The sequence below is a fragment of the Microtus oregoni genome, unplaced genomic scaffold (genome assembly GCF_018167655.1).
Source record: "Microtus oregoni isolate MIOR12 unplaced genomic scaffold, Mior012 000006F_ref0000085, whole genome shotgun sequence".
NCBI classification, from domain to species: domain Eukaryota; kingdom Metazoa; phylum Chordata; class Mammalia; order Rodentia; family Cricetidae; genus Microtus; species Microtus oregoni.
Window position 1 is genome coordinate 47,772,939 of NW_024543065.1, and position 72,089 is coordinate 47,845,027.

The 72,089-nt window shown below is 39.6% G+C and overlaps 1 protein-coding gene across 1 annotated transcript; it reads right to left on the bottom strand.

The window, feature by feature from the left end:
* Nucleotides 1-26,127: 26,127 nt before the first annotated feature.
* Nucleotides 26,128-51,557, bottom strand: LOC121449521 (sulfotransferase 2A1-like). Its single transcript, XM_041654000.1, has 6 exons — nt 51,362-51,557; nt 49,902-50,110; nt 47,968-48,094; nt 41,256-41,350; nt 29,317-29,494; nt 26,128-26,258 (listed from the first exon to the last, which is right to left on the bottom strand). Exons 1-6 carry the CDS (start codon nt 51,492-51,494, stop codon nt 26,146-26,148), a joined length of 855 nt encoding a protein of 284 aa, XP_041509934.1. The 5' UTR covers nt 51,495-51,557; the 3' UTR covers nt 26,128-26,145.
* Nucleotides 51,558-72,089: the final 20,532 nt, after the last annotated feature.

A 72,089-nucleotide genomic window follows, 5' to 3' on the forward strand; every position in this document is an offset into this window, starting at 1 on the left:
TAATATCACTTAATGTCAATGGACTCAACTCACATATTAAAAGGCACAGGCTAAGAGATTGGATATGAAAACAGGATCCAACATTCTGCTGTCTACAAGAAACACACCTCAACCACAAAGACAGGCACCTACTCAGAGTAAAGGGCTGGGAAAAGGCTTATCAAGCAAATGGACCTAAGAAACAAGCAGGTGTGGCCATACTAATCTCTAACAAAGTAGACTTCAAACTTAAATCAATCAGAAGAGATGGAGAGGGGCATTTTATACTCATAACAGGAACAGTTCCTCAGGGTAAAGTCTCAATCCTGAACATCTATGCCCCTAATATAAAAGCACCCACGTACATAAAAGAAACATTGCTAAAACTCAAGGCAGCCATCAAATCGCACACACTACTAGTAGGAGACTTCAACACTCCTCTCTCACCAATGGACAGGTCAATCAGACAGAAACCTAACAGAGAAATAAGAGAATTAATGGAGGTACTGAATCAAATGGACTTAACAGACATCTATAGAACATTCCACCCAAATAGGAAAGAATATACCTTCTTCTCTGCAGCTCATGGAACCTTCTCAAAAATCGACCACATAGTCGGTAACAAAGCAAACATCCACAGTAACAAAAAAATATTAGTAACCACCTGTGTCTTATCAGATCACCATGGATTAAAGTTAGGATTCAACAACAATGCTACCCCCAAAAAGCCTACAAACTCATGGAAACTGAACAGTCAACTACTGAACCATACCTGGATTAAGGAAGAAATTAAGAAAGAAATTAAAGTCTTCCTGGAATTCAATGAAAATAAAGAAACAACATACTTGATTTGCTTTGCATTTCCCTGATTGCTAAGGAAGTTGAGCACAACTTTAAGTGTCTTTTGGCCATTTGAACTTCCTCTGCTGAGAATTCTCTGTTCAGTTCAGTGCCCCATTTTTTAATTGGGTTAATTAGCATTTTAAAGTCTAGTTTCTTGAGTTCTTTATATATTTTGGAGATCAGACCTTTGTCTGTTGTGGGGTTGGTGAAGATCTTCTCCCAATCAGTAGGTTGCCTTTGTGTCTTATTGACTATGTCCTTTGCTTTACAGAAGCTTCTCAGTTTAAGTAGGTCCCATTTATTCAATGTTGCCCTTAATGTCTGTGCTTCTGGGGTTATACATAGGAAGCGATCTCCTGTGCCCAGCTCCTGTAGGGTACTTCCCACTTTCTCTTCTATCAGGTTCAGTGTGTTCGGGCTGATATTGAGGTCTTTAATCCATTTGGACTTGAGTTTTGTGCATGGTGATAGATATGAATCTATTTTCATTTTTCTACAGGTTGACATCCAGTTTTGCCAGACTTTAAGGGCAACATTGAATAAATGGGACCTACTAAAACTGAGATGCTTCTGTAAAGCAAAGGACACTGTCACCAAGACAAATAGGCAACCTACTGACTGGGAGAAGATCTTCACCAACCCCGCAACAGACAAAGGTCTGATCTCCAAAATATATAGAGAACTCAGGAAACTAGACTTTAAAATGCTAATTAACCCAATTAAAAAATGGGGCACTGAACTGAACAGAGAATTCTCAACAGAAGAAGTTCAAATGGCCAAAAGACACTTAAGGTCATGCTCAACTTCCTTAGCAATCAGGGAAATGCAAATCAAAACAACTTTGAGATATCATCTTACACCTGTCAGAATGGCTAAAGTCAAAAACACCAAGGATAACCTTTGCTGGAGAGGCTGTGGAAGAACGGGTACCCTCATCCATTGCTGGTGGGAATGCAATCTTGTGCAACCACTGTGGAAGTCAGTGTTTCGGTTTCTCAGGAAATTCGGGATCAACTTACCCCTGGACCCAGCAATACCACTCTTGGGAATATACCCAAGAGATGCTCTATCAAATGACAAAAGCATTTGTTCAACTATGTTCATAGCAGTATTATTTGTAATAGCCAGAACCTGGAAACAACCTAGATGCCCTTCAATGGAAGAATGGATGAAGAAAGTATGGAATATATACACGCTAGAGTACTACGCTGCGGTAAAAAACAATGACTTCTCCAATTTTGCATGCAAATGGATGGAAATAGAAAACACTATCCTGAGTGAGGTATCCCAGACCCAAAAAGATGAATATGGGATGTACTCACTCATAATTGGTTTCTAGCCATAAATAAGGACCACGGAGTCTACAAAAGGTGAACCTAAAGAAGCTAAGGAAGAAGGTGAACCGAAGGAAAAACATATAGTTGTCCTCTTCGCTAAGGGAATTAGACCAAATTTCTGGGGAGAAAATGGGATCTTGGGGGGGGGGGGGTGGGATGGGGGTAAGGGGAGATGGGGAGAGAAAAGGTAGAAGGGAAGGAGGGGGGACCTGGGAAACATGAGAATTGGGATAAAGGAAAGGTGGATAGGGGAGCACGGAACCACAATTCTTAGTTAAGGGAGCCACTTTAGGGTGGGCAAGAGACTTGACCCTAGAGGGGCTCCCTAGTGCCCAAGATGAGGTTCCCAGTTAGTTCCTTGGGCAGCTGAGGATTGGGAACCTGAAATGACCCTAACCTAGAGCAATACTGACGAATATCTTGCATATCATCAAAGAATCTTCATCTGGTGATGGATAGAGGTAGAGACAGAGACCCACACAGGAGCACTGGACTGAGCTCCCAAGGTCCCAAGGAGGAGCAGAAGGAGGGAGAACATGAGCAAAGAATTCGGGACCATGAGGCGTGCATCCACCCACTGAGACAGTGGAGCTGATCTACGGGGAGCTCACCAAGGCCAGCTGGACTGTGACCGAAAAAGCATGGGATAAAACCGGACTCTCTGAACATGGCGAACAATGAGGGCTGATGTGACACCAAGGACAATGGCAGGGGTTTTGATCCTACTTAATGTGCTGGCTTTGTGGGAGCCTAGCCAATTTGGATGTTCACCTTCCTAGATATGGACGGAGGGGGGAGGACCTAGGACTTACCACAGGGCAGGGAACCCGGACTGTTCTGTGGACTGGAGAGGGGGGGGGAGAGGAGTGGGGGGAGGGGGAGAAGGGTGGGAGGAGGGGGAGAAGGGTGGGAGGAGGGGAAGGGAAACGGGAGGCTGGGAGGAGGTGGAAACTTGTTTTTTTGTTTATGTTTTTTTTTCTTCTTTTCGCAATAAAGAAAACATTAAAATAAATGTTCTAAAACATTTATGAATGTAGCACATCTTAAAATAATATTCTATAACATCCCTATAAGTGCTTTCTGTTGGAACAGATGCCAACTCAGATACAGGTGGAAAGTAGGGCACCACAGAGACTAAAAAAGAATCTTCCCTCAGAATTGTTTAAGTAAACAAAGAAAGCACATTGAAATTGTCAAGAGAGAAACACCAAGTCTAATGTAATAGGAGGTCTTTTAGAACTGAAATTTCAACTGAGACTTTAAAATCTCAGTAGGAGGGACTGGAAATTTGCATTTCAAGTTCTAAAATCAACCAATGCCATCTCAACTACTGTACCCAACAAAGCTTCTTGTCATAAGTGAAGGAAAAACAAAACTTTATATGCTAAACATATGTAAAATGAATTTATGAATTCATTTTGTACACCAAGAATGCTGTACAAAATATAATTATGGGAGCCTTTTAGACCAAAGAGAAAAATAGTTCTATCTATAAGACTGCAACAAGTATGAGTTAGCTTCAGCAGTCTATTTGACACAACTTGGAATTATCTGAGAAATTCCCAGTTAAGATATTGTCCCTATCAGATTGGTATGTGGCCACATGCTTGAATTATAGTTTTGATTAATGATTGGTATGGTATGACACAGCATATGTAGCTGGGACTGGGCTGTATGAGAAAGCTGATTTAGCATGAGACACTGAAGAAGTTATCAAGCAGATTAGTAAAATGGTTTCTGCTTTATTTCCTTCTAAAGATACTGCCCTGACTTTGCCCATAGATAGATTGAGACCTGAAAGTATAAGCCAGATAAATACCTTTTCCTCCTACGTTGCTTCTGGCAAGAGTGTTTTTATCACAAAGACCGTAAAGCAAACTAGAACAACAGTTAAATAAGAAATAAAATTAAAACAGCTTGTGCACCTTGGAAAAATCTTCAAAATGACAGAAATCAATAGACTTCTCCCATTAGTTACTGAATAGTATAGTCAACTTCTAATAAAGTGTCACAGACAAGAAGATGGGAATAAAAATTAGAAAGCATATATTTGTTATACTTTATCATAAAAACCCATGGAACCTTACAATGAAATGATGAATAAAGTTGTTCCAGGCAAAGAGAGCTAGAAAACAAGAGTGTCGCTAATTTAATCTGACAAAATAGACTTGAAACAAAATCTAGTGAGAAATAATAAATAGCACTTCCTACTGATTAAAGGAAGACTTCAAGGAGAGAACCATACAATTTCAAACACAGCTGCACCCAGAAAACACTACTACATGAAAGAACACAGGCTACCATCATGTGACATAATAGATTCACTTTTAACAATTAAACTATAGAAAGTATATAGAATTAAATTACATCACAAGTAAAAACGACCCTAAACAACATCTCCAGAATATTGTATCCAAACACTGTAGAATACATTGTTCTCAGCAGCTCATGTAACATTCTCTAAAATAGATCATATGTTAGGAAACAGAAAGTATCATAAAAAATATGGGGAAACTTAAATAATTCTTTATATTCTACCTGACAAGAATAAAATGACTATACATTAACAACATGGAGAAACTCTAGAGGATAAATGAACTCATGGACATTAAATAACTCACAACATAATTGTGAATGTGTCATTGAAGAAATCAAGAGTAAAAAGATCCTTACAATGAAAGGAAAATAAAAACCAAACACACTTTAATATGTGAAATGTTTAAAGGTCAATGTACTTACATTAGGAAATCAGTTAGATATCTAATAAATTAGTTAATGATTCACCTTAGGGCTCTCTGGAAAAAGAACAAGTCAAATGCCAAAATCAGTAGCTATAAAGTAAGCACAGACATTAATGAAATACATAATTGAAACAGCCCAACAGCAAAACAAACCAGAGAGTCAATGAAACAGATGTGATTCCTTCAAAATGTAAATAATATTGACAAACCTTAGATAAACTAACCAAAGGAAAGAAAAATTACCAAAATTAAGACATGAAAATGGAGAGTTATGACAATCACCAATGAAATTCAGAAAATTATTAGAGTTTACCTTAAGAAATTCCACCAAACTGGAAAATCTAAAACATATGGATAAATTTCTATATAGATAAAAATACTAAAATTAAACTAAGATGACACTTAAAAAATAAGCAGGTATATGGTGGGGAGAAGGCTCAGCAGTTAGAAGCATTCACTGTTCCTCTATAGGACCAGGATTCAGTTTCCGGTATCTACATGATAGTTGTCAGTGTACTCTTCAGCCTCTGTGGGCATCAGACACATATGCAGCAAACACAAATGCATGCAAGCAAAACACTTCTACACAGAAAATAAAATGAACCTTAAAATTAATCAGTCCTGACCCTGCCCCTTGCCTGCCACCTCTGGATTAGGAGAAGGAACAGAAAGACCAGGACTGAACAACTCAGCTACCACTGAGGTCCAGATCCAGGGCCTTGAGTTGGTTCACCTCAACATAGACACTATCAGTAAGCTTCTGGAGAAGGTAGAAAAGACAAGCCCTGTGGAACAATAGCCACAGGATCATCATGAGTATGAGCAATAATAGAATATCCAAGATATCGAATAATATCCTCATCCAAGTCTAGATGAGGGTCCAGTATTGATGGTGTAGCAGAAGCCAGAGACCCTGAACGCGAACACAGTTCATTGCAATGAATATTTATAAGTAAAGCTATTTGGGCAAAAGGGTATACTTCATGACATATCTTAGCTCTCAATGCCGCTATGATGAACAAATATGTTATGGAAAGGTGAGAATGATGGAGTAGCAAATTAGAACAAGTATGGCAGTTGTGATGGGTATAAGGGAGGACTAGATTTGATAGAGGAGCAGGTCATTGCCCAGAGGGATGGGTGAAACAGTTTGATTTTTTGTTTGATTTTCCTTTGTTTTTAAAATAAGTCTACTTGTCTTTCTTTTACATTCCAGCCTTAGTTTTTTCTAACTCATTTCCTCCCAGTCCCTCACCCACATACCTCCTCTATTATCATCCACAAGCATTCCTCTTCCATTTCTTTTTAGGAAAGGGGGGGTTTTCCATGAATATCAACAAAACATTGAATATCAAGTTGTAATAAGACTATGTATCTCCCCATGTATTAAAGATGAACAAGGTGACCCAGTACAAGGAGTAGGGTCGCAAGATCCAGTAAAAGAGTCAGAGACATTCCATAAGAAGTTAACAGTTCCATAAGAGATCCACTCTACAAAACTGTAACATATATGAAGAGGGCCTTTGTCAATCCCCTCTAGGCACCCTGGTTTTCAGTTCAATGTCTGTGAGCCTCTATGAGACCAGATTGATTCTGTGAGTTTTCTTCTGGTGTCCTTGACCCTTCTGGTGCCTACAATCCTATCTCATCATTTTCTGCAGGATTCTCTGAACTCCACCTAATGTTTGGCTATGGGTCTGGATCTGTTCCTATCTGTTACTTGATGATGTCACTCTGATTACTTTTGGGCTAGGAACCAGTCTGGTAATAGGAGATGGCCAACTCAGGCTACATATCTGACATCGCTATGAGTCTAAGCTGGAGCTTCCTTATAGATTCCTGTGGGATTCTGTTGTGCAAGGATTTACCTGACCCAGAAATGCCCCACCTTTTCAGTACTCTCCCCAGTGTTCATAACAGCATTTTCATAACGGCCAGAACCTGGAAACAACCTAGGGGCCCCTCAACCAAAGAATGGAAAAAGAACATTTGGTCCATTTACTCAACGGAATGTTACTCACCTGGTAAAAACAATGGCATCAGGAAATTTGAAAGGAAATTGATGGAATTTAAAAAATCATCCTGGTTTCTAGCCATAAATTAGGGCCACGGAGTCTACAATAGGTGAACCTAAAGAAGCTAAGTAAGAAGGTGAACCCAAGGAAAAACATATAGTTATACTCTTGGCTAAGGGAAGTAGACCCAATTGCCGGGGAGAAAATTAGGATCTTGGGGGTGGGGTGGGATGGGGGTAAGGGGAGATGGGGAGAGAAAAGGTAGAAGGGAAGGAGGGGGGATTTGGGGAATCAGGAGAATTGGGATAAAGGAAAGGTGGATAGGGGAGCACGGAACCACAATTCTTAGTTAAGGGAACCACTTTAGGGTGAGCAAGAGATTTGACCCTAGAGGGGCTCCCAAGTGCCCAACATGAGGTTCCCAGTTAGTTCCTTGGGTAGCTGAGGATTGGGAACCTGAAATGACCCTATCCGAGAGCAATACTGACGAATATCTTGCATATCATCATAGAACCTTCATCTGGTGATGGATGGAGACAGAGACAGAGACCCACACTGGAGCACTGGACTGAGCTCCCAAGGTCCCAATGAGGAGCAGAAGGAGGGAGAACATGAGCAAAGAATTCGGGACCACGAGGCGTGCATCCACCAACTGAGACAGTGGAGCTGATCTACTGGGAGCTCACCAAGGCCAGCTGGACTGTGACCGAAAAAGCATGGGATAAAACCGGACTCTCTGAACATGGCGAACAATGAGGGCTGATGAGACGCCAAGGACAATGGCACGGGGTTTTGATCCTACTTAATGTGCTGGCTTTGTGGAAGCCTAGCCAGTTTGGATGTTCACCTTCCTAGATATGGACGGAGGGGGGAGGACCTAGGACTTACCACAGGGCAGGGAACCTGGACTGCTCTGTGGACTGGAGAGGGAGGGGGAGAGGAGTGGGGGGAGGGGTAGAAGGGTGGGAGGAGGGGGAGAAGGGTGGGAGGAGGGGGAGGGAAATGGGAGGCTGGGAGGAGGTGGAAACTTGTTTTTTGTTTATGTTTTTTTTTCTTCTTTTCTTAATAAAAAAAATTATTAAAAAAATAAAAAAAAAATAAAAAAATCATCCTGAGTGAGGAAACCCAGACTCAGAAAGGCAAATATGGTATGTATGTACTCATAAGTGAATATTATTTGTAAAGGATAACCATGCAACAATCGACGGCCCCAGAAAGGCAAGGTAGCAAGGATTGAAAAAAGGGATATGTAGTTGCATGACTGTCCCTAAAATGGGGAAAATAGAAAAAGTCTGAGTTGACTGGGTGCTGGCATGGGTAGGAACATGATGGATTTTACTGGGAGAATGTATGGAATGGGAGAGTATTTGAGATACATCTTGATGGGGGTATTTTAGGGTTAGATAGAAACCTACTGCTAGGGAAACTCCCATGCTTCTACAAGGATGTTCAAATCAAGGACTAGCTACAGTGGATAATAGCCTGAACTGGCCACCTCTTGTAATCAGGACAATAACAGCCCACCTTGTCATCAGAGTCATCATCCAGTGATGGATGGAAACAGATGCAGAGACCTACAGCAAAACACTGGGCTTAACTGCGGGAATCCAGCTGAAGAGAGAGAGATGGATTGAATGAGTCAGGTGGGTCAAGGTTTTCACAAGGAAATCCACAGAAATGACTTACATGGGCTTATAGGAGGCCACAGCCTCTGGACTGACAGAGAGACTGCATGGAACTGACGTAGCACCTCTTATGTTTGACACTGTGTATTTTGATTTACTTGGATTCCTAGTTGTAGAAGTGGGCCTGTGCTTATTGTTTGACTGACATTTAGGAACCTATTACTTATAGTGGGTTGCCTTGCTCAGCCTTAATATAAGGTGAGAAGTTTAGTCCTACCTCAACATGATATGTCATTCTATGTTGACACCCATGTTGAGGCCTGTCACTTTCTGAACAGAGGAGAAGTGGATTGGGAGGTAGAGTTGGGAGATAGGTAGGAAGAGGGAATGGCATGAGAAGAGAGAGTGGAAACTGAGGTCATGATATAAAGTAAATGAGCAAATTGAAAAAGAATTTATTTCCTCTCAAATCCCACACTCAATGATGTATTATTACATCCTGGAAGGTTGTGCCTCATAAATTTGAAACTGCCATCAACTCGAAAACAAGTGTTCAAATGCCATTATACACGTAGGTCATTTCTAATTCATTCACCACATAAGATAATAGCTGCTGGAAAGACCAGACTCTCCAAATGATGCCAGAATGGGTTTTCATGGGACAAGCTCTTCCTGAACCCTGTTATGCAGTGGTGTGTGAGAACAGAAAGTCTACATCACCAGGTTTAAGACGGTTATGAGTCTGGGAGCCACAGATTGTTTGTGTTTTGAGGGATAAGATGTAGCCAACTGAAGATTACAGAATAAACTAACAGATGGGGATGTAGCCAAGTTATATAACATGCATGACACTGTGGTTTTGAGTTCCAGTATTTAATAAACAGAACATGGTAGAAGGTGCTTGTAGTCCTAGAACTCAAGAGGTAGACCCAGGAGGAGCAGGACTTCAAGGTCAACTCTAACTATATAGAGAGTTCAAGACCAGCCAAAACTATATCTCATCTTGTCTTGAAAAATGTCTTTGAGCCCTGGGCTTTAAGAAGAGCTAACACCTATACTCCTCAATGTGTTCCACATAAAGAAAGAAAAGTGTCATTGCCAAACATGTTTTATGAAGCTACAGTTACCCTGATACAAAAACTGCACAAAGACTCAAAAATGAAAGAGAATTACAGATCAATCTCACTCATGAACATTGATGCAAAAGTTCTTAATGAAATACTGGTAAACCAATTTCAAGTACACATCAAAAAAAATCATGCATTATGATCAAGTAGACTTCATCCCAGAGATGCAAAGCTGGTATAACATATGAAAATCTATCAATGAAATCCATCATATAAATAAACTGAAAAAAATCATCCGGTCATTTCATTAGATGCCAAAACAGCATTTAACAAAATTCAACACCCCTTCATGATAAAGGTATTGGAAATATTAGGGATACAAGAATCATATCTAAATATAAGAAAAGTAAAAAAAAAGAAAAGTAATATACAGCAAGCTGTCAGCTAACATCAAATTAAATGGAGAGAAACTCAAAGCAATTCCATTAAAATCAGAAACAAGACAACGCTGTCCATTCTCTCTATATCTCTTCAACATAGTTCTTAAAGTTCTAGCAAGAGCAATAAGACAACATAAGGAGATCAAGGGTATTCAGATTTGAAAGGAAGAAGTCAAACTTTTGTGATTTGCAGATGGTATGATAGTGACCCCAAAAGCTCTACCAGAAGTCCTACAGCTGAAAAATACCTCCAGTGTTGTTGCAGGATACAAGATCAACTCCAAAAAATCAGTTGCCCTCCTATACACTAAGGATAAGGATGCAGAGAGGGAAATCAGAGAAGCATCACCTTTTATGATAGCCACAAATAGCATAAAATATCTTGGGGTAACTCTGACAAAGGAAATGAAAGATCTATTTGACAAGAACTTTAAGTCTTTGAAGAAAGAAATTGAAGAAGATACCAGAAAATGGAAGGATCTCCCTTGCTCTTGGATTGGAAGGATCAGCATAGAAAAATGGCAATTCTACCAAAAGCAATCTATAGATTCAATGCAATCCCCATCAAAATCACATCAAAATTCTTCACAGATCTGGAGAGGACAATAATCAACTTTATATGGAAAAACAAAAAACCCAGGATAGCCAAAACGATCTTATACAATATAGGTCTTCTGGAGGCATTACCATCCCTGACTTCAGACTCTATTACAGAGCTACAGTAATTAAAACAGCATGGTATTGGCATAAAAACAGAGAAGTCGAAGAATGGAATCAAATAGAAGACCTGGATTTTAACCCCCAAACCTATGAACACCTCATTTTCTGATGGAGGAAGGTCATTGGTTAATTATAATAAAGAAACTGTTTGGCCCTCATAGGTTAAAACATAGGTGGGAGGAGTAAACAGAACAGAATGCTGGGAGGAAGAGGAAGTGAGCTCAGAGAGATGCCATGCTCCCCTCTCCCGGGCAGACGCAATGAAACAAGCTGCTAGGTCATACATGCTGAATGTTTCCCGGTAAGCGCACCTTAGGGTGCGACATACATTATTAGAAATGGGCTATTCCAGGTGCGAGAGTTAGCCAAGAAGAGGCTAGATAAAATGGGTAAGCAGTGTTTAAAAGAATACAATTTGTGTGTTGTTATTTAGGGGTATAAGCTAACCAAGTGGCCAGAGGCCAGGCTGTGGGAAGAGGCCCAGAGGTCCCAAAACAATTTTCGATAAAGGAGCTAAAAGTGTACAATGGAAGAAAGAAACCATCTTCAAAAAATGGTGATGGCACAACTGGATGTCAACATGTAGAAGAATGAAAATAGACCCATATCTATCACCATGCACAAAACTCAAGTCCAAATGGATCAAAGACCTCAATATCAATCTGAACACACTAAACCTGATAGAAGAGAAAGTGGGAAATACCCTACAACAGATGGGCACAGGAGATCGCTTCCTATGTATAACCCCAGAAGCACAGACATTAAGGGCAACATTGAATAAATGGGACCTACTTAAACTGAGAAGCTTCTGTAAAGCAAAGGACATGGTCACTAAGACACAAAGGCAACCTACTGACTGGGAGAAGATCTTCACCAACCCCGCAACAGACAAAGGTCTGATCTCCAAAATATATAGAGAACTCAAGAAACTAGACTTTAAAATGCTAATTAACCCAATTAAAAAATGGGGCACTGAACTGAACAGAGATTTCTCAACAGAAGAAGTTCAAATGGCCAAAAGACACTTAACGTCGTGCTCAACTTCCTTAGCAATCAGGGAAATGCAAATCAAAACAACTTTGAGATATCATCTTACACCTGTCAGAATGGCTAAAATCAAAAACACCAAGGATAGCCTTTGCTGTAGAGGCTGTGGAGGAAGGGGTACCCTCATGCATTGCTGGTGGGAATGCAATCTTGTGCAACTACTGTGGAAGTCAGTGTTTCGGTTTCTCAGGAAATTCGGGATCAACCTACCCATGGACTCAGCAATACCACTCTTGGGAATATACCCAAGAGATGCCCAATCATATGACAAAAGCATTTGTTCAACTATGTTCATAGCAGCATTATTTGTAATAGCCAGATACTGGAAACAACCTAGATGTCCTTCAATGGAAGAATGGATGAAGAAAGTGTGGAATATCTACACATTAGAGTACTACGCTGCGGTAAAAAACAATGACTTCTCGAATTTTGCATGCAAATGGATGGAAATAGAAAACACTATCCTGAGTGAGGTAACTCAGACCCAAAAAGATAAACATGGGATGTACTCACTCATAATTGGTTTCTAGCCGTAAATAAAGGACATTGAGCCTATAATTTGTGATCCTAAATAAGCTAAGTAAGAAGGTAAACCCAAAGAAAAACATATAGTTATCCTCCTGGATAAGGGAAGTAGTCAAGTTTGCCGGGCAAAAAATTGGGATCTTGGGGGTGGGGTGGGATGAGAGTAAGGGGAGATGGGGAGATAAAACTGAGAAGGGGAGGATGGGGCGAACTTGGGGAAACGGGATGATTGGGATAAAAGAAGGTTGGATAGGGGAGCACGGAAGCACATATCTTAATTAAGGGAGCCATCTTAGGGTTGGCAAGAGACGTGAACCTAGAGGGGGTCACAGGTGCCCAGGGAGATGTCCCCAGTTATTTCCCTGGGAAACTGAGGATAGGGAACCTGAAATGACCTTATCCTATAGCCATACTGATGAATATCTTGCATATCACCATAGAACCTTCATCTGGCGAAGGACGGAGATAGAGACAGAGATTCACATTGGAGCACTGGAGTGAGCTCCCAAGGTCCCAATGAGGAACAGAAGGAGGGAGAACATGAGCAAGGAAGTCAGGACCACGAGGGGTGCACCCACCCACCAAGACAGTGGGGCTGATCTATTGGGAACTCACCAAGGCCAGCTGGACTGTGACTGAAAAAGCATGGGATAAAACCGGACTCTGAACATGGCAGACAATGAGGGCTGATGAGAAGCCAAGGACAATGGCACGGGGTTTTAATCCTACTTTATGTTCTGGCTTTGTGGGAGCCTAGCCATTTTGGATGTTCACCCTCCTAGACCTGGATGGAGCAGGGAGGACCTTGGACTTTCCACAGGGCAGGGAACCCTGACTGCTCTTTGGACTGAAGAGGGAGGGGGAGAGGAGCAGGGAGAGGGGGAGAGGAATGAGAGGAGGGGGAGGGAAATGGGAGGCTGGGAGGAGGTGGAAATTTTTTTTAATAAAATATAAAAAAACAATGATATCTTGAATTTTGTATAGAAATGGATGGAATTAGAAAACACTATTCTGAGTGAGATAACACAGACCCAAAAATGTGAATATGGTATGAACTCACTCATTAGCAGATACTAGGACATTGAGCCTATAGTTCATGATCCTAGAGAAGCTAAGTAATGAGGTGAACCCAAAGAAAAACATATATAGATCCACCTGGAAATCCACCTGGAAGCAGACAAGATTGCCTGACATAATTTAGGAGCATGAGGGCAGGGAGTAGAAGGAAGGGAAGAAGGGGAAGAGGAAGGAAGTAGTGGAGTGTTCGGGAGAGCTTGAGGGAATGGGATAGTTGAGATGGACAAAGGACAGATATGAGAGCAAGAAAAGAAATGTCTTGATTGAGGGAACCATTTTGGGGTTAGCAAGAAACCTGGCTCTAGAAAAATTCCCAGTAAGCCCCAAGGATGATCCCAGATAAGACCCTAAGCGATAGAGAGGGTGTCTCAACTTGTCTTGCCCTGTAGTCAGACTGATGATTATCTTAAACATCACCATAGAAATTTTGTCCAACAACAGATAGAAACGGAGACAGAGACCTGAATCAGAGCACTGGACTGAGCACCAAAGATCCAGTTAAAGAGTGGAAGGAGGGAGAGTATGAGCAAGGAAGTCAAGACCATGAGGGGTTCACCCAAAAAGACAATATGCCTGAGCTAATGGGAGCTCACCAACTCCAACTGAACTGGGAATGAATGAGCATGGGATCAACCTAGTCCCTCTGAATGTAGTTGACAGTTGTGGCAGACTGAGGGGCCAATGACAATGGCACTGGGATTTGTCTCTACTACATGTACTGGCTTTTGGGGATCCTTTTCTCTTTGGATGTATACCACGCTCAACCTGGATGTAGTGGGGAAGGCCTTGGACCTTCTACAGGTCAGGGTGCCTTGCCCTCTCTTAATATTGGAGGAGGATGGGGGAAGATGTGTGGAGGACTGGAAGGGAAGAGGGAGGAGGAGAGGAAGTAGAAATTTGGTTTGGTATTTTTTAAAGTAATAAAATGGAATAAATGTCTTTGAACCTATAGCAACTCCTATATTTAATAGGATACTCACCATTTCCTTTGAGGAACCATTCAAAATAATTTATCAGAGATTCTGGATTCTTAATAAGGTTTGTCTTATGCAAGAAAAAATAACCAGACACAAGAATATCTCTGGGATTTCTGATGACAAAGATCATCTAATTGGAAAAATATATACATGAGGGTCAATATAGTCATTCACCACTATTATCTGGAACAATTTATATGAAATGTCAATCAAATATCATGAAGTTTCTAAGACATTTGTTAATTTTATTTGGAAAAATCATACTTAAGTACAATATAGTCAAGATCCTCTTTCAGACTTTAATTTGATTTACAAATACATAACAGCAAAATGACTGAGGTCACTAATACTATAAAAAACAAAAAAATAATAAAAATCCAACACTGATTCTATCGTTGTAAAAAAAAACATCTCACAGTGTGAAAGATCATCCACATGCTGTGAAAGAGCATCTTATCTACACAGAATATTGAGTACTGTGCTCAATCGATCTGCAATATGACAAACTTTTTGGTTTTTGTAACTATAACTACCAAATATAACCCTCAAAACAATTATGGTGCAGAGCTTAAAGCCAATGTGCCATTACACAATGGTGAAAACAAAGACCTACAGAAAACTAAGAAATAAAAAGAGTCAGAGAAAACAATTTCTTTTGGGGAAAGTATAACTATGGGTCACATAATGCTGAATGCTCATCCCAGAAAACATACAGACAAGGAACATTGTACAGACAGAGCTGATTGTAGTTAAGTATTTATAAATATGTAAATATGTATAAATATACATGTACAATAACAATCAATGAAAAAAGACCATAAATTTGAAAGAGAAAAAGGAGGGCTATAAAATGAATGTGGAGGAAGGGGATGGGGGAGTGATGTATATAATTAAATTGTAATCTCAAAACTAAAAGAAATAAATTAAAATAAATAAATTTAATAAAAGGATACTTATATTTTGAACCAATGCCTTTGTGGCATTACTCAAGAATTTATCTCTTTATGCCTCAATTTCTCCAGTCAAGAGTTTGTCTAATTAGGATAAGACATAAACACATATTTTTGAATGGTCATAACTCAATTGTGATATTTTTATGAGAGATAGTTCTTCTAAGAGTGTCTTTGCAGTTTAAGCATAAAATAATATTAAGTTCTGTAGTGGAGGGACTTCCAGTAAATGTTCTTACTAACAAGAAGCTATGAATATTTCTGATCCTTTCTGTAGTTCCTCTATCAGGAACATGGGTGATTCCTGTGGTTACGGATCTCAATGGACAGCTAGACCCAGCAAGACACAGTGGATACAGATGAACCATAAATTTTGAACGTCTACATGTTTCGATGCCTGTTCATGCTGTTTTACCTATGAGGTAGTCTTGTTGGGTGATTGACTCACTGTGCATGGGGTATTTATAGGATCAAGATTAGCTAAGTAATTAATTAATTACTTTGGTGACAGACAAACAGTAATATCTACTATACACTATACTTTTTACTCCATTGACCTGTATATGTAGTACTCTGAGGCTCTAATGTGTTGTTCCACTTTCTGTCATATATCTGCCTGGATCACTGTGTTGTAACTGACATCATGGTGCTTTGATTTAGTCTGAGAAGGGAACACATCAATATCAACTGTGCATGAGAATTCCAGCTTTCCTCCCTCAACCTACAAAATCAGAGTCCATTTAAACAAGAGCTCCAGGGTCTGTCATGGTAGAATAAGTTCAATGAGCATTTGATCAGGGATTTCTCAATCACTGGATACTGACCTTGGCCTTGGAACTGAAGAAAGACTTGGGGAAAAGATGGAAGGGAAGATGAGAGCAGATGAGGTGTGGTCCTTCCTTACTGATTAAAGTTTGATATCCGTCTTCAGACTCTACCCAAGGTCAGCGTTCACAGATGGGCACAGATTGAATCCACTGTGGATTCCCCTTGGTGTGAATCAAGCAGACAATCTCAATCAGCCAGTTAGTTCCTGAACAAGAAGGAAAATTGATGGTGAGTAATTTCAACATTATTTATTAAAAAGCCTCAAGTAGAATTTACAGTCACACTATTTACACTACAGTAGTCTCCAAGTACACAGAACTGTGGTGTGCATAATGTCTACATGGTGTTAGCACAAAGTATATTGATCTAGCACATACACAATACTTCACTTGGAAAAACTGAGATTATACTCAGTACACTTCACCTGCCTCCTGAACATCCCCATCAATCCTAGGCAATCATCAGTCTACATTCTGGTGCAGTGAATTTGAATATCCCAGATATTTCACAGGGATGAAGTTATAAAATCTGTTATAGTAACCTAGAAAAAATCTAGAATCTTTTAATACAATGCCCTTGAGATGCATCCATCCTGCAGTGTGTCTGCAAGTACTGTTTGTCCTTAAGGTAAATAAATGTCCTCTTGTCTATTTAACACACACACACACTCTATCCATGTTTGCCTGCTCATTTATCAGTGGATATTTATCTACCTTTCTTCCCTAGGATATTGTCTGAATCTTTATCCTGAATTCCACTGTCCTTCATTTTCCAAATTATTGCACATTCCTTGTCAGGAACCTATTACTTTCCTATTGGTCAATGTTTTTTCCACCCAGCAAACATCCCTTCGCCAAAAGTAATGATGCCTCTTTTTGGTTCCTTGAGTTTGAGACTCCTTCTACAACCTGAACAAGAACCATGGTAATTCTCTACATGACATTTTACTCTCCATCACATATTCTTATATCCATGACTTTTTTTTTGATGTTATTTCTTTTCTTTATTCTCATGATTATCCCTCTTTCACTCACTTTTCTACACAGAGACACAACACTGCCAGAGTCTGCCTTAAGATGCATTGACATTGCTCTCTTTTTTTCTTTCTTTTCTTAAAAAAATAATTATTAGAATTTATTGAGAAGAGGAGAACAAAAAAAAAACAAGGTTCCACCTCCTCCCAGCCTCCCATTTCCCTCCCCCTCCTCCCACCCTTCTCCCCCTCCTCCCAACCTTCTCCCGCTACCCCCCACTCCTCTCCCCCTCCCTCTCCAGTCCAAAGAGCAGTCAGGGTTCCCTGCCCTGTGGTAAGTCCTAGGTCCTCCCCCCTCCGCCCATATCTAGGAAGGTGAACATCCAAACTGGCTAGGCTCCCACAAAACCAGCACATTAAGTAGGATCAAAACCCCGTGCCATTGTCCTTGGCTTCTCATCAGCCCTCATTGTTCGCCATGTTCAGAGAGTCCAGTTTTATGCCATGCTTTTTGGTCACACTCCAGCTGGACTTGGTGAGCTCCCAGTAGATCAGCTCCACTGTCTCAGTGGGTGGGTGCAGCCCTCGTGGTCCCGACTTCTTTGCTCATGTTCTCCCTCCTTCTGCTCCTCATTGGGACCTTGGGAGCTCAGTCCAGTGCTCCAGTGTGGGTCTCTGTCTCTATCTCCATCCATCACTAGATGAAGGTTTTATGATGATATGCAAGATATTCGTCCGTATTGCTCTAGGATAGTGTCATTTCAGGTTCCCTCTCCTCAGCTGCCCAAGGAACTAACTGGGAACCTCAGCTTGGAGACCTGGGAGCCCCACTAGGGTCAAGTCTCTTGCCCAACCTAAAGTGGCTCCCTTAACTAAGAATTGTGGTTCCGTGCTCCCCTATCAACCCTTCCTTTATCCCAATCCTCCTGTTTCCCCAAGTCCCCACCTCCTTCCCTTCTACCTTTTCTCTCCCCATCTCCCCTTACCCCCATCCCCCCCACCCACAAGATCCCAATTTTCTCCACGGCAATTTTGTCTACTTCCCTTAGCCAAGAGGATAACTATATGTTTTTCTGTGGGTTCACCTTCTTACTTAGCTTCTTTAGTTTCACCTATTGTAGACTCTGTGACCCTTATTTATGGTTAGAAACCAATTATGAGCGAGTACATCCCATGTTCATTTTTTTGGGTCTGGGACACCTAATTCTGGATAGTGTTTTCTATTTCCATCCATTTGCATGCAAAATTCGAGAAGTCATTGTTTTTTACCGCAGTGTAGTACACTAGTGTGTATATATATTCCATACTTTCTTCATCCATTCTTCCATTGAAGGGCATCTAGGTTGTTTCCAGGTTCTGGCTATTACAAATAATACTGCTATGAACATAGTTGAACAAATGCTTTTGTCATATGATAGGGCATCTCTTGGGTATATTCCCAAGAGTGATATTGCTGAGTCCAGGGGTAGGTTGATCCCGAATTTCCTGAGAAACCGAAACACTGACTTCCACAGTAGTTGCACAAGATTGCATTCCCACCAGCAATGCATGAGGGTACCCCTTCCTCCACAGCCTCTACAGCAAAGGCTATCCTTGGTGTTTTTGATTTTAGCCATTCTGACAGGTGTAAGATGATATCTCAAAGTTGTTTTGATTTACATTTCCCTGATTGCTAAGGAAGTTGAGCATGACCTTAAGTGTCTTTTGGCCATTTGAACTTCTTCTGTTGAGAATTCTCTGTTCAGTTCAGTGCCCCATTTTTTAATTGGGTTAATTAGCATTTTAAAGTCTAGTTTCTTGAGTTCTCTATATATTTTGGAGATCAGACCTTTGTCTGTTGCGGGGTTGGTGAAGATCTTCTCCCAGTCAGTAGGTTGCCTTTTTTTCTTGGTGACAGTGTCCTTTGCTTTACAGAAGCTTCTCAGTTTTAGTAGGTCCCATTTATTCAATGTTGCCCTTAATGTCTGTGCTGTTGGGGTTACACATAGGAAGTGATCTCCTGTGCCCATCTGCGGTAGGGTACTTCCAACTTTCTCTTCTATCAGGTTCAGTGTGTTCGGGCTGATATTGAGGTCTTTAATCCATTTGGACTTGAGTTTTGTGCATGGTGATAGATATGGGTCTATTTTCATTCTTCTACAGGTTGACATCCAGTTATGCCAGCACCATTTGTTAAAAATGCTTTCTTTCTTCCATTGTATACTTTTGGCTCCTTTATCAAAAATGAGGTGTTCATAGGTTTGTGGGTTCAAATTCGGGTCTTCTATACGATTCCATTGGTCGACTTCTCTGTTTTTATGCCAGTACCACACTGTTTTCATCACTGTAGCTCTGTAATAGAGATTGAAGTCAGGGATGGTAATGCCTCCAGACAATCCTTTATTGTATAGGATCGTTTTGGCTATCCTGGGTTTTTTGTTTTTCCATATAAAGTTGATTATTGTCCTCTCAAGATCTGTGAAGAATTTTGATGGGATCTTGATGGGGATTGCATTGAATCTATAAATTGCCTTAGGTAGAATTGCCATTTTTACTATGTTGATCCTCCCAATCCAAGAGCAAGGGAGGTCCTTCCATTTTCTGGTATACTCCTCAGTTTCTTTCTTCAATGCCTTAAAGTTCTTGTCAAATAGATCTTTCACTTCCTTGGTTAGAGTTACCCCAAGATATTTTATGCTGTTTGTGGCTATCGTGAATGGTGAAGCTTCTCTGATTTGCCTCTCTGTTTCCATATCCTTTGTGTATAAGAGGGCGACTGATTTTTGGAGTTGATCTTGTATCCTGCCACATTACTAAAGGTGTTTATCAGCTGTAAAAGTTCTTTGGTGGAGTTTTGGGGGTCGCTTATGTACACTATCATATCATCTGCAAATAACGAAAGTTTCACTTCTTCCTTTCCAATTCGAATCCCCTTGATCCCCTTATGTTGTCTTATTGCTATTGCTAGAACTTCAAGCACTATATTGAAGAGGTATGGCGAGGGTGGACAGCCTTGTCGTGTTCCTGAGTTTAGTGGGATGGCTTTAAGTTTCTCTCCATTTAATTTGATGTTAGCTGTCAGCTTGCTGTATATAGCTTTTATTATATTTAGGTATGACCCTTGTATCCCTAATCTCTCCAATACTTTTAACATAAATGGATGTTGAATTTTGTCAAATGCTTTTTCAGCATCTAATGAAATGATCATATGGTTTTTTTCTTTCAGTTTATTTATATGCTGGATTACATTGATAGATTTTCATATGTTGAACCAGCCCTGCATCTCTGGGATGAAGCCTACTTGATCATAATGGAAAATTTTTCTAATGTGTTCTTGGATTCGGTTTGCCAGTATTTTGTTGAGGATTTTTGCATCGATATTCATGAGTGAGATTGGCCTCGAATTCTCTTTCCTGGTTGAGTCTTTTTGTGGTTTTTTTATCAGAGTAACTGTGGCTTCATAAAAGGAATTTGGCAATGACTCTTCTGTTTCTATGTTGTGGAATACATTAAGGAGTATAGGTATTAGGTCTTCTTGGAAGTTCTGGAAGAATTCCGCATTGAAACCATCTGGTCCTGGGCTTTTTTTGGTAGGGAGGTTTTTGATAACAGCTTCTAATTCTTAGCGACTGACAGGTCTGTTTAGATTGTTCACCTGGTCCTGGTTTAATTTTGGTAAATGGTATTTATCTAAAAAAGCGTCCATTTCTTTTATATTTTCCAGTTTTGTGGCATACAGGCTTTTGTAGTAAGATCTAATGACTCTCTGAATTTCCTCTGTGTCTGTGGTTATGTCCCCCTTTTCATTTCTGATCTTATTAATTTGCATATTCTCTCTCTGCCGTTTGATTAGTTTGGATAGGGGTTTATCAATCTTGTTGATTTTCTCCAGGAACCAGCTTTTTGTTTCATTGATTCTTTGGATTGTTTTCTGTGTTTCTATTTTGTTTATTTCAGCCCTCAGTTTGATTATTTCCAGTCTTCTACTCCTCCTAGGTGAGTCTGCTTCTTTTTTTTCTAGAGCTTTCAGGTGGGCTGTTAAGTCTCCAATATGTGCTTTCTCTGTTTTCTTTAAGTGGGCACTTAGTGCTATGAACTTTCCTCTTAGGACTGCTTTCATAGTGTCCCATAAGTTCGAGTATTGTTGCGGGAGGGCTGTTGCCTGGGACAGTGATCTGTAAGTTTTTTCCCCTTTAAATAAATACCACCCTAATAATCATAACCCCGAATTGGTGTGGCATTGTTTGTGACTTACGCCTTCAGAGTATGTTGTTTCTTTATTTTCATTGAATTCAAGGGAGACTTTAATTTCTTTCTTTATTTCTTCCTTAATCCAGGTATGGTTCAGTAGTTGACTGTTCAGTTTCCATGAGTTTGTAGGCTTTCTGGGGGTAGCATTGTTGTTGAATTCTAACTTTAATCCATGGTGATCTGATAAGACACAGGTGGTTACTAATATTTTTTTGTAACTGTGTAAGTTAGCTTTGTTACCGAGTCTGTGGTCAATTTTCAAGAAGGTTCCATGAACTTCAGAGAAGAAGGTATATTCTTTCCTCTTTGGGTGGAATAATCTATAGATGTCTGTTAAGTCCATTTGCTTCATTACCTCCATTAATTCTTTAATTTCTCTGTTCGGTTTCTGTCTGATTGACCTGTCCATTGGTGAGAGAGGAGTGTTGAAGTCTCCTACTATTAGTGTGTGTGGTTTGATGGCTGCCTTGAATTTTAGTAATGTTTCTTTTACGTACGTGGGTGCTTTTATATTAGGGGCATAGATATTCAGGATTGAGACTTCTTCCTGATGAATTGTTCCTGTTATGAGTATAAAATGTCCCTCTCCATCTCTTCTGATTGATTTAAGTTTGAAGTCAACTTTGTTAGAAATTAGTATGGCCACACCTGCTTGTTTCTTGGGTCCATTTGCTTGATAAGCCTTTTCCCAGCCCTTTACTCTGAGTAGGTGCCTGTCTTTGTGGTTGTGGTGTGTTTCTTGTAGACAGCCGAATGTTGGATCCTGTTTTTGTATCCAATCTCTTAGCCTGTGCCTTTTTATAGGGGAGTTGAGCCCATTGATGTTAAGTGATATTAATGACCAGTGGTTGTTAACTCCGGTCACTTTTTTAGTAGTAGGGTTTGTGTGTTTCCCTTCTTTGAGTTGCGCTGTTGAGGGGTCTCTAGATGTCTGAGTTATTGTGGTCATTGTTGGACTCCTTGGTTAGTGATTTTCCTTCTATTATTTTCTGTAAGGCTGGATTTGTGGCCTCGTATTGTTTAAATTTGTTTTTATCCTGGAAAATTTTGTTTTATTGCTTTATTACTTTATTGCTTTAATTTCTGTCTGTCCCATCAGATTTTTAATCACTTAATGACTTCAAACTGCTCCAAATAGAAACCAGCTAGCCCGAGACTTGCTGAAAACCAATGTAAACTAGATGCTTCTGATGGAATTTTAAACTGTCCTGAGGCTGTGGCTTGAGCCAGAATTTTCAGACTGTTCCAAACCTGTTTCCAGTATGCTAACCATAGAACCTGTAAAGAAAACAAAAGAGGTGTCACCCAGCCTGTACTCCTCTCATTCCTCCCAGCCATTGATAAGCACTCCAAACTTTCCTGGTACAGATACCATTCTAATTTCAGCAAGTTACAGAAAAGATTACATGGGCCCTTATCATCAACAATAAACTGGTATGTCAGGCCAAAAGACACACAAGACAAATAAGGAATTGTAGTGCCTATTAGCATACCAAAGTGCATTCTGTCCTCCAAGCTCTCTGGCCAAGTGCCTGTTGGAGAGTACACAGAGATATTCAGTGTCCTGGCTCCTTTCAGCTCTTCTCCCCAAATTTCTCCAGGTTATACATTTCCTTTCCCCAGATTCTGATTCCTATATAACCCTGTTATTCTCTTGACTCTCTTGGTCTTCTTGTTGACTTTTTCTCTCTTGGCTTTCTCTCTGTTGATCTTCCTTTCTTGCTCCCCAAATCATGTCCTGGCCAATTCTGCTGGTCATGTTTAGTTTACTATTTTCTCTCCCTGTTCTAGACTTTCCCAGATGCCTCTTGCTGTATTCTCCATTTTATCTATCAGGAAAAACTTCCCCTTAACCATAAAAATATAAAAACAATATTGTATTCTTTCACCCATTTTCACATTCTGATTTAAATATAAGTGTCTTTATGACATGCAAGTAGAAGGGCACTATGTGGAAAAAGAAAGTAATAATAGGAACAAAAAGCACAGGACTTGGCAGTGGATGAGCAAACTGAGTAAATTACAATGTTGTGCATGTATATATCAGAGTTTCATAATGATGTCAATAATTTTATATGCCCACTAAACATTTTTACCAAAAAGAATTGAAAGTGAAATTCAAGTATAATATTCTGAGTAGAAATGTAAGTTTATAAAAGTCTTACACCATAGGCTATTTGAATGAGGTTTGAAAATCTCTATAAATACAATTTATTTATTCCTTTTGCCCAAATGTCACAGAGTAAAATTACAGTTTATTGTAGATTTTTTTACATTTCCAATCTATGATTGGCTGTTGGAATAATACCTGATCTAATAATTCTTTTAAACAAAACCTTAGATGGTGAGAAAGATTTGAATAATCCTAGAGAATTATCTACAGAAACAGAAAAGGAACTGACAATGGTTGAGGAAAAATTACAGGAGGCACATGTGGATAGGGTAAATCCAAATCTTAGTTGTATTCTAGTCATATTGCCTTCCAGAATTTCTCCTACAGAAATTTTAATGCAGAGGGAAGATATTATTTTAGAATGGATATTTTTACCACACAAACCAAGTAAAAAATAAAAACTTATGTAGGAAAGTTTTCTGAATTAATTATAAAAGGTAAGCTGAGACTTTGTCAACTAGCAGGTATAGATCAAGCTGAAATTATAGTGCCTTTCACTACTGATGAAATAAAAAAGTTATGGAAAGACAATGAACCATGACAAAGGGCTTGTGCTAATTTTTTGGGAGAAATTAATAGCAACTATACCAAAAGCGATAGACTTAACCTTAAAAGAGACATCTTGGATTCTTCCTCAAATTGTACGTGATGCTCCAATAACTGGAGCCCATACATTTTATACTGATGCAAATAAATCAGAGAAAGCAGGTTACAAATCAGATTAATTGAGTAAGGTGAAACAAAGCCCTTATAATTCTGTCCAGAAGGCAGAATTATATGCCATTCTCATGGTGCTAAGGGATTTTAAAGAACCTCTTAATATAGTTACAGATTCACAATATGCAGAAAGAGTTATCTTGCATATTAAAACCACTGAATTTATACCAGATGATACAGAGTTGACCTCATTGTTTATCCAGGTACAAGACATGATCAGGAATAGGCTTTGTCCAATGTACATAACACACATACGATCCCAAACGGGTCTGTCAGATCCTCTGGCATAAGGTAATGCAGAAATTGATCAAAAATTGATTGGAAGCATGTTGCAGGCCTCAGAATGTCATTTAAAAAATTATGTGAATAGCAAAGGTTTAAAGAAAGAGTTTTCTATTACATGTCAACAAGCTAAGGAGATTATAAAAGAGAATCCCTACTTGCTCTTTATATAACCAAACACCGCTACCTGCAGGGACTACTCCGAAGGATATTCAGAGGAATGAAATCTGGCAGATGGATGTGTTCCACTTTGCAGAATTTGGAAAATTAAAATATGTGCATCACACCATTGACACTTATTCAGGCTTTCAATGGGCAATTGCTTTAAGCTCAGAAAAAGCTGATTCAGTAATCACACATTTATTAGAAATTATGGCCATCATGTGTATACCTGCACAAATAAAAACGGATAATGGTCCAGCTTATGTTTCTAGGAAAATGAAATTGTTTTTGCTTACTATAATGTTAAGCATGTTACAGGTATACTATACAATCCTACAGGTTAAGCAGTCATAGAAAGATCAAATCAAACTATAAAGGATATGTTAAATAAAAAGAAAGGTATGGAAAATGCCCCCAGAAATAGTTGCATAATGCCTTATTAACCTTGAATTTTCTTAACGCTAATGAGAATGGGACACAGCTGGCAAACAGCAAAAAGCTATGTTAAAGTCTGGTTTGGTTTTTTTTTTCTGTGTGTCTTGAATTCCTTTTCAAGCCCTCTCAGGTTTTATGCAGAGTTAGTCGACCACGTTGGGTGCCACTCTGTTATAAGAGCACAGGGCCCCTTTGTTCAGTCCAGCCCGACTAGCTTAACCCCCAAAATAACCACACAGAAATTGTATTCATTTAAACACTACCTGGCTCATTATCTCTAGCCTCTTATTGGCTAACTCTCACATATTAGTTTAACCCATCTCCATTAATGGGTATCGCCAATTCACTGTGAATTACCAAAGGCATGAGTCTAAACAGCGTCCGTCTTGGGCAGGAAAACCATGGCATCTGCCACATTGCCCTTCCTCCCAGAAATATGTTCTGTCTTCCCTGCCTACCTGAAATCTTCCCTATCAACTAAGCCAAAGCAGTTTCTTTAATAACCAATTAAAGCAATACAAATACAGAAGGACCTCCTGCACCATTAAAATATTACAAGGATTGTTTTGAAGCTGGAATTACATAAAGAAAATTAGAGTTAGCTGACAATGTATAACAGACCAGTAATAAATGAAGAAAAACAGCTATTTGATGACTCAAGACACTAAGAATCTGGACTCCAGAGATGATTCAGAGGTCAAGAGCATTGTACTACCCTTGTATAGGATCTGATTTCAGTTACTAGGACCCAAAGCAGGTGGCTAACAGCATCATGTAACTACAATTCCATGAGAATCAATGCACTCTTCTGGCCTCTGAAGGCACTACACACAGAAATGTGTAAGCACACACAATAAAGCTAGCACTACTCCACTCCTACTACCATTATCACTGCTGCTACTACTAATGATTAAAGAACTACACAATTCAATTATAGGATTTATTCTTTGACCACACCCAGTCATTCACAGTACAAATACATGATTTAAAAGTTTTAAGAATTTATTGCCATGGGAACAGTTCTGGTGGGAAACCAATCATTTTCTCCTGGAACACTTTATCAAAGGCTTCAGCTTGGGCTACAGTAAAGTGATTCTTCCAGTCTCCAGTCGTGCCTGGAAAATGTGAAGAAGACACAAAGATGGGTTAATGATCTTGACACTATCACCCCTTAATTTAAAATGCTTAACATATCTCTCAATCCTCTCTTCACAAACTTGACAAGGAACAAACAGTATATAAAGTGAAACTACCACTGACTCCCTAGATAATCCTTCTTATGCCTTGCAATAATATGCAAAGAGATTTCTACCTCTGTGGAAATATTGACCCACTTTATTCTTTCCCATCCTGTCAACTACAAAATCTAACAGTGTCAACACTAGCTCACACTCTAGATGGCCAGATTATTTCTGTTCCCCACTATACCTGATTGCACCACACTGTTCATCCCAACAGAGTTTTTTATCTTAATTATCCAAGATGACTTCAATTGTTCTTTCTACATTTTAGTGTTTACTTATAGAAGTTCTGAAAAGCATGCAAGCAACTTTTAAAACATCTTTTAAAGTTAATTTTAATTATGTGTATAGGTGCACATGAAAGCAGGTACCTTCAGAAGTTAGAGGCAGTGTATCTCTTGGAGCTGGAGATACACACAGTTGTGAACTACATGACAGTAAAGATGCAGGAGACACAGAAACAGTCAGCAGTGAATGTCCCAGGACTCCTCTTTTCAATCAGTATGGTGTTTGGTAATGTATGCACATCTACATTATTTCATCCTCTGTCCTTTTTACAATCTTTGGTTTTGATAACTGCATTATAAGATGTCTCTAGTTGTAATGTTAAATTGTCCAACTGTTCACACTGCACAGTATGTACCTTCACACTGGAGTGCTCATATATTCCATATAATAATATCTTGTTCTTTTATTTTCTTATTAATGGCACTGTAATCATCTCTTCCTTTCTTCCAAGCAGAACTCTGAATCCCCTGTGCTTGCTGTATTTTATTTTATAATTGTGATGCTTTGACATGCTCATTTCTATTTTGTATATATGCACAAAATCTAATATATTTGAAATATAAAATGATTCGTAAATTGTAAAAGCTTTCATTTAATCAAGCACATCAGGCAAAGGGAACATACTCAACATGGGTTTGTTGAAAGCATTCCTGAATGAGTGAAGAAGGTATTGGCATTGTTCCATTTTGCTGCCGCAGAAAATTAGTCCCTGAGATTTTACCCAGCATGATATTGATGAATTCAGGTGAAGCAAAAACGATTGGCAATAAAGGTCAGGCTTTTCCTTATCATATTACATTCTTTATTAAAGATTTGTTGTTAATTATGTATATATCATTCTGCCTGCATGTATCTGTGAAAACCAGAAGAGGTCACCAGATCTTACTACCCATGGTTGCAAGCCATCATGTGGTTGCTAGGAATTGAACTCAGGACCTTTGGAAGGACAGTCATTGTTCTTAACCTCTGAGTCATATCTCCAGATCATCACATTATTTTCTGGAAGAATCATGTATGTTAATTTGAAGCCTCTAGTAGTATTTATTAAAATATATATGAAGAATTCATAATTAAATGGTAATTATTGACATACCATATTCAAATAATATAGCATTATTTATGTGAATATAAGACTGCCATCTGTTGTGGTGGGAAGTTATAAGTATCCTTTTCTAATCTCAGCTTTATAGTTATCATCACTTTTAGAACAAGCTATTTTAATTTCTCCCACAGCACGCCTGGCTTTTAATAAACCGGAATAGATGCTGACATACCAGAACTTCAGTAAATTCAATGTGAATGAGTCAAGTTAAGAGAAGCATGTTTTTGAAGGTACACACATGAAGTTCTAAGTTAGAATATGTAAATATTCTGTGCACCTTACAAGTAAATACTTCTTCTTTTTCTAAAATTCTCCTCAAACTCTGGTCTGTCAGGGGACAAGATAACCCTACTACATGGTGGCTTAATTCTTGTTGATAAGAAAATTCCTAATAGTTCTGGTAGCTGTAAGTCTCACAAAAATATTTTTGTTCAGACTCTACCTGGCATTTCTTATGGCCTGTAGATAGTGGGCTTCTCCCTAGGTCTTTTTCTGCCTCTAAGATTAATGTCTTAGACATTCGTACACAAATACACACATATACACACATACAATCACACACACATATGTGTATGTAAATAAATATAAATATATCCTACTGAGACATATGATACATGAGCCATACTATATTTTGGAATAGAATAAGCTAATCCTATTTCGGTCTCATGCTCCACCACTCTATGATGGAGGAAGCCTGAAGGTTAAGGCTGAAGTATCTAAATTATTGGTAGAAGAAAATGAAATCCATTGTTCTCTGATTCCTGCATCTATACCCAAATTCTGTACTCATCTCCAGAGACCTGATATCTGACTCATTCCTTCTTCAGCAGAGTTCCATCTCACCAATTATTTGCTAGAAAGGTGTAGGTGAGATTCCAGGTGTTATTCACTCTGGCAAAGTTACTCCTTAATTTTAAAGCAATGAAATCATGCCCACAATTTTTTCCCAGCATTAAGAGGTAGCACAGACATAAAGAATATGGATATTACTATTCCAGGAGGCAATTCAGAACCAGCTGAGTAGCCCTGAGTCTGAAATAATTCAAATTTAGGTTGGAAAGTACCATCATACTGTAGCAGTGGTGAATAATTTGCATTGTCTTTATGGGTCTAGAGCCTACTATGAGTCAGTAATCTTGACATATTCAATATCTTTTCGAATCATTTTGTAGGAAGTGATTTCAGTGTTTATCATCCCAAATATATCTTTGGTCCCATGCATTAACATTTTCTTTAGAGGTGAGTTCTAAGATACAGGGAGCCTTACAGAGCCTCATTGCAACATGTCTGCACTTCATTTTATATTGAGGGTACTGGACAGATGCAATACCAAGATACTCTCCCACAACAAGTCAATTCTTTTTCAGAGTTCCTGAAAGCCACATCATCAACATGGAAAGATTCCATTGCAAGGTCTGTAAGAAACTATGTTGTAATGAGCAATGACTTTTGAAACATTCCCAACTTTCTTACAGCCTCATTGAAACAACAAGCTCTCCACATATTCTGACATATTTTGAAGCTAGATATAATTTTCTTCACCTTTCCTCATGAGATGCAAACCATTAGTAATCACATCTTCTGGGACGAGGCTAAAATTGGACATTTTATTTTCTTTCATGACTTGGAAGGAACTGTACTTGAGGACCAGATCCAGCTCATCTTTCTCTAATTTCTTTCCTAGGAAGTCACAGATCTTCTCAATAGTTCCTCTTGTATCCTAAAAAGAGAAGAAACAAAAAAAAGATGCTAATGAACAGAGAGATCTGAGAGAACAGATGCAGAGAAGTTAACTGTGGATGGACACTGAAAAGGGGGCATGGAGAAAGAAATGACACCTTGATATGCAAAAGCATTGAAAGATTTGAGGAAAAAAACAGGACAATTACAGATGGCAGAAGTCACACACACAGCATTTTATAATGAGTTAGACTTGTAATGTGTCTGATGTCTGGACCTAAAAGACAGAGACTGATTTCTTTTAGGGAGGAGAGGATACTAGAGACAGGATGTCACATACCAAGGCTGATCTTAAACTTACTTTGTAGTAGATGAAGGCCTGGAGAATGTGATCCTCCAGTTTCCAGTTCTGTAAAGTTGTGTTCACAGATGCATGCCAACACACCCACTAAATGCATTGGGATATTTTTTCCTTTAGACAGGGTCTCACTATGCAGCCTTGTTTGGTGGGATGGAACTTGATATGGAGACTGGACTGACCTCAAGCTCAAATAGGTAAAGGATCTACCACCTGAATTTGCCTCCTAAGTGCTGGCATTTAAGTTGTATAGCACCATACCCCACTTGCCCGAGCATTTAAAGAGATTTAGAGAGATACTTTCAGATAGTGATAAATGGGAATGAAGGCAGTGTGCACAAAGATTTTGAGAGAAGTTAATGTTTACACCATGTAATACTGTTTCCTATGGGTAACTGAGAATAATAGAGTTTTGCAGCACTTTCATAAGAATGATGTCAATATTCATTACTTGGGGGCATTTCAGGGAGCTTTTATTCTATTTTGAGTTATGTTATCATACTGTAACTCAGATATCCATCACATTCATATTCTTCTTGTTTCAGATACCCATATGCTGGAATCACAAATGTGCGCTGTCCCAATTGTTAATCAAAGAAGACAGTCATAAGAAGGCAGAAGCTTGGAATAGTGAAGACTTTGCTTTGAATTCTAGCCTTTTTCATGGAACTCTAAAGGTGTTATTGGTGCCAAACTTTTATTATATATTTTTCACAGATTCATAATATTTTATGGGAAGGTAAATAATCAGGGCAATATCAGAAAATAATGTGTTGAATTTTGTGAACAGGAGACTTATACAGCTGGATAATGAATCTTATTTAATTTATTTATTAAATTTATTTAAAATAAATAATAAATGAGAAAGTAAAAGATTTTTAAAAGGAAAGTAGTCTTTGGTGTTGCTACATAAATGGAAACTTTCTGTTCCTGGACGAAAACATTGAGGAACCAAGTTTTTTTTCTATGATCCAATTTTCCTGTTTTTGTTGCTTCATTATATTTTTCATTAAAAAATGCTTTTTCTGACTTTTGTTAGAGATGCAGGTAGGCTGGCTGCAGATTTTACATTTCCCTGTGCCCCTCTAGACCCAATCCCCCAGTCTCATCCCCACTTTTGCCACAGAAAAATCTGTGGCTACTTCCCCTATCTAGAGTACATCTCATAGATGTTCTTCTAACTTCACTGCTCAAGCTCAATGTACTATCCCAACACACAAATCTAAAAGTCCTGTCTTCGAACTCACCAATGACTCTGGCTAGGGACAAGGTAAGTTAATTGCAGATCATCACCTATCCCTCATTACTTTGAAACCAATGCCCCAATGTTACCCCTACTATGCATCAGAACATCTTAATTATCCACCTACATCTCTAGTAGATCTCATAGACCACTCCTAACATCCCTATCCCAACTCATTTTATTGTTCTACACTTTACCTCCACCAAGAATTCCCTTGGAACTCACAAGCCAAGATAGTCAGGGAAGCAATTTGGCTAAATGCAGATCTTCACCTCCACATTTGTTACTCCAAGTCCAGTCTCCTAGTCTCATTCCCAGCTCTGTGTAGAATACCTGGTTCAGCATCCCTCCCACAAATGCTATTGCTGCAAGTGGATAAAACAGATCTGAAACTCCAAAGTTCCTTCTCCCCACTCATTGCTTTGTCTGAGCCCTAAAATTCAGAAGTCACTCTCTACGAACCCAAATGCCACTCTAACAGGAAAGCAAGTGGGCTAACTGCAGATCTTCCTTACTCCCTCCATTCTTCCAATTCCAAAGCTCAGTCTCATTCACAGGTTTTTATCAATCTTTCTGCTGTGGTCTATCCTCAGTGGCCCCATTCCCAGGTGACTGCGTGGATTCTGTGGAAAACTGCTTGCTTCCCTCCTGTGGACGTTCTTCTGCCCCCTTATCACATTCCCAATTATATGTGTCAGCTTCCTATATCCAGAAACACATTTTACCTAGCATTTCCAGTGGCCACACTGATCAGGATCCCAGTCAACACAGAGCCACCACACTGTCTAAGTATCAAACAGGTCAAAAGAATAATGAAGGAAGCACCAATGCAACACAGACAGGACCAGATATCAGCACCTAGAATTACAATTTCCCTAATCTCAGAAGCATAGATTACAGCCTAAAAATGTAATAAATATCATCCTGGACAGTATGTCTTCACTGGAGGCCAGCAACACTACTAAAGCAGTCCCTGATGATTTCAATGTAGCTATGGAGCAAGAAAAAAACCTAAAAACAAGAAATAAATAAAGTCCATTAAAAAAATCTTTCAAAACACAAACTTTGGAAAGAAATGAATAAAACTATTCAAGACCTGAAGGTGGAAATAGAATTAATCAAGAAAACTGAAAGTGAAGGAAATCTGAAAAAGAAAAATTTAGGAACTTGAAAAGGACCCTCAGAGGTGAGCTTCATGAACAAAATAGGTGAGATGGATTTGAGATTCTTAAGCATTGAAGCCAACATAGATGAAAAATGGATATATTTGTCAAAGAAAATTTGACCTAAACCTAAAAGCTCCTGTCACAAAACAATCAGGATACCTGGGATACTATTAAAAGATCAAGTTTAATAATAGGAATAGAGAAAGAAAAAGAAAAAACAAGGTTAATGGCACAGAAAATATTTTCAATAAACTCAGAAGAAAATTTCTGTAACATAAATGAGATTTCTATCACAGTAAAAGAATCATACAGAATACCCTATAGATTGAGTTGGGAAATAAAGTACCCCAAAATATGATAACTATAAAAAATCTAAACACAGAATACAAATTATGAATGAATAAATGGATTAGGGCTGGAATGGGAGGACCAAGTGAGGAGTGGAAAACAGAGAGGCTTGAGGGAGTTAATGTGGAGAGAGACAGCTAAAATTAAGGGATATATGAGGGAAAATATGCAACCTAATAGAGTAAAAACTCTATCATCTATCTACCTACCTACCTACCTACTTACCTATCTATCTATCTATCTATCTATCTATCTATTTGTCTGTCTACCTATCTATCTATCCATCTATCTAAAGGCAATTCAAATAATATAACCTAACAATGGGGGACAATTGTGTCTGAAATGGCCATGTCTTGTTACCAAAGAAGTACTGAGATAGGGTTACATGTAATTGAGTAGGTAACAAAGAGATCTCATGGGAGAACCCCTAAACAAGGTTGCATTCCACAAAGTAACAATAAGTCCCTATTGCTCAAGACAACACCTCCATAACTCATTGAATTTTGAGATGCTGGACTGGAGACTATGCAGTGAGTTTCCACCCCTGCTTTACAGCATCTTTGTTACAGGAAGGTACTCTGCACATTATCCAAAGAGAAATGTACATATGAAGCCAGTCACAAATCCTTTGATCTACAATGATGTCCTACCTGCAAGATATGTTAGGGCACAAAGCTGATGCGAGTAACCAACAAACAACTTGTCTTATGTAAGGCCTATTTCCTGAGATGGAACCCATACCTGATGCTGCTTTGGTGACCAGAGAATAGATAGCTGGGGGACCAAGGGTAAAACAAAATAATACTGGTTTGAAAGTGTTAGTGACAAAATGATTTCTAATGATATTCTGCCATGCTCAAATTAGTGCCTTGTTCAGACATTTTCAGAGTATCTGTCTCCTGAAACGGTTGAGAATAAATATAGAGATCCATAAACAGATGATACACAGAGTGAGATACTTTTGAACAATCATCCCTACATGAGATGTCTCTACCAAGTACCTCCCTTGAGATCTCAGTGGAAGAAGAAGAAGAAGAAGAAGAAGAAGAAGAAGAAGAAGAAGAAGAAGAAGAAGAAGAAGAAGAGTGTAAAACAATAGAAGAGTGAAGGTGTAAGTCACAAACAATTCCACACCAGTTTGGAATTATGATTAATAGAATGGTTATTTATTTAAAGGGGAAAACTTACAGATCACCGTCCCAGACAACAGCCCTCTGCACAGTCAGGAAAGGAGCCTAGTCGCCAGAAGCGGAGCCGGAAGCCAGAGAGAGAGCAGAGGGAAGTGGCTGCTTTTTTAAAGGGAGAGAGACCACACACCAATGGGCTGGTATCTCAGTGGCTATTGGCTGAAGGAGCAGAAGGAGCTCCCGCAACAGAAGAGGGAGGACTCCAAGAACACAAGGCTCTCCACATCAGCATGAGAAAAGCTCATATGAACCCACAGACTGGAGCCGCATGAATATTGCCATACTAGTCTGCACCAATCCTCTGATTATATATTGGGACTTGCAGTTTAGTGATTTTATGGGCTTCCTGAATGTATGAACATCTGCGTCTCTGCTTGTGCCTTCTCTTGTGTTGCTTGCTTTCTGTTGGTTTGTCTTGTCCAACTGTGAGGTGACAATATTACTTCATCATATTGAATTTTATTTTGTTATATTTTTAAAATATGAACAAATGAATAAATGAATGAAAATATCAGACAACGAAAAATGTTAATAGCTGAGCTGTCATTTATACCAACTAGGAGAGGAAAAAATTAAATTTATTTAAAGTAATGGCATTGGATTTATCAGCCACTTCAAGACAGTCTTCATATTCAGGAGTAGTTGGCAACAGAGATTATAGCATCTTTTACTATTGATGAAATTTAAAAAAAAAGGAAGACAATGAATCATAGCAAAGAGCTTATACTAATTTTTGGAAGAAATTAATACCAATTATCCCAAAAGTGATAGAATTAACCTTATAAAGAGTATTACGTGGATCCTTCCCTGAATTGTACATGACACACCAATAACTGGATCACATGCATTTTATACTGATGCAAATAAACCAGGAAATGCAGGTTACAAATCAGAAGAATTAAGTAAGATAGAACAAAGCCCTTATAATTCTGCCCAAGAGATATATAAAGAACCTCTTAATATAGTTACTGATTTGCAGTATGCAGAAAGAGTTGTCTTGCATATTGAAACCAATGAAGTAATACCATATGATACAGATTTGACTTTATTATTCATTCAGGTTCAAAACATAATCAGGAATAGGCTTTGTCCCATATAAATAACACACATCTGATCCCATATGAGTCTGCTAAGTCCTCTAGCACAAGGTAATGCAGAAATTAATTATTGGTTGGAAGTGTGCTGAAGGCCTCAGAATTTCACAAAAACATCATGTCAATTGCAAAGGTTTAAAGAAAGATTTCTATTAAATGTCAACAAGTTACAGAGATTATAAAGAGATATCCTAATTTCTCTTTCTATGATCAAATACCATTACCTGCAGGGAGTAACACAAAGGGTACTCAAAGGAATGAGATCTGGCAATGGATGTGTTCCACTTTACAGAATTTGGAAAATTAAAATATGTACACCACACCATTGACACTTATTCAGGTTTTCAATGGGCAACTGCCTTGAGCTCAGGAAAGGCTGCTTCAGTAATCACACATTTATTAGGAATTATGGCTATCATGGTATACCTGTACAAATAAAGACAGATAATGACTCAGCATATGTCTCTAAGAAATGAAACAGTTTTTTGCTTATTATAATATAAAGTATATTACAGGTATATCGAACAAACCTGCAACTCAGGCAGTTATAGAAAGAACAAAGTGAATGATGTGGGATTTCCCTCATTATGTTGTGATTACCATTAATAAATAAAGAAACTGCTTTGGACCTATAGTAAAGAAGAACTTAGCTATAAAAGAAAACTAAACTGAATGCTAGGATAAAGAAGAACAGAGTCAGAGAGAAGCCATGTAGCCCTGCTAGAGCCAGATGGAACTTTAGTTGGTAAGCCACAGCCACATGGCAATACACAGATTAATATAAATGTGTTAAATTAATATGCAAGAGTCAGCCACTAAGAAGCTAGAGCTAATGGGCCAAGCTGTGATTTAATTAATATGGTTTCTGTGTGATTATTTCAGTTTTCAAACAAACAAGCAGACTCCCTCCTACAAATTGGTGCACCAACATGGCAGACTAAATCCACTTAAAAATGTGAAAGAGCTTTAAAAGCAATTCTCGACATAAAAGAACAGAGTTTAGCACAGTTTCATGGTATCCACATTTTTTTCTAGATGGGATTGCAGTGAGTAAGGTGCCATGAGGAACAGTAAAATCTGTGTGACTTCTTTTTTTAAAAAAAAAAAAGCAGCTTCCTACTTTGCCAACACGAATGGCTCTGGCTCTTTTGGGAGGTTTGACTATTGAGCATTTAAATGGGGTTTGTGGATAGTGTACTACAAGTTATTTAGTGGCAGCATGGGCCAACTGGTTATCAGAGTTGAGGTGGTGATGATGGCTCCCACCCAGCAGTCTCAGGCACTAAGGAACCTCCACCATTTTGGACTGTGCAGAGCAAGCCGGAAGTAATATATATATATATATATATATATATATATATATATATATATCCTAGGAATGCTGCAGCTTGAGTTTTTAAGAAGCATTTAGCATTTTAAGATCTCCTAGAAACCAAAGAATTACAGATACACAATAGTACACATTCAGACATGAAAGACTTCTAAATGGGCCACAGTGTTGGGAAAGAAAAGAGTATAGAGAGTTATAAAAAGAAGTAAATGGTTTTTAAAAAATAAAACAATGTCTTTAAAGAGGCAGTACAGATAGTCATAGATTAAAGAAGTAAAGATAATAAAATGAATATGAAAAAGTAATAGAGTAAAAATAAGCCACATAAAGATGAAAGATACTCAGAGAATGTGGATTGTGTATTTTATTATGTTTTCTTTGAATTTTTTGACTGTGAAGAGCTAAATACAGAGAGACATTTCATTATACGGGCTGACAAGCTAAATCAGCATGTATATTATTAAGGTTTCTAGACTTCAGAATTTGGGTCTAAAAAAATGTTGCTTTGGAAAAGAGGTTCTTCTTTTGTTTCCACAGAGGATAAAAACCTGTGAATTCATTCCAGGCTAATGTTGTTTAATGAACTAAGACCCCCTCAAAGGTTGCCTTAAACACCCCTCAAAAAATTACTTCACCCAATAAACATCAGGAAGAAGTTTAGACAGAACAATGCCCTTATTCCCAACATTGTCTATAAATGTGTCTTTACATTTGAAGAGGGATATGTAATATATATTTGCATTGGTATGGATCTTGGTTTGCTGATACAAATTGAGGTCAATTTTGTTATATGGTGTATATGTATTTCTGATCTTGATTAAGGTATTGTGTTTGTCCAGCTCATTTAAAAATGCAACGTATAATTAAGAAATATAGGCTAATAGATAATCATCTATAATAGTTAAGCTTGTAGTCATGTTAGATTTTCTAGGTGTACAGAGATGTATTTCAGATAGATATATATTCTTCAAACCTTTCAAAGACAACAGAATATAGCATTTTAAATGTTTTAAGAATGTAGGACATTAAGAATGTAAGAGTCGGTCAACAAGAAGCTAAGGCTAATGGGCCAAGCAGTGTTTTAACTAATATGGTTTTTGTGTGATTATTTCAGTTCTGGGCAGCTGGGACAAACAAGTGGTCTCTCTCCTACAATCGAACTATAAAGGATATGCTAAACAAACAGAAAAAGGTGGAAAATACTCCCAGAAAGAGATTGCCTAATGCTTTATTAACCTTGAGTTTTCTTAACACTAATGAGAAATGAATAATAACAGCAGAGAGACATTGGATGATAGAAAAAACTTCTGAATTAAATCAGCTGGTATATTTCAAGGATATGCTGACCTCAAATGGAAACTATGTTAGGGAAGTGGTTTTGCACTTGTTTCCACAGGAGAAAAAAAGCTATGGATACCATCAAAATTGATAAAGATTTGATTTGAAAAAGAGAAATCTCTTGAGAAAGAGAAATGACAGCTAATTCACAGAGGTGACAATCATAAGAAAACCTCATAAGGACTGGGGAAGAGTTCTGTTTTGTCTTTAAAGAAAATACTCATCTTCATAGAATCAAGAGAACTTGGACAATTAGATGCCTAAAGATGGAAAGATAGCTATACAGAAAGAATCACCAAGCTAAGAGAAATCTGACTTATCATTTCCATGGTAAAATTTGATTATCCAGACATGTGTACATTTCTAATTAAAAATAAGAGCTGGCTTTGGAGTTGGACAATGACTATCCTTCTCTAAATCCAAGCATGTAGCTAAAAATAATTCAGAATTTTTGTCTCATGTCAGGAGCCATCTGGTATGGGAAAGAGAGAAGATAGATTTGAAGGAAATATTTTACTTTTCTTCATGCCTATTTTGTGTATATCGTATCTTTCATTAAACAAAAGTCTATATGAATAATGTTTAAGTTTTCAACAATGAACACTAGATTTTCTTGTAGTAATCTTTGAAACTTCCAGGTAGAAGATGGTGCCGACAACAATGATTCCACCTGGTTAATTAAGGCATCATGATAGCACTACTATGAGACCAGGTTTTGGGGACCAGCTCCAGAAATGGTGAGCCTTCTTACAATGCTTTGGTCAGAACTTCAAATAAGAACTTTTAAAAAAAAACCCTATCGACTACTCAAAGACCTTACACAATTATATAAAACAGTAATTTTAAACTTAACTGTCATTTTACTTTTACAGGATCCCATAGAAAGAACATTGCCCCCATGACAGCTCAAAGCAATTCTAGAAGATGACATCTTCTTTCCCCAACAAACTTTGTCCTTAGGGTTAGGGACACCATTTTGGGGAAGATTATAACTCATATAGGGTTGGGAGTTGAGGTGGAAATCATGTAGCCTCAGAGATCTAAAAAAAAAAAAAAAAAAAAAAAAAAAAAAAAAAAAAAAAAAACAGAAACAAATAAAGAGGGAAAACTGAATGGGATGATAGGTAGATTAGTGTGAACTTACTCACACTAATAATAATAATAGTGAGTAATAGAGTGGATACTTGAGAGCTATTATTTACCGACAATTTACATTGGTATAAATTTTTGTATGTTGATATAAGTTCAAATTCTATTTGTTATATTGAATATGCTCTGATTTCTGCTTAACTGTATTTTTATCTGTATGTTTGTATACCTATGCAAAGTTATTTTGTCAGAGTGTATACATGTATGCTTCTACCTGTGTTTAAGACATTTTGTATATTGATACAATTTTAGGATATATTTATCATATTGCATTATATATTTCTACCTGTGATCAAGTATTTTTTTTATATTTATTTATTTATTATGTATATAGTATTCTGTATGAATGTATGCCTGCAGGCCAGAAGAGGGCACCAGACCTCATTACAGATGGTTGTGAGCCACCATGTGGTTGCTGGGAATTGAACTCAGGACCTTTGGAAGAGCAGGCAATGCTCTTAACCGCTGAGCCATCTCGCCAGCCCTGTGATCAAGTATTTATACATTGTTTACATTTTGAGATCATTGCACTCACTTGTTGCACAGTTGTTTAAAGATTGTTTAATATTCTAATATGAAGTCTTAGTCTTTAAGTTATGCAGGTGTTAAGTATTATACATCAATAGTCATCCATGTTTGTCTACATATAGTTAAACTAATCAGGTTCTTTAGATACATAGAGATAGACTGTATCTATCCACATATCTAGGTAAAGTTTAACCACTTCAAAGATCTGTAGAACATGGCATTTAAATAACTTGGGATTTTGTCAGTGTGAGACATGATTGCTCTTGGCAATCATTGATCTATTCCTGAGAATGTTGAGCACCAAAGACACTCCACTTGGAATTTGATTTCTTCTTGGCACAACTGGTTTTTTGTCCATTCCTTGACCAATGACAAAGTGCACAATTTCCAGACTTGACCCAGCAGGATACAAGAAAAAATGCTGCCGAACCTTCACAAGACAGGGTAAGACGGTTCTGAAAAATTTCCTGCCTCTGAAAATGGTCTGTCAGTTACTCTAGGCCTTAGCCAAAGTTGTCTGCTTTGACATTACAAATAAGACATTGGGTGATTGCCTAGGCAGCCAGTTGTCTCTGTCATCTACTATACATTTTGGAAGCTGCTTGATTGTGCTTCCTGCCTACTCAAGTAATATTATCTCCCTTCTCCAGTCCTCAATGGGGTTGAAGACTAGATAGTCATCATTACCATCCTCTTATGATCTAGTCACGCCATTTCTACTACAATCTTAGACTCCTTAGGATAGAAGTTTATTAAAACATTAGGATATGTTACTTGCTTAATATTGTTTATGCTGGTTGTAATTCTAACTTTATACTTGATATCTGTTCCTGGTGCACGTAGTTTTGTATTAAACAAAGGGGGGAGGTACTTTGGGAGCTCCTTCAGCCAATAGCCTTTAAGATACCAGCTCACTAGGGCGTGGTCTCTTATAGTATAAATGCAGCTGTAAAGAGTGCGCTGGCTCTCTCTTTGGACTCTCATTTCTGGCTGCTAGCTTCAGTTCCTGTTTCCCATTAGTGCAGAGGACTGTGATCTGTGAGCCTACCCCTAAATAAATAAACCTTTATAATAAATAATCCTGAACTAGTGTGGGATTATTTTATAACTTCCATCATCAAGAGGGAGTATTTTTAACTAAATGAACATAAAATACACAAAATTATTTTTTCTTAATGGGCTTTTGAAACAATGTCTCTTGTAGTCAACCCTGACCTCAAACCAACCATACAAGCAAAGATGATCTAGAACTCCTGAAACTGACTCTATGTCTCAGAGCTGGGTTTTCAGCCAAGTGACACACTGCTGAGGTATTTTTTTAATTTTTAAGAGATATTTGAGACACACCCAAAGTACTTAACCATACTTATACCATCAATTGGAAATTTTAATGAAATGAAACCTTCAATGATCAGGTAAATGTATAGTCTATCAGTCTATTTAAATATATGGCATTACTTACTGGTGAAACATTTTAAATATTCTCTAGTAAGACTTTGGAAATCTGTAGTGTTATCTAGTCCATCCTGAAAAACCCTCTGTACTGCAGAGCACAGGACACCAACTTTCCTGACTGGCTGCACCCTGTAGATGCCCAGTCAGATTTGTGGAGCACTCAGTACTGTTCCTGTGACCCCAGCACTTGTATTCTCCCAGAACTCACTGATGGTTTTCTTCTTTGTCTCTCTTCTTATAGTCATGGGTAGATGACATACATTTTGGCACAACAGTAGAATAACATTACTATCCCCACTAACCACTGACCACTGCATTATCAGATGTATCAAATGTGCTGCCTAGACAGAATTAAAAACCTGTAGTGCAAGTGTGAGCTACCCCTCCCTTTCTCAAGGTAAAGTAGGGTAAAGAAGACATGGAAAATGGACTAGGAGGTTGGAGAGGAAATGTCAGATGCAGGTCAATAAAGGACATAAGCAATAACCTAACTTTTATTGAGTGTTTATGAGCCTAACACTGACATGGCAACACTGAGGAATGTGAGGTGCTCCATGGGGTGGGTTTGTGAGAGGGTTTGTGGTTGAAATAAGAATGTTGGTTACCTGTTTCAGGTCTTCATAGCTCAAAAGCAGGAAGTTGTCCCTTTCTCTCATGGACAGCCAGGCACGGGTGTGCTCAAACCATGATCCATATACAACTGTGTGAAGGGAGGAAGAAATTGTTGGTTACGAAGAATAAAAGTGAGCACTGCCTGATATTCTGCACTTTCATGCAAATGGTAGATACCTCTATTAAGAAAAATCAAACTGACATTTACAATATTCAATGTAACATATGATACATACACTACAATGAGCTGATTAAATAAAAAACACTAGTAAGCTCATCACCCCACTGCTTTACCACTGATGCCAAGAGGAGACATCCTCCTGTTGGGTATCAATGACTGAGGCATGTGTTTGGTGAAAAGCAATCACACCAATAGAGTAAGCCAGAGGTTTCTAGACATGGTCAGGTTTGTACTATTTTAATTCCATCATCTCTGAAGAACAATCTAAAGTAATTATGAGGGAGATCACCTTCTACTGGCTTCCCCCTCTAAGTTGCCCCCACTACTCAATAGTCACTCTTCAACACCCAAGCCTCGAAAACACAGACAAGTAGAGACCTTCCAAGCATAGACATCCACCTTTACATCCAAACTTCATTTATGTTCCTAAGGCTATTTTGATGTGTTCACAATAGATCCTGGTCTAGTGCACTCTCTTCTTGTCTCAGCCTCCATTTCACACTTGCACTGTTACCCATTATCTGAAGAAATAACTGAATCAAATCAGGAAAGAAGGTAAGAGTTAAGTCAGGGTAAGAGCAGTAAAATATATGAATTCAAGGATTCTAAGATTTAATTGAAAGCTGAGGGTAAATGACCTACCGAGAAGTTGTATAGAGAAAGTGAATTCCACAAGAATTGGCAGAATTAAGTCACTTAAAGAGATTGAAAGCTGGTCTCAGGTAATAGCTCAGTGGAATGCATTTGCCTTGTAAGTGTGAGCACCTCAGTTTGAGTACTTAGGAACTATTGAACAAAATAGAAATTAAGGTTCAACACCTAATGTTGTTGGTCTTCCACATTCAAGCTTTGGATCAAGAACAGATATAGTCACACATTTGTTTCCATACAATCATGGACACACACACCTATGCCCATCAAAAAAGGTTAAAAGCCAAGCCAGAAGTGGTGGCATACATTTGAAATACTAAATCTCAGGAGTTAAGAGTCAAGGGAAGACTAGAGCTTCAATGTCATTTTCCATTACATTGTGAATTAGTGACCAACTAGAGATACACCTGATCATGTCTGAAAATAAGCAAAAAAACAAAAGCATGTTAGTGAGAGCATCAAAAATAAACCAATGACATATACATTGCTGATAATTAACAGTTGTTCTGCTTTAGAGGTCATTTTTAAAGATAATGTGTTTATTTGGAGGCTGGGATTACAAAGTATATGTCAAGAAGGCTCTCTGTCTGTTTTGTAGAAAAGGATTACTTGAACTATTGATCCACTGTATTCATCCCATAAATGTCATGAGTGAAAGCTTTTAAAATATTACTCAGCCTGAATATATTATTTTCTTACACTTTAATTGATATATATCAAGTTATGAGACCTAGTGGCTGTATCCAACAACAATAATTCACAAGGTCTGAGTGTTAGTGGGAGAGCAATGGTCAATAAGCAAGCAAGAAAGTACCTGCCTCCTGGTCAAGTGTTCTAGTGGGACAAAAAAGGTTCAATGACAGAGTTGGCAAGAATGGTAACTTATATGATGTTGTGAAGAATGATTCCTATCAGTACAGCAACAGGTTGAGTGAAATACTATGAAGGTATGCATTAAGATTTCATGATAGGGGGCTGGAGAGATGGCTCAGAGGTTAAGAGCATTGCCTGCTCTTCCAAAGGTCCTGAGTTCAATTCCCAGCAACCACATGGTGGCTCACAACCATCTATAATGGGGTCTGGTGCCCTCTTCTGGCCTGAAGGCATAAACACAGACAGAATATTGTATATACAATAAATAAATAAATATTAAAAAAACAGTTTGCAAGATTTATTAAAAAAAAGATTGCATGATAGCGTTACTAATCATATCAATCAATAGAATGAGGGGAATATATCATCAGGTTGAGGTAGAGAAAGGTTGAAAATAGGAGAGGTAGTGGATATGAAAGATGGAGAAAGAGAGAGAGAGAGAGAATGTTATACATCGACATTCAGAGAACATGAAAGGCTTTAGAAACTTGTACTTAATGAAATAATTTTTAAAAGATTTATTTTATTTTTATTTTTACATATGTTTGTGCATTTTCACATGCATATGAGTATGTGTGTGCCCACAGATATTAGAAGGATGCCATTTCTCCTCAAGCTAGAGATATAAAAAATTGGGAGAAACTTGATGTGGGTTCTGGAAACAAACTCCCCTCCTCTAAAAAGCCACAAGTTCTTTTAATCACTGAAGCATCTCCATAGACCCTAATTACATAATTATGAAAAGTAATTTATAAAAACAATTTTATTGTACCAGGAAAAGTAAAAATTAGCACAAATGGTCTACACAACAAATAAATTTGAAATGAAGAAAATACAGATACAAAATTAAATGGTGGCACTATGAGAACAACAGGTAAAAAAGTACTTACCATATACTCCTGATGATTAAACTGTCTCTGTAACCCACATAGATTATGAGTAGACAATTGACTCCACAAAGTTATTATTAGGTTCTCACAAAAGTTCTGTGAGATGTGTGTACACACAGAGACACTCTAGCACACACATGCACAACACACACATACACACACACACCCCAGATCATAATAAAAAAGATATTTTTGAAGAAAAATATATCACAGTATGAAGGCATGGTGGGGGACTTGGGAAAATTCAATAAGAACAAAGTTGTTATAATAAGAAGACAGGAAGAGAAATTACAAGATATCTCTGTCCCTCTATGAAAAGATGAAATGCAAAGTTAAAGGTACAGAAAATGTTTTATTATCATATCCCATGAGAAGAAAAGAGATAGTGTGTTTAGTAGCTTTTAATGTTAACTTAACACAACATATAACTAATCTTGAAAGAAAATTTGAATGAGGAATATTCTAGATTACATTGATCTGTGGGCATGTCTTTGAAAGGTTGTTATTATATTCATTAATAATGCAGAAAGGCCGGGTGGTGGTGGCGCGCGCCTTAATCCCAGCACTCGGGAGGCAGAGGCAGACAGATCTCTGTGAATTCAAGGCCAGCCTGGTCTACAAGAGCTAGTTCCAGAACAGGAACCAAAAGCTACGGAAAAACCATGTCTCAAAAATTAAAAAAAAATAAATAAAAATAATGCAGAAAGGTGGGACACAATGTGGGCAGCATAATTCCCTACTCACCGTAGTATAGAAAAGTAGGGAAGAGAAGGTTAGCTGCAAGCAAGAGAGCAGGGCAAACATATTGTCTCTCTGCCCTTGACTGTGAAATGTAGTGCTTTAATTTCCTACCAAAACATTCCAGTAATAAACTGTGATCTGGAGTTGTAAGTAAAACCAAAACTTTTCGCTCTACTATTGGATTTTCTTTTATTCTAGTCCTATGTTGGAATGCCCAATACCTAAACATTGTTGGCTGTTTTACTCTTTTTTTTTTCTTTCCTCTTTGGGGGCGTCTGCCTCACATCTCACAAATAAATCAGACATGGAGACTTATTCTTTCTTATAAATGCCAGCCTTAGCTTCGCTTTTTTTCTAGTCAAAAAATAAATTTATCCCATCCATCTTTTGTCATTGGGCTTTTACCTTTTCCTATTTCTTGCATGTCTTTTCTTTCTTCCCTACTCTGTGACTTGCTATGTAGCTGCGTGACTAGACCCCGAAGTAAATCTCCTTTCCTTTCTTCCCCATCTCTTTTCCATGAGGTCTCTTCCTATTTATTCTCTCTGCCTACCAGCCCTGCCTATCCTTTTTTCCTACCTCAATATTGCCTGCTTAGCTCTCTCTTAAAACATCAGGTGTTTTAGACAGGCAAAGTTTCACAGCTTCACAGAGTTAAACAAATAAAACATAAAAGAATGCAACATGAACTGGCTTTGTGGGAAATATAAAATTTTTTATATTTTATATATAAATATAAAATATATAAAGATCTCAAGAAATTAGATATTAAAAATTTAAATAACCCAATTAAAAATGGGGTACTGAACTAAACAGAGAATTCACTACAGAAGAATATCAAATGGTCCAATAATACTTAAGGACATGTTCAACTTCCTTAGCAATCAGGGAAATGTAAAACAAATCAACTCTGAGATACCATCTTACAACTGTCAGAATGGCTAAGATCAAAAACACCATAGGGAACCTGAAATGACCCTATCCTATAGCCATACTGATGAATATCTTGCATATCATCATAGAACCTTCATCTGGTGATGGATGGAGATAGAGACAGAGACCCACACTGGAGCACTGGACTGAGCTCCCAAGGTCCCAATGAGGAGCAGAAGGAGGGAGAACATGAGCAAAGAAGTCGGGACCACGAGGGGTGCACCCACCCACTGAGACAGTGGAGCTGATCTATTGGGAGCTCACCAAGGTCAGCTGGACAGTGACTGAAAAAGCATGGGATAAAACTGGACTCTCTGAACATGGCGAACAATGAGGGCTGATGAGAAGCCAAGGACAATGGCACGGGGTTTTGAACCTACGTAATGTGCTGGCTTTGTGGGAGCCTAGCCAGTTTGGATGTTCACCTTCCTAGAAATGGACGGAGGGGGGAGGACCTAGGACTTACCACAGGGCAGGGAACCCTGACTGCTCTTTGGACTGGAGAGGGAGGGGGAGAGGAGTGGGGGGAGGGGTAGAAGGGTGGGAGGAGGGGGGAGAAGGGTGGGAGGAGGGGAGGGAAATGGGAGGCTGGGAGGAGGTGGAAACTTGTTTTTTTTTTCTCCTTTTCTCAATAAAAAAAAATTATAAAAATAAAAAAAAAATTTTAAAAAAAAAGATCCAAATGAGGAGCAGAAGGAGGGAGAACATGAGCAAGGAAGTCAGGACCACGAGGGGTGCACCCACCCACTGTGACAGTGGAACTGATCTATTGAGAGCTCACCAAGGCCAGCGGGACTGGGACTGAATAAGCATGGGATGAAACCGGACTTTCTGAACGTGGCGGACAATGAAGGCTGATGAGAAGCCAAGGGCAATGGCACTAGGTTTCGATCCTAACACATGAACTGGCTTTGTGGGAGCCTAGCCTGTTTGGATGCTCACCTTCCTGGTCCTGGATAGAAGTGGGAGGACCTTGGACTTCCCGCAGGGCAGGGAATCTGGACTGCTCTTTATTCTCGAGAGGAAGGGGAAATGGAGTGGGGGAAAGAGGACAGGCGTAGGGGGGTGGGGGAGGGGGCGATGTGTGCGAGGAGGGGGAGGGAAATGGGAAACAGGGAAGAGGCAGAAAAATTTTTTTTGCAATAACTAAAAAAAACACCAATGATAGCCTATGCTGGAGAGGATGTGGAGTAAGGGGGACACTCATTCTTTGCTGGTGGGAATGCAAACTTGTACAACAACTTTTGAAATCAGTATGGTGGTTTCTCAGAAAATTGAGAGTCAACCTACCTCATGATCCAGCAATACCACCCTTGCGAAAATACCCAAAAGTTGCTCAATCCTACTACAAAATCATTTGTTCAACTGTGTTCATAGCAACACTATTTGTAATAGCCAGAACCTGGAAAAAAAACTAGATGCCCCTCAATGGAAGAATGGATAAAGAAAGTGTGGCACATCTACCTACACATTAGAGTACTACTCAGTGGTAAAAAAAAAATAATAATAATAATGACACCTTGAATTTTGTATACAAATGGATTAAATTAGAAAACACTATTCTGAGTGACAAAATTTAGGAGCATGAGGGCAGGGAGTAGAAGGAAGGGAAGAAGGGGAAGAGGAAGGAAGTAGTGGAGTGTTCAGGAGAGCTTTGAGGGAATGGGATAGTTGAGATGGACAAAGGACAGATATGAGAGCAAGAAAAGAAATGTCTTGATTGAGGGAACCATTTTGGGGTTAGCAAGAAACCTGGCTCTAGAAAAATTCCCAGTAAGCCCCAAGGATGATCCCAGATAAGACCCTAAGCAATAGAGAGGGTGTCTCAACTCGTCTTGCCCTGTAGTCAGACTGATGATTATCTTAAACATCACCATAGAAATTTTGTCCAACAACAGATAGAAAGAAAGACAGAGACCTGAATCAGAGCACTGGACTGAGCACCAAAGATCCAGTTAAAGAGTGGAAGGAGGGAGAGTATGAGCAAGGAAGTCAAGACCATGAGGGGTTCACCCAAAAAGACAACATGCCTGAGCTAATGGGAGCTCACCAACTCCAACTGAACTGGGAATGAATGAGCATGGGATCAACCTAGTCCCTCTGAATGTAGTTGACAGTTGTGGCAGACTGAGGGGCCAATGACAATGGCACTGGGATTTGTCTCTACTACATGTACTGGCTTTTGGGGATCCTTTTCTCTTTGGATGTATACCACGCTCAACCTGGATGTAGTGGGGAAGGCCTTGGACCTTCTACAGGTCAGGGTGCCTTGCCCTCTCTTAATATTGGAGGAGGATGGGGAAGATGTGTGGAGGACTGGAAGGGAAGAGGGAGGAGGAGAGGAAGTAGAAATTTGGTTTGGTATTTTTTAAAGTAATAAAATGGAATAAATGTCTTTGAGCCTATAGCAACTCCTATATTTAATAGGATACTCACCATTTCCTTTGAGGAACCATTCAAAATAATTTATCAGAGATTCTGGATTCTTAATAAGGTTTGTCTTATGCAAGAAAAAATAACCAGACACAAGAACATCTCTGGGATTTCTGATGACATAGATCATCTAAAATGGAAAAACATATACATGAGGGTCAATATAGTCATTCACCACTTTTAGCTGGAAAAATGTATATGAAATGACAATCAAATATCATGAAGTTTCCATAGACATTTGTTAATTTTATTTGGAAAAATCATACTTAAGTACAATATAGACAAGATCCTCTTTTAGACTTTAATTTGATTTACAAATACATAACAGCAAAATGACTGAGGTCACTAATACTGTAAAATACAAAAACAATAATAAAAATCCAACACTCGCCGGGTAGTGGTGGCTCACGCCTTTAATCCCAGCACTCGGGAGGCAGAGGCAGGCGGATCTCTGGGAGTTCGAGGCCAGCCTGGTCTACAAGAGCTAGTTCCGGGACAGGCACCAAAGCTACAGAGAAACCCTGTCTCGGAAAAAAAATAATCCAACACTGATTCTATAGTTGTAAAAAACAATATCTCACAGTGTGAAATATCATCGATCTGCTCTGAAAGAGCAACTTATGTACGCAGAATATTGAGTACTGTGCTCAATCGATCTGTAATATGACAAACTTTTTGGTTTCTGTAACTATAACTACCAAATATAACCCTCAAAACAATTATGGTCCAGAGCTTAAAGCCAATGTGCCATTACACAATGGTGAAAAAAAAGACCTACAGGAAACTAAGAAATGAAAAGAGTCAGAGAAAACAATTTCTTTTGGGGAAAGCATAACTATGGGTCACATAATGCTGAATGCTCATCCCAGAAAACATACAGACAAGGAACATTGTACAGACAGAGTTGATTGTAGTTAAGTATTTATAAATATGTAGATATGTATAAATATACATATACAATAACAATCAATGAAAAAAGAGCGTAAATTTGAAAGAGAAAAAGGAGGGCTATATAAATGAGTGTGGAGGAAGGGGATGGGGGAGTGTTGTATATAATTAAATTGTAATCTCAAAAATAAAAGAAATAAATTAAAATAAATAAATTTAGTAAAAGGATACTTATATTTTGAACCAATGCCTTTGTGACATTATTCAAGAATTTATCTCTTTATGCCTCAATTTCTCCAGTCAATAGTTTGCCAAATTCAGATAAGACACAAACACATATTTTTGAATGGTCATAACTCAATTGTGATATTTCTAGGAGAGATAGTTCCTCTAAGAGTGTCTTTGCAGTTTAAGCATAAAATAATAATAAGTTCTGTGGTGGAGGGACTTCCAGTAAATGTTCTTACTAACAAGAAGCTATGAATATTTCTGATCCTTTCTGTAGTTCTTCTATCAGGAACATGGGTGATTCCTGTGGTTACGGATCTCAATGGACAGCTAGACCCAGCAAGACACAGTGGATACAGATGAGCCATAACTGTTGAACATGTTTCAATGCCTGTTCATGTTGTTTCACCTATGAGGTAGTCTGTGTTGGGAGTTTCACCCACTGTGCATGAGGTATTTATAGAATCAAGATTAGCTAATTAATTAATTAATTACTTTGGTGACAGACAAACAATAATATCTACTGTACATTATAATTTTAACTCTATTTGACCTGTATATATAGTTCCTTGATGCTCTAATGTGTTGTTCCACTTTCTGTCATATATCTGCCTGGATCACTGTGTGGTGATTGACATCATGGTACTTTGATTTAGTCTGAGGAAGGAACACATCAATATCACCTAGTGAATGAGAATCCCAGCTTTCCTGCCTCAACCTACAAAATCAGAGTCAATTTAAACAAGAGCTCCAGGGCCTGTCATGGTAGAATAAGTTCAATGAGCATTTGATCAGGGATTTCTCAATCACTGGATACTGACCTTGGCCTTGGAACTGAAGAAAGACTTGGGGAAAAGATGGAAGGGAAGATGAGAGCTGATGAGGCGTGGACCTTCCTTATTGATTAAAGTTTGATATCCGTCTTCAGACTCTACCCAGGGTGAGCGTTCCCAGATGGGCACAGATTGAATCCACTGTGGATTCCCCTTGGTGTGAATCAAGCAGACAATCTCAATCAGCCAGTTAGTTCCTGAACAAGAAGGAAAATTGATGGTGAGTAATTTCAACATTATTTGTTAAAAAGCCTCAAGTAGAATTTACAGTCACACTATTTACAGTACAGCTGTTTCCAAGTACACAGAACTGTGGCATTCACAATGTCTACATGGTGTTAGCACAAAGTATATTGATCTAGCACATACCCAATGCTTCACTTGGAAAAACTGAGATTATACTCAGTACACTTCACCTGCCTCCGGATCATCCCCATCAGTCCTGGGCCATCATCAGTCTACATTCTGGTGCAGTGAATTTGAATATCCCAATTATTTCACAGGGTGGGGATATAAAATCTGTTATAGCTAGCACGAAAAAAATCTAGAAGAGCTCCCTTCTTTTAATACAATTCCCTTGAGATACATCCATCCTGCAGTGTGTCTGTGAGTACTGCTTGTCCATAAGGTAAATAAATGTCCTCTTGTCTATTTAACACACACACACACACTCTATCCATGTTTGCCTGCTCATTTATCAGTGGATATTTATCTACCTTTCTTCCCTAGGATATTGTCTGAATCTTTATCCTGAATTCCACTGTCCTTCATTTTCCAAATTATTGCACATTCCTTGTCAGGAACCTATTACTGTCCTATTGGTCAATGCTTCTTCCACCCAGCAAACATCCCTTCCCCAAAAGTAATGATGCCTCTTTTTGGTTCGTTGAGTTTGAGACTCTTTCTACAACCTGAACAAGAACCATGGTAATTCTCTACATGACATTTTACTCTCCATCACATATTCTTATATCCATGACTTTTTCCTCTTGATGTTATTTTTTTCTTTAATTTCATGATTCTCCCTCTTTCACTCACTTGTCTACACAGAGACAAAACAATGCCAGAGTCTGCCTTAGCATCCATTGACATTTCTCTCTTTTTTTCTTTCTTTTCTTAAAAAATAATTATTAGATTTTTTTAAAAAAATACCAACCCAAATTCCCACTCCCTCCCCTCCTACCATTTCCTCCACAAACACTCCCCCCCAACTAATCCTAAGAGAGGTTAAGGCAACATTGCTCTCTTGTCTTAACTGATCTTCGACCACACATAGCAGGCTAAAGTCTTTCTCTGAGTGTGAATGTGCTGACACAAAGCTCTCCTTACCCACAAAGCATTTTAAACATCTGAAATACAGGACACTCCACTCATTGCCTAAATTAATGATGATCAATGTCCCAACCTTCCTCATACAGTTCAAGATCATTCTCACTAACAGTCCTTACCTGATTTGGGGTAAGTCAACATGATTGTGTCTTCATCTCTAACCACAAACTTATCACCAACTTCTTTAAGTATTTCTTTTTCAAACCCTAATGCAGGAAAAGGTATTCCTTCAAACCAAAGGTAGTCTGACATGGCCAAGAGCTCTTTGTGGGTGCTGTTAGGATTCCACCTTTACCCACCTGTACAGCTTCTCGATAATCTTGAGAGCTAACATTTATAGTACAGTGAAAAGAAATCATTAACAGCCCATAGTTCATTCCAAAACTAACTACTGAGAGGAAGAAAGAGATATTGTAACAATAAGTCAAAGGTTGTTGTATTAAGCAATAGTGAACTCATACAGAGTTCACTCTTGAGCATTTCTGAGCCTGAGTTCATGACTCCAAACTAGAAACTCTATAATAAGTGCTAGGTCATAGAAATGGGACTCACTTATCATGCTTTCTAATTCAATTTAGCTTTCAGAGTGGTTTCAAATGTGCAAAAAATTACAGAGATCATACAAAATGTTGCAACAAGCAATTTCTTTTTTAAATAGTGGTTGTCTTTTCAGAAACTCAAATTTCCTTAGCTGCATATATGACTCCAACCCTTGCCCTCTCCCCATCCAACCATCTCTTTATTTCCCCTATGTATGTGTTCTTTAATTTTCATTGATACAAGCATATAATCACATGTTATTAAAACATACTGAGTCCATTTAGTTCTGTTTGTATGTGAATGTATTCTGAGTTGAGCACTTGGAAAGTTTTTTCAAAGGTTCCAGGAAGCAGTCAAAGTAGCATAGTGTGTACAACTAAGAACAAAAGCTCCTGCTGAGAAATATTTTGATTCTTGCATGTACTCTAGCCTGGAGAAACATGTGGAAATTGTATGAAAGTTTGAGTGATGGAGTACCAGACCCTGGTCTGTCTCTAATCCCTCTCTCCTGCTGCTGGAATACATATTCTGCATAAGTCATCTGAACATTTATAATGTCCCACCCTGAACATATCTACTGTGCTTGAGACAGCTTGGGACAGTTGTGGATGGTAAACATATGTGCTTCTGAGGCTGTAGGAGTTTGCTTCTTCAATGAGGTAACAAGATGGATCCACATTAATGTCTCAACAGAGTATTAACGACCTAGACATCAGAGATATAAGTAAAACCCCCAGATTTTCTAGCTGAACCTTCCCTAGTCTTTTGGTGTCAAGTCCTACTCAACATTCCTTCCTACCTCCTTCTTGGCATCAAGGCCTCCAGACGTGTGTGTGTGTGTGTGTGTGTGTGTGTGTGTGTGTGTGTGTGTGTGTTAGTGTGTGTGTCTGTAGGTATTGCTTTAACCATGCTTTTTTTCCATTCAGTATCTTCACCTTATGGCGAAGTCTGGGGCACTCAGGTCTTCCACGGTCTTTTATTGTTTTGCAGACCTAGTTCAGGAACCAAGGCATAATTATAAAGAAAAGAAGTTCCAGAATGTTCTGTGATGATTGCCAGAGATAAGTGGAAGCTCACAAACAGCTGCTGGGTCAATCTGTCCCTGTGATTGCTCAACTGTCCCTTTCTCTCTCAGTGTAGAGTCCATGTCTCCAGGCACATTCTCTCTGGGCTCTATTCCTAAAGTGAACCACAGCCTGGAAACTTTTCTCTATGATGGTCAGACCTGGGAGGGTTCCAGGTATCGTCTCCAGAGGGACCTGCCTGATATTCAAGACCCATCTGCAGCTCCAGAGCCTTATTAACCTGAAACAACTCTAGTTCTGACTGTCCCATGCAGTAAAGATCCAGCATTAGCTGAAGCTCCAGTTGCAACAGCTGCTCTAGCACCAGTTAACAAGAATGCTCGACTTTCTTTTTTTTCTTTTTTTTTTGTTGAAAAAATTTCTGCCTCCTCCCCACCTCCCATTTCCCTCCCCCTCCCCACACTCCTCTCTCCTTTCCCCACTTCTCCCCTCTCCCCCCACTTTTTTTGCCCTCCCTCTCCAGTCCTAAAAGCAGTCAGGGTTTCCTGCCCTGTGGGAAGTCCAAGGTCCTCCCCCCTCCATCCAGGACCAGGGAGGTGAGCATCCAAACAGGCTAGGCTCCCACAAAGTCAGTTCATGCAGTAGGATCGAAACCTAGTGCCATTGTCCTTGGCTTCTCAGCAGCCCTCATTGTCTGCCATGTTCAGAGAGTCTGGTTTTATCCCATGCTTATTTAGCTCCAGCTGGCCTTGGTGAGCTCCCAATAGATAGCCCCATGTCACAGTGGGTGGGTGCACCCCTCACAGTCCTGACTTCCTTGCTCATGTTCTCCCTCCTTCTGCTCCTCATTTGGACCTTGGGAGCTCAGTCCGGTGCTCCAATGTGGGTCTCTGTCTGTAACTCCAGATGCTTGACTTTCTGAACCATCATCTGAGCAGCTCTAGAAACACCCCTTTGAAACCTAAACCCTTCTGGGGATTTGTAGACTTAGAATTACTTTCTGACATCACACAGCCCCTCTCACCCAAGGGAACAAGAACCCTTGGTTATAGCTAAAAAAATCTTGATTGTTAGGAAGAGGTGACCATGTATTCAAAGCTCAGGACATTTCTGAATGTGTGGGGGTTGATGTTTGGGTGCTCCTGTATCTTAAATATTACTGATCATATGATGTGGATGTGATTTCTTATTAATAAAGAAACTGCCTAGGCTCATTTGATAGTCCAACCCTTAGGAAGGCGGAGAAAACAGAACAGAATGCTGGGAGAAAGAAGCTGAATCAGTGAGTCGCCATGATTCTCCGACCTGAGGCAGACGCAGGTTAAGATCTTCCCTGGTATGCCACCTCGTGGGCTACACAGATTATTAGATATGGGGTAGATCAATATGTAAGAGCTAGTCAATAAGAGGCTGGAACTAATGGGCCAGGCAGTGTTTAAAAGAATACTGTTTCCGTGTAATTATTTCAGGTAAAGCTTGCCAGGTGGCGGGACGCAGCCCAGCCCGCCAATCTTATTACTGCAGAGTGGCGCCCAGACGTGATGGACTAAATCCACTTAAAAACCTGAGACGGTTAAAAATAAGGGATAGAGAGTTAACACAGATTTTTGCTGTTTGTTAGTGGCGTGCTGTAGAGAGATTTCCTGATTCAGCAACAGCAGCAGAAAAAACGCTGCGTCACTTTAAAGCGCAGCTTCTTGGGGCTGTGCTGCCAGCATGAACTATAGCTTTAAAGCATTTCAGTGGCTTTTATGGGATTGGATGTTTGTGTTCCTACTTGGGATCGGAAGGAGAGTGTTGCGGGAGGTCCTCCCACTCCTCCAGCCTATCACCGCTGAGATACCAGCCCATTGGGGCGTGGTCTCTCTCCCTTTAAAAAAGCGGCCACTTCCCTCTCCTCTCTCTCTTCACTTCCTGCTCCGCCAGCGACTAGACTCCTTTCCTGGTTGCTTAGAGGGCTGTTGCCTGGGACAGTGATCTGTAAGTTTTTTCCCCTTTAAATAAATACCACCCTATTAATCATAATCCCAAATTGGTGTGGCATTGTTTGTGACTTACGCCTTCAGGAGAGTGCTTTGAGACCATGCTGATCGCTCCCCGCCTGCACCTGGGCAGACAGCAGAATCAGGCTTAGGCAGGTGGAAGAGCATGGCGGATTCCTGCCGACAGAGACGTGTTTTTAGACTGTGCAGTGCTCTGCGTGTCAGATTTGGCTGTAACTTGGAAGAAAAGAGTTTCTGTGCCACACGCTCAGTCTCAGAATTAAACTGCTGACTGTGGCTCCAATGTGGACTTGCTGTGTGCCTGGAACTGTGTGGCTCAGGGGCACCAAATGGATCTGAGGCAGGAATGGCTGCTCCATGCTGAACTGTGCTGACCTCAGGCAGGAACTACCGTAATTACCATAATAACAGCGTAGTTAAGGTTTAGACTGGGCAGGAAACAGGCAGTACTGTATTACCCCTATGTGGCGCAACTTAAGTTTTTAAGAAGTGCTTAACATTTTAAGAAATGCTCCTGGATAGTAAAAAAATGACAGATTCACAATAAAACAAATTTCAGACATAAAAGACCTCTAAATGAATCACAATGTTGGATGAGTGTACATAGGCTTGAGAGAAAAAAAAAATAGAGAATAAAGTTAATGCCCATAAAAAAAGGGTAAAGTCTTTAAAGAAACAGAGTACAGATAATTATAGATTAAAATAAATAAAGAAAAATAAGCCACGTAAAAATGGAAAATTCACAGAGAGTCTGGATTATGTACATTGTGTTTTCTTTAAAATTTTTGACTGTGAAGGAGCAAAGTACAGAGAGACATTTCATTACATGGGCTGCCAAGCTAAACCAGAATGGATATAAGGGTATTACGATTTCAAAATTTGGGTCTAAGGATATGATGCTTTGGAGAGGGACTTCTTTTGTTTTCACAGAGGACCAGACCCTGTGGATTGCATCTATCCCAATATGATATGATAGACCATGCCCTCCTGAAAAGTTGCTGTGAACACCCTCAAAAAATTACTTCACTTGGGAGAACATGAGCAAAGAAGTCGGGACCACGAGGGATGCACCCACCCACTGAGACAGTGGAGCTGATCTATTGAGAGCTCACCAAGACCAGCTGGACTGTGACTGAAAAAGCATGGGATAAAACTGGACTCTCTGAACATGGCGAACTATGAGGGCTGATGAGACGCAAAGGACAATGGCACGGGGGTTTGATCCTACGTAATGTGATGGCTTTGTGGGAGCCCAGCCAGTTTGGATGTTCACCTTCCTAGATATGGACGGAGGTGGGAGGTCCTAGGTCTTACCACAGGGCAGAAAACCCTGACTGCTCTTTGGACTGGAGAGGGAGGGGGAAAGGAGTGGGGGGAGGGGGAGAAGGGTGGGAGGAGGGGGCGTAGGGGGGGAGGAGGGGGAGGGAAATGGGAGGCTGGGAGGAGGTGGAAACTTGTTTTTTTTTTCTCCTTTTCTCAATAAAAAAAACAAAACAAAAAAAATAAAGTAAAATAAAAACCAAAAAAAAAAAAAAATTACTTCACTCAACTGCTGACTGAGATGACCCTGGCACACAAGTTACACCATGAAAGATCTGAATAACAGTGCCCCCATTCAGCAGGAAGCAGTTTGGAGAGAAAAAACTGTGCCCATGTTCCCAAATATTGTTTATAAACGTTCTTTTACATTTAAAGGGGGATATGATATAATTTGCATTGGTATGGACTTTAAGGTCAATTTTGTTATATGTATATGTATTTCTGATATTGATTAGGGTATTGCGATTGTGTAGTTCATTTAAAATGTAATGTATAGGCGGGAACACCGGGCCGGGCGGCGGAAGGCGGCCGGAACACCGGGCTGGGCGGCGGAAGGCGGCCGGAGGACGCCCAGCGCAGCCGGCGGGGACCAACTGGGACAGGCTGGAACCGGCTGGGACCGGAGCGGCAGCAGAGGACACAGGCTGCTGGTGGCGGGAACCAACCCAGCAGCAGAAGCAGGCTGCAGGGATTGCGCAAAACACCAAGAACAGAACGCCCCACTACAATTAAACCAAAGAGGTAGGCATTCGGTTGGGGAGGTCCCTGGCAAAGGAGGAGCCGGGTCCTATTCTTGAAGACCCTTCTGGGGGGTGAGAGGGATCTTGGCCCCCCCCCCCCCCCCCCCCCCCCGGCAGGAACCAGGAAACAGAGCAAGGGCATTTTGTAAGAGGAGCCCCTGGCCAGCAGGGAAACCTGAACCAGTTTTAACAGACCCCTTAGATAGCATCGATAGGAGGAGATGGGCAGGCGTCAAGGAAAGAATTCACCCAATAATCTGAAAATCAGCATGAAAACACCAGAACCCAATGATCTTACAACAAAAGGTCTCCAACACCCTAACACAGAAGAAGTGAAAAAAAATTGACTTTTTGAAAGCAGTAGAGTAGCTTAAACAACATGTGAAAAATGCCCTTATAGAAATGGATGAGAAGTATAACCAAAAATTTGAAGAAATGAGTAAATACGTACATAATACCCTGGGAAACCAAGAAAGAACGATCAAACAGGTAATGGAAACAGTTCAAGAATTGAAAACTGAAATGGAAGCAAGGAAGAAAACACAAACTGAGGACCAGCTGGATATGGAAAATCTAGGTCAACGAGCACAGCCTACAGAAACAAGCATAATCAATAGAATACAAAAAAATAGAAGAAAGAATCTCAGATTCTGAGGACACCATAGAGAAAATAAATGCTCTGATCAAAGAAAACTGCAAAGCCAACAAATTCTCATCACAAAACATTCAGGAATTATGGGACACAATAAAAAGACCAAATATAAGAATAATAGGAATAGAAGAAGGAGAAGAGTCACAGCTCAAAGGCCCAGAAAATATTTTGAACAAAATTATGGAAGAAAACTTTCCCAACTTAAAGAAAGATATTCCTTTGAATATTCAAGAAGCATACAGAACACCAAACAGACTGGATCAAAGGAAAACATCCCCTCGCCATATAATAATCAAAACACAAAATATACAGGTCAAAGAAAGAATACTAAGAGCTGCAAAGGAAAAAGGCCAAGTAACTTATAAAGGTAAACCAATCAGACTTACACCTGATTTCTCTATGGAAACAATGAAAGCCAGAAGGTCCTGGATAGAAGTACTGCAGAAGCTAAGAGACCATGGATGCAAGCCCAGACTACTATACCCAGCCAAGCTTTCGTTCACTATAAATGGAGAAACCAAGACATTCCAGGATAAGAACAAATTTAAGCAATACGTAGCCACGAATCCAGCCCTACAGAAAGTAATAGAAGGAAAACCGCAACCCAAGGAATCCAACATTGCCAACACTGCCTACAATAACTCAGGCATCTAGCGACCCTTCACTAGCACAACTCAAAGAAGGGAGACACACAAATTCTACTTCCAAAAACAACAAGAATATCCGGCATGAACAACCACTGGTCATTAATATCACTTAATATTAATGGTCTCAATTCACCAATAAAAAGGCACAGGCTAAGAGATTGGATACGAAAACAGGATCCAACATTCTGCTGTTTGCAAGAAATACATCTCAACCACAAAGACAGGCATCTACTCAGAGTAAAGGGTTGGGAAAAGGTCTTTCAAGCAAATGGTCCTAAGAAAAAAGCAGGTGTGGCCATATTAATTTCTAACAAAACTGACTTCAAACTAAAATCAATCAGAAGAGATCGAGATGGACACTTTATACTCATAACAGGAACAATTTGTCAGGATGATGTCTCAATCCTGAATATTTACGCCCCTAATATAAAAGCACCCATGTATGTAAAAGAAATATTACTAAAACTCAAGGCAGATATCAAACCACACACACTAGTAGTAGGAGACTTCAATACACCTCTCTCAGCAATGGACAGGTCAATCAGAGAGAAACCTAATAGAGAAGTAAGAGAACTACTGGAGGTAATGAAGCAAATGGACTTAACAGATATCTATAGAACATTCCACCCAAATAGGAAAGAATATACCTTCTTCTCTGCAGCCCATGGAACCTTCTCGAAAATTGACCACATACTCGGAAACAAAGGAAACCTCCACAGATACAAAAAAATATCAGTGTCTACCTGCATCTTATCAGATCACCACAGATTAAAGTTAGAATTCAACAACAATCCTACCTCCAGAAAGCCGACAAACTCATGGAAACTGAACAGTCAACTACTGAACCACACCTGGATTAAGGAAGAAATCAAGAAAGAAATTAAAGTCTTCCTGGAATTCAATGAAAATAGAGAAACAACAAACTCAAACCTATGGGACACTATGAAAGCAGTGCTAAGAGGAAAGTTCATAGCACTAAGTGCCCACTTAAAGAAAACAGAGAAAGCATACATAGGAGACTAAACAGCACACCTGAAAGCTTTAGAAAAAAAGGAAGCAGACACGCCCAGGAGGAGCAGAAGACTGGAAATAATCAAGCTGAGGGCGGAAATCAACAAAATAGAAATGCAGAAAACAGTCCAAAGAATCAATGAAACAAAAAGTTGGTTCTTGGAGAAAATCAACAAGATCGACAAACCCCTATCCAAACTAATTAAACGACAGAGAGAAAACACACAAATAAATAAGATCAGAAATGAAAAGGGGGACATAACCACAGACACAGAGGAAATTCAGAGTCTCATTGGATCTTACTACAAAAGCCTGTATGCCGCAAAACTAGAAAATGCAAAAGAAATGGCCATGTTTTTAGATAAGTGCCACATACCAAAGCTAAACCAAAACCAGGTGAACGATCTAAATAGACCTGTTAGTCGCGAAGAACTAGAAACCGTTATCAAAAATCTACCTTCCAAAAAAAGCCCAGGACCAGATGGTTTCAATGCAGAATTCTACCAGAACTTCCAAGAAGAGCTAATACCTATACTCCTTAATGTATTTCACAATATAGAAACAGAAGAGTCATTGCCAAACTCCTTTTATGAAGCTACAGTTACCCTGATACCAAAACCACACAAAGACCCAACCAAGAAAGAAAATTACAGGCCTATCTCACTCATGAATATCGACGCAAAAATTCTCAATAAAATACTGGCAAACCGAATCCAAGAACACATCCAAAAAATTATCCATTATGATCAAGTAGGCTTCATCCCAGAGATGCAGGGCTGGTTCAGCATACACAAATCTATCAATGTAATCCAGCATATAAATCAACTGAAAGAAAAAAACCATATGATCATTTCATTAGATGCTGAAAAAGAATTTGACAAAATTCAACACCCCTTTATGATAAAAGTCTTGGAGAGATTAGGGATACAAGGGTCATACCTAAATATAATAAAAGCTATTTACAGCAAGCCGTCAGCTAACATTAAATTAAATGGAGAAAAACTCAAAGCCATCCCACTAAAATCAGGAACACGACAAGGATGTCCACTCTCTCCATACCTCTTCAATATAGTGCTTGAAGTTCTAGCAATAGCAATAAGACAACATAAAGGGATCAAGGGGATTCTTATCAGAAAAGAAGAAGTTAAGCTCTCGTTATTTGCAGATGATATGATAGTATACATAAGCGACCCCAAAAACTCTACTAAAGAACTCCTACAGCTGATAAACACCTTTAGTAATGTGGCAGGATACAAGATCAACTCCAAAAAATCAGTGCCCTTCCTATACACTAAGGATAAGGAAACAGAGAGGGAAATCAGAGAAGCATCACCTTTCACGATAGCCACAAATGCCATAAAATATCTTGGGGTAACTCTGACCAAGGATGTGAAAGATCTATTTGACAAGAACTTTAAGTCTTTGAAGAAAGAAATTGAAGAGGACACCAGAAAATGGGAAGATCTTCCTTGCTCCTGGATTGGGAGGATCAACATAGTAAAAATGGCAATTCTACCAAAAGCAATCTATAGATTCAATGCAATCCCCATCAAGATCCCATCAAAATTCTTCACAGATCTGGAGAAGACAATAATCAACTTTATATGGAAAAACAAAAAACCCAGGATAGCCAAAACAATCTTATACAACAAAGGAGCGTCTGGAGGCATTACCATCCCTGACTTCAAACTCTACTACAGAGCTACAGTATTGAAAACAGCTTGGTATTGGCATAAAAACAGAGAAGTCGACCAATGGAATCGAATAGAAGACCCCGACATTAACCCACACACCTATGAACACCTGATTTTCAATAAAGGAGCTAAAAGTATACAATGGAAAAAAGAGAGCATCTTCAACAAATTGTGCTGGCAAAACTGGATGTCAACCTGTAGAAGAATGAAAATAGATCCATATCTATCACCATGCACAAAACTCAAGTCCAAATGGATTAAAGACCTCAATATCAGTCCGAACACACTGAACCTGATAGAAGAGAAAGTGGGAAGTACTCTACAACACATGGGCACAGGAGACCACTTCTTACATAACCCCAGCAGCACAGACATTAAGGGCCTCATTGAATAAATGGGACGTCCTGAGACTGAGAAGCTTCTGTAAAGCAAAGGACACTGTCGCTAAGACACAAAGGCAACCCACTAACTGGGAGAAGATCTTCACCAACCCTGCAACTGACAAAGGTCTGATCTCCAAAATATATAAAGAACTCAAGAAATTAGACTGTAAAATGCTAACCAACCCAATTATAAAATGGGGCATTGAGCTGAACAGAAAATTCTCAACAGAAGAAGTTCAAATGGCCAAAAGACACTTAAGGTCATGCTCAACTTCCTTAGCCATCAGGGAAATGCAAATCAAGACAACTTTAAGATACCATCTTACACCTGTCAGAATGGCGAAAATCAAAAACACCAATGATAGCCTTTGTTGGAGAGGTTGTGGAGAAAGGGGTACACTCATCCATTGCTGGTGGGAATGCAAACTTGTGCAACCACTATGGAAAGCAGTATGGTGGTTTCTCAGGAAATTCGGGATCAACTTACCCCTGGACCCCGCAATACCACTCTTGGGAATATACCCAAGAGAGGCCTTATCATACAACAAAAGTATATGCTCTACTATGTTCATAGCAGCATTGTTTGTCATAGCCAGAACCTGGAAACAACCTAGATGCCCTTCAATGGAAGAATGGATGAAGAAAGTGTGGAATATATACATATTAGAGTATTACTCAGCAGTAAGAAACAAGGACTTCTTGAATTTTGCATACAAATGGATGGAAATAGAAAACACTATCCTGAGTGAGGTAAGCCAGACACAAAAAGAGGAACATGGGATGTACTCACTCATATTTGGTTTCTAGCCATCAACCAAGGACATTGAGCCTATAATTAGTGATCCTAGAGAAGCTAAATAAGGAGAACCCAAAGAAAAACATATAGGCATCCTCCTGAATATTAACCTTCAGCAAGCGATGAAAGGAGACAGAGACAGAGACCCACATTGGAGCACAGGACTGAATTCTCAAGGTCCAAATCAGGAGCAGAAGGAAAGAGAGCACGAGCAAGGAACTCAGGACCATGAGGGGTGCACCCACACACTTAGACAATGGGGATGTTCTACTGGGAACTCACCAAGACCAGCTGGCCTGGGTCTGAAAAAGCATGGGATAAAACCGGACTCTCTGAACATAGCGGACAATGAGGACTACTGAGAACTCAAGAACAATGGCAATGAGTTTCTGATCCTACTGCACGTACTGGCTTTGTGGGAGCCTAGGCAGTTTGGATGCTCAACTTACTAGACCTGGATGGAGGTGGGGGGTTCCTTGGACTTCCCACAGGACAGGGAACCCTGATTGCTTTTCGGGCTGGGGGGGGCACTTAATTGGGGGAGGGGGAGGGAAATGGGAGGCGGTGGCTGGGAAGAGACAGAAATCTTTAATAAATAAATAAATTTAAAAAAAAATAAAAATAAAATGTAATGTATAATTAGGAAATATAGGTTGTTAATGGATAATCATCTATAATAATCAATCTTGTAGTCATATTACTTAGATTTTCTAGATATGTAGAGATATATTTCAGTTAAATAGGCATTCTTCATATCTTTCAAAGACTACAGAACATGACATTTAATGTTTTAATAACTTAGGGCTTTTCATGACAATGAGACACGTCTGCTCCTGGCAGCACAAGCTACTTCAAGAGGAAGATGGGCATCGAAGAGGCTCCTTATGGAGTTTGATAGCCATTTGGGCAAGAAACTGCTCTTGCCTGGACTGATGCATAAACTGACACAAAGAACCTGCAGAGAGAGGACTGCTGAACTTGCCTAAAGGTGAGATGGTCTTTCAGGGTTCCTGATTCATGAAAGAGTCTACGAGACATTCTGCAGGACACAGCATAAAGTGACTGAACTGTCTTTGGAATTTTCCTGCTTCATGGAAATGTCTGTTGGAAACTATGGGCCTGTAGGCCGAAGATGGATGCCCAAACGGTACAGAGGAACTTTGGGTGACTGTCCAGGCAGCAAGATGTCTGTCATTTCTAGAGTTTTGGATTTCTTGTTTGCTTAGGTAATATTATATCCTTCTGGAGTCTTTGATGAAGTTAAAGAATGGATAGATAGTTATAGTTTTCCTTAGTTATGATAAAAGATAAAGTAGATATAAATATTGTAACTGTAATTCTTACTTGATAATTGTTTTGTTATATATAATTTTACTATGTTAAAGTTAAAGCCTTTCTTTTTTGTTTAAACAGAAAAAGGGAAAATGATGTGGGAGTCTTCTGTTTTGTGCTGATTTCATTGGTTAAATAAAGAGACTGCCTTAGCCCTTTAATAGAACAGAAAATTAGGTAGGCGGAATAAACAGAAAAGAATGCTGGGAGAAAGAAGCTGAGTCAAGGAGTTGCCATGATTCTCCGACCTGAGGCAGATGCAGGTTAAGATCTTCCCTGGTAAGCCAGCCCCTGGGCAACACAGATTATTAGGAATGGGGTAGATCATTATGTAAGAGCTAGCCAATAAGAGGCTGGAACTAATGGGCCAAGCAGTGTTTAAATGAATACAGTTTCCGTGTAATTATTTCGGGTAAAGCTAGCTGTGCGGGCGGCCGGGTGCTGGGAAAGTAGCCCGCTGCTCCCTCTCCCAACAATCATATCCTTGTGTTGGTTTGTAAATAGATTCAACAGCTCACTTTTACTTTAGACAGCTTTTACTTTATGACTTAATTGTGCCCTGGCTGAGGTTTTGTTTATTTTATATGGGTGGGGCTTTCCTAGAGCTACTGTCACTCCTCCCTTCCCCTTCCAGAAAGTAGAGTAACAAGCAAAAGTTGCTACTGCATGCATATCAGTTGTTTTCTGACATTAATTCTGACTCTATTTCAGCATGGATGAATGACCATTTTACTGAACTCTCTCTTTTTTTCTCCCCTTAATGCTGGAATACTAGCTGCTGACTGTTGGAGAGGAATTAGAAGAGTTTCTGGGAGCTTTTTTTTTCCTAGCTCAATAGATTCTGTTTTTGTGATCTATAAAATAATCTCATGATTTTTCTCTTGGTTACAAATGTATTGTGAATATAGCCTTTCTGTGAGATAATGCTCTTAAACAGTGTAAAGTTTTGTCACTCATATTGGTTTAATAAAATACTAATTTGGCACTAGTCAGGCAGGAAGTATATGTGGGTGGAGAGATGAGACTAGGAGAATTCTGGGCAGAGGAAAGGCAAAGAGTCAGTTGCCATCTAGCCACAGAGGAAGCAAGATGATAATGTATTACTGAGAAAGAAAAAAGTCACATGGCTAAACATAGATAAAAATTATGGTTTAAGTATAATAGATAGTTAATAATGAATGAGACAAATAGACCAGAGAGTTTGTAATTAATATAAGCCTCTGTGTGTTCCTTGGGACTAAACGGCTGCTTTATCAGGCAAGACAGAAACTTCTGTTTATAAATAGTGCCCAAACATTTGGCAAGAATTTCTGAAGAAAGCCTGACAAAGTTTTAAAAAATGATTCTAGACAGACAAGAACAGAGTCAAGCACAGCTTCTTGTTAAGCATCTGTTCTTTGGTACTCTCTGTTTGCTGGGGCAAGAATAGGCATGGCTCTTTTAAGAGAGGCTTCCTGACTCAGCATTAGCTGCAAAAACCTTACAGGTCTTTTTCGAAAGTATCTTGACTTTAAAATTTAAGTCAAAAAATATGAGAAAAGACAGAGACGAGAGCAAGGAAAGAGATATCTTGACTGAGGGAGCCATTATAAAGTTAGCAGAAACCTGGCTCTAGAGAAATTCCCAGAAATCCACAAGGATAACCCCGCATAAGACCCTAAGCAATAGAGGAAAGGGGGCCCTATCTTGGCATGCCCTGCAGTCAGAATGATGATTATCTTAAATATCACCATAGAACCTTCATACTACAACATATGGAAACAGAGTCAGAGAGCCACATTGGAGCACTGGACTGAGCAGCCAAGGTCCAGTTGAAAATTGGGAGGAATGAGAACATGAGCAAAGAGGTCAAGACCAAGATAGGTACACCAACAGAAACAGTGAGCTAATGGGCGCTCATCAACTTTAGCCAGACGGAAAGGAACAAGCATAGGACCAAATTAGTCCCTATGAATGTGGTTGACAGTTGAATGGCTGGGGCAGACTTCGGGGCCACTGGTAGTGGCACCAGGATTCATCTCTACTGCATGGACTGGCTTTCTAAAATTCAAACTCTTTGAATGTATACCTTGCTCAGCCTAGATGTAGTAGGGAGGGCCTTGGACCTTCCACAAAGAAATGTGCCTTACCTTCTCAGAGGATTGGATGGAGCTGGGGTGGGAGGGTATGTGGAGGGAATGAGAGAAGGGGAAGGAGTGTGAATTTGGATTGGTATTTTTTTCATATAATAAATTTTTAACAACTGACAGATGGGTGATGTTTATAATATACAATGAATTTCTTAAATGAATTATACAAAAACAGGCAACCCTAACAAGGCATGGTGACACACACCTTTAATCCCAGTACTAAGGATACAGAGACAGTAGGATAATCGGTGGTCGCTCACACCTTTAATACCAGCCCTCGTGAGACAGAGGCAGGCAGATCTCTGTGAGTTCGAGGCCAGCCTGGTCTACAAGAGCTAGTTCCAGGACAAGCTCCAAAGCTACGAAGAAACCTTGTCTTGAAAAGAAAAAAAGCAAACAAACAAAATACCTTCAACATGTTAACCATCAGATCAATGCAAATTAAAATTAGTTTGAGATATTATCTTAATTATCTTAGTCAGAAACCCTGAGATAAATAAAACCAACAGCTCATGCTGCTTAAGCTGTGGGAGGAAGGGAACACTTATTCATTGCTGTTGGGAGTAAAAATATGGTACAGCCATCCCACCCTCACCACCTACCCAAGAGCCTTAGTGGCCAACTCACCATGGATATCAGCAGGCTCTCCCATCCTGACCAGATCTTGCTGGCGACCGAAACTCTGTTCCAAGGACCCGGCTTTAAATGTCTTCTCCAACCAGGACCCGCCCATATCCTCCACCATTTTTCCCATTACTTCCAAAAGACCCTCCCAGCCCCACCCTATGAAGGCTTGGCATCATTGAGGATGTCTTTCATTATTGAGCTGATTTCTTGGAACATGAAACAGTAACACATCCTTTGCCATACTCTCTTAGTTCTCGTCCACACTTGGGGCTTGAGCCCAATTGGAATGTGGCCTCCATTAGTGACCAGCTCAGTAAATGGGCCTCAACTTGGGCTGCCCAAGGGTCCTCCTTTGCCTTCCCATTGTTGTCATCCCTACTTTCTTTTCTTCTAATTTTGTTTTTTGAGACAGGGTTTCTCTGTGTAGCCCTGACTATTCTGCCTCTGAAGTGCTGGGATTAAAGGGGTGTGACAATGCATGTATTGCCTGGTAGGTTATGGATGGAAGATCAGGACTCAGACCAGCCTTGACTACACAGAAGTTCCAATGCCTGCTTGGGCTATTGAAGACCCTGGATCCAAAAGCAAAAAAACCATCAAATAGACCAAACTCTCCATGAGTCTCTAGGCTCCCAAGTGACAGGAATAATCAATCATACACTCTTAATGTTATCAAAGGTTACATAAGACCCAGTCCCGGAGCACCCATAACCCTAGCTACTTGAGAAGCTATAGCAGGAGAATTGCAAGTCCGACGGCAGACTGGCCTACAGAGGGACACTGAGGTCAGCCAGAGATAAGTTGCCAGAACTTTCCTGGTATAGCATTCCTTTCGCCCCAGGACTCAGGTGGCAGAGGCAGAGATATCTGAGTTCCAGGCCAGCAAGTTCTTCATAGAACAATCATGATGTAAAAAGAGAAAATGGGGAGAGAAAGATCTGAAATAGAACATCTCTACATAGCCCAGGCTATACTGGAACTCACTGGATAAACCAGGTTGGCCTCAAATTCAGAGTATCTCTTGCCTCTGCCTCCCAAGTGCTGGAAATGAAGGCATGTGCCAGCACACCTGGCTTAACTTTTTTAAATCAGGCTTTGAGAATAAAGGCCAGCTGACCTGGAGATCAGTCTTACTCAGTCACAAATCCTGGCATTAAAGGCATGGGCTACCACACCCAGCTTACATTTTTGTCACCGGTTCCTTTCCATTTATATTTATGTTTGTGTGTGTTGGCCTCAAGTGTGGTGGTACCCCTAGCCGAGAAAAAGGTTTCAGAGCCTGGTACTGGAGGTACAGGCACTTATGGGGTTCCTGAACAAGGTGCTAGGAAACAAATTACAGGCTTTGGGGCTGGAGAGATAGATGGCTCAGAGGTTAAGAGCATTGCCTGTTCTTCCAAAGGTCCTGAGTTCAATCACAGCAACCACATCGTGGCTCACAACCATCTGTAATGGGGTCTGGTGCCCTCTTCTGGCCTGCGGGCATACACACAGACAGAATATTGTATACATAATAAATAAATAAATAAATAAATAAATAAATAAATAAATATTAAAAAAATTTTAAAAAACAAATTACAGGCTTCAGGGTCAACAAGCAATCTGTTCTTTTATTCTGTGCATAACTGTTTTGCCAACACACGTGTATGCCCAATGTGGGCATTCGTAGGGTCCCAGAAGACCAGAAGATGGACTCAGAGCTCCAGAGACTGGGGTTCCAAATGATTGGTGGTGAACCAGCTAGGGGGAGATGGGAACTGAACCAGGCTTCCCTGGCAAAGCAAGAATTTCTCTGACTCACTGAGCCATCTCTCCAGTTCCACTATTTTTCTGCTTTATTTTTTGATACAGTCTCTTTATTTTGCATACCAATCCCAAAGTTTTGATGCTTTGCAGTGTAGTAAAATACTTAAAATTTTACTCAAAAACACTTTATTTCATGAAAAAGACTAAATGGGCCGGGGGGTGGTGGCTCACGCCTTTAATCTCAGCACTCAGGAGGCAGAGGCAGGTGAATCCCTGTGAATTCAAGGCCAGCCTGGTCTACAAGAGCTAGTCAGGACAGCTAGAACTGTTATACAAGGAAACTCTGTCTCAAAAAACCAAAAAAAAAAAAAGAAAAGAAAAAAGGAAGGAAGGAAGGAAGGAAGGAAGGAGAAAAGTTAAATGATACATTAGAAAAGAGAAAAGTTAAATGATATATTATTAGTTATGCAAAGAAGTTGACAGTAACACAGGTATTTAGCACACATCTGGAATCTCAGCACTTAGGAAGGAGGAATTGCCAGAACTTGGGGGCCAGCCTGAGCAACATAAAAAACATTACATCGCTGGGCGGTGGTGGCACATGTCTTTAATCCCAGCACTTGGGCGGCAGAGGCAGGTTGATCTCTGTGAGTTCGAGGCCAGCCTGGTCTACAAGAGCTAGTTCCAGGACAGGCTCCAAACTACAGAGAAACCCTGTCTTGAAAAACAAACAAAAAAAATACACTACATCAATATAGGGTATATTTATGTAATTACTTCATAGATCACAAAATTTGACCCAATTTGGTTTGAAAAAGAAAACTCCATGAGCTGTGTTGTGAGCAAGATGCCACCCGGCTCCCACACGGCTAGCTTTACACCCAAAATAATTATACGGAAACTGTATTCTTTTAAGTACTGCCCGGCCCATTAGCTCTAGCCTCTACTGGCTAGCTCTCACATCTAGATTAACCCATTTCTAATAATCTGTGTACCACCACAAGGTGGTAGCTTACCTGTAAGATCTTAACCTGCATTCATCTTGGAGAGCAGAACTATGGTGACTGCCTGCCTCAGCTTCTTTCTCCCAGGATTCTGTTCTATTTACTCCACCTACCTAATTTTCTGTCCTATTAAAGGGCCAAGGCAGTTTCTTTATTTAACCAATGAAATCAACAGAAGACTCTCCCACATCAGAGATGGAAGGTGATAACACACACACACACACACACACACACACACACACACACACACACCTTGAATCCCAGAATTCTGGAGGCAGAGGCAGGCGTGTCTCAGTGAGTTCAATGCCAGCCTGGTCTGCACAAAAGTCAGAGCTGTTATGCAGAGAAAACCTGTCTCAAAAAAAAAAGAAATGAAAGAAGGATGGGAGGGAGAGAAGAAGATCTGCCTGACCCACACCACCTCTGGTTACCTAGAGAAGAGGGCAGACCTCCCATAGAAAGCAACCAAACTTAGCATAACGAGTTACAATAAGTCTAGGCCCAACCCCTCATATCAAGATTGGACTAGCCAACACATTAGGAATAAAGGAGTCCCCAAAAGCAGGCAAAAGAGTCAGAGACACCCCTACTCCCACTGTTATGAGTTCCACAAAAACACCAAGTTACACAAACATAGCATATATTCAGAGGACCTATTTAGATCTATACAGGCTCCATGATTGTAGTCTCTGTCTCTGTGAGCCCTAATAACCCTGGTTATTTGATCCTGTGGGCCCTGTTTTTGTGTTATCCTTCCTCTGGATTTCCATGTGGAATTTCGAATTGTTGTCCAAATTCTCAGTCACCAGCTGAAATCCCAACAATCTGGAGACAAAAGCAAGTAGGTTACAGAAAATTTAACACTAACCTTGGCAACATAGATTTAGACCCAGTGTCATAAAAGTAAATTTATCTGGGGGCAGTGGAAGAATGTGCCTATAACCCCTACACTCTGGGAGGAGGATGGAGGAATTCTAGGAGCTTCAGGCAACCCCTCCATCTAAAGGATGAAATAATACCTCAGTTCAGCACCATTAAGGGGGCAGGTATACAAACTCTAAAGCTTCAGCCGGGTGGTGGCGGCGCACACCTTTAATCCCAGCACTCAGGAGGCAGATGCAGGTGGATCTCTGTTAGTTCAAGGTCAGCCACCTTGAACTACAAGAGTTAGTTCCAGGCCAGGCGGTGGTGGCGCACGCCTTTAATCCCAGCACTCGGGAGGCAGAGGCAGGTGGATCTCTGTGAGTTCGAGGCCAGCCTGGTCTACAAGAGCTAGTGCCAGGACAGGCTCCAAAGCTACAGAGAAACCCTGTCGCAAAAAATAAAAAATAAAATGCAACCATGCAGCTCCTCCTTCCTAGGACATGTAGAAACTCACTCCAGGATCCAAGGTCCCTGGAGGTCCCAGCTACCTAGGGTTGGCCCCAAGCTCCTTTACAGAGGCCTCACGTCATAGACCAGATGATGGCTTGGTTTCCATTTGCAATTTGTCCCAAACTAAATGAGTATTCAGAACATAGTGATGGTGTCTTTTTAAGAGGAATTGAACTGTGTTTAATCGGTACTAAGAAGCTCTCAGTTTGCTTCCCAGGGTCCAGCCACCTCCAGTTCCAGAAATGCAGAACCTCCAGCTGACCTCTTAGTACTTCTGATAACCTGTGTCAGGAAAATCCTCAGTCTACTGGCTAAGTCCTGCGAGTCTTATTTGATGTCTGCATATATATGCAGATTTCACAAAACAGGGCCAAGAGAGGCTCATTGGAAGAACACTTGTCCAGTTTTTTGAGAGATCTTGGCATGAACCCACAATACTGGGTAATAAAGAAGAAACAAATGGAAAATATTTTGAACAAATTTTATTACTTTTTTTTGTTTCTTTGTTTGTTTTTTCTAGACAGGGTTTCTCTGTAGCTTTGGAGCCTGTTCTGGAAACTAGCTCTTGTAGACCATGGCTGCCTCTGCTTCCCACATGCTGGGATTAAAGGCATATGCCACCACTGATTGGCTTTATTATATGCTTTCTGTCTATATATTTGGTCAAGAACCTGCTAGAGTACATTAGTGGAAGTCATAAGATAACATGTTTGCTTTCCTCTTCCAACCTAAGGACCATGGAAATAGAACTCAGGTTCTCAGGCTTGGTGACAAAGGTTTTGGCTGTGCCATCTCACAAGCTTCAGAGCTCTTGATTCCAAGGGCTACGACTCCGGGAATAGTAGAGATGGAAATCGGGTGTCTGTAGCCCAGGCTGGTCTCAAACTCATTGTGTAACTAAGGAGGATCATGAACTTCTGATCCCCTTACGTCACACATGCTGAGATTAAGATCCATATTCCTTGAAGGTGCCTTTATCACCCACATTATATTCTACTGAGGACCTCATGGAAACAATCTGTCATTATTTAATATTTATTCTATTTCCCTTCTAGCCATTTTAGTCTTTTTGTTTGGCATTCTGGAATTAGCTAGTCCTACATCTACTACTGTTGTGATCATGAGAGAGGAGAGCAATTCTGTTCTAGAAGATGTGACCTGTGGTCTATTGATAACTTTTTCAAAAATCCCTTTATTTTAATTAGAGTCTTATGCATCCTAAACTAGCCTTGAACTTTCTCTATAGCTTATGAAGACTTTGATCTGGGGTTATTGGCAGCAATTCCCAGAGCAGATATGATTCTGAGGATGGAGCCCACACTGACCAGTAGGTTGCAACACCCTCCTCTTGGATTTTGTTTTACTGAGGCACAGTGCCCCAAAATAACAACACACAAACTATATTCATTTAAACACTGCTTGGCCCATTTCTATTAATGTGTATAGCACCACGAGGTGGTGACTTACCACAAAGATTCTAGCCTACTTCCATCTTGGGTCAGAGCTTCATCGCGTCTGCCATGGAGAGGAGAGGCATGGCATGTGCCTCACTTCCTCTTCCTCCCAGCATTCTTCTGTCTACTCTACTCTGCCTACCTAATTTTCTGACCTATCAGACCAAGCAGTTTTCTTTATTGATTCACCAATAAAAGAACAGACTAACAAATGACCTTTTCCACATCAGAACTGTGCGGCTTTTGTACTTTCATTGACTTATTTTGAATCTTTTCATAGGTTCTCATTGGGAATATACACATGAAACATACACGGCCCATAGGCATCACTGCCTGACTCTTCCCTATGTTGCTCCATTTGGAGGACATA

Excerpts from the sequence above, each read along its gene's own strand:
- LOC121449521 (XM_041654000.1), bottom strand. The coding sequence starts at position 51,494 with ATGTCAGACTACCTTTGGTTTGAAGGAATACCTTTTCCTGCATTAGGG. Across the intron at positions 41,351-47,967 it reads ATGGTTCCTCAAAGGAAATG|TTGTATATGGATCATGGTTT; the intron begins GTGAGTATCCTA and ends CCCTTCACACAG. Across the intron at positions 29,495-41,255 it reads GCTATGAAGACCTGAAACAG|GATACAAGAGGAACTATTGA; the intron begins GTAACCAACATT and ends TTCTCTTTTTAG.